Source organism: Dromaius novaehollandiae, chromosome 9, assembly GCF_036370855.1.
Source record: "Dromaius novaehollandiae isolate bDroNov1 chromosome 9, bDroNov1.hap1, whole genome shotgun sequence".
Classification (NCBI taxonomy): Eukaryota; Metazoa; Chordata; class Aves; order Casuariiformes; family Dromaiidae; genus Dromaius; species Dromaius novaehollandiae.
The window spans coordinates 32,168,782-32,238,111 of record NC_088106.1 but is presented as its reverse complement, the minus strand read 5'-3'; the positions used below and the strand labels follow the sequence as shown (position 1 = coordinate 32,238,111).

Below are 69,330 nucleotides of genomic sequence, written 5' to 3'. Positions count from 1 at the left end.
TGGTTCTGTGATTGCACACAGAGGGAGATGAGAGGATGGCTCTGTGAAAGGACAGCTCCTCCAAGTGTGCTCTCCTTCGGAGAAAGTCTTTCAGCTCCTTGCTAGCCATCCTTTCTCCTCCCAGCCTTCCAAGAGGGATGTGTCCACAGGCAGGCCTTTTTGGCTGCTCTGCCTGCATACTCGCCGGCCAGGCAGAGGCCTGGGGGAAGGCACCAGGGTGCCTGGTGCTGTCCGTGCAGTTTGACCACAGCGGGGGCGAATGTCTGTGCCAGCTGGATTGCTCTTCCTTGCTGCCGCTACCGGAGTCTGAGGCAGGCGCATCGTGAACTTCCCAGCATCGCCACCAAAGTGCCCCTCAGCAGCAGCGCCACCACCATCTCGAGGTCCTTTTCTTTCCCAGGGCTCACTGCACTGCTCTGGAGTGCGCTGGCAAGGGGCGAGCTTTGGGCTGGCTCCTTTCACACGGTGTCCTACCAGCCCCTGCGCCTGGGCCGGCTGCGGGACCTCTGCTGGGATGAGCGCCTTACTCCGCGCCTTTCCCCGGAGGAATCCCAGCTCTCGTGCTCTTCTCCCCGTCAACGGCGCTCGGTGCTGCCCGAGGGGGCCTGCTCGTCGCCTCGCCTGGGGGACCTGCTGCGATGGCTCTCCCGGGCAGGCGAAGGCTCCGCGTGTCTTCCGCGCTGCCTTCTGCTGCTGCGGCCCCTTCGCTGCTCCTGCTGTGTTTGGCCGCGCGCCGGGGGCAGGCTGTGCGCTGCGGGGGCAGAGCTGGCCGGCTCCTGGGCAGAGCTCGCTGAGGTTTCCCCGCGAGAAGCTGCTGGCGCAGGAGCCCAAGCAGAGCTGGCGTAGGAGGGCCCGGGAGCATCCTCCTGCCCAGGGGCCTGGTGGCCCCACGACGGGGAGGCATGCTGGTGCCAGCCTGCAGAAGCTGCTTCCTGTCTCCTGCTGCCATCAGTGCTGTGCGACCTGCGCCGCAATCGGCCCCCGGCTCGGCATCTTTCCCAAGGGCTGGCAGGAGCAGTGGCCTGAGCCCTGCTCCGTCGCCGCCTGCTCCTCCTGGGGAAGTCGTAGCCCCTCGCTACGTGCTGAAGCCGGCTGTGGTCATGGTGGTGGCGCCTCGGAGACCTGCTTCGGGCCCTCTCGGGGGACCCAGCGTGGCCACTGTCGCTGCTGGAGGAGGAGCTGCTGTGCCGGGGCGCTGACGAGCGGTGCCGCCTCCTTGCCGCAGAGCGGGAACCCGATCTCCCTCCTCGCCAGCCATGGGACGAGCTGCTGTCGGAGCGCTGCACGCGGTACTCCTGGAAGTCGTCGTCAGCTCGCACGGTGTGGAGGATGGAGCTGAAGGGCCGCTGGCAGAGCGGGCACTGGGCTCTGGTGGCTGACCACTGCCGGATACAGCCAAAGCAGAACCTGTGCATGCAGAAGGCGACGTAGGCGGCGTTGTCCACTGTGTCCAGGCAGATGGTGCACAGCAGGTCTTCAGAGGCATCTCCTGGTGTTGCCTGAGGCAGCCGGCTGGTGCTGGCGCCAGGGGAAGAGCCACCACTGCCGCCTGGAAGTTTTTCTTCTGACGAGGTCATGTTCTACAAAGGAGAGAGACCTGGAGCTCGTGACCTTTCCTGGAGACAAAAGAGAGGAGAAAGCAGGAAAGCTGTGGAGGTGGAGAGCCAAAGAGCTGCCCAGGCTTCTTGAAGGCTGCAAGGAAGCAGCAGAAGCCCCATTTGCGAGGCAGTGTAAAGGCCCCCCTAAAAGACTGCCCTCCAGCTCTGGCTTTGCCCAGCAATGCTTCCCCTGGAGCAGGGGAGGTCCCGGGGCAAGGTCGTCCCCAGCCAGCCAGGGCAAGGCAGGCTGGGGCAAAGGCAGCAGGTGGGCTACGGGGTGAGGGGGCACTTCTTCTCCCCCATCCTCGCCCTGAAGCGTTGCATCGAGGCAGTCCCAAGCAGTGCCCGCACCCGCCACTGCCGCCCACGCTGCCTGCCTGCCTTGCAGCAGCACCGCTCACCTGCACACGTCAGTCCGTGCACAACGGGGAACACCCCGCGCGCCTTCAGGGCTCCCCAACGCTCTTGGCACCCTCTGGGCGCCCCCGGCCGCGGGACAGCAGCCGCGCGGGGTCCACAGCCCCCGAGTCAGCCAGGCAGAGCTGCTGCTGGCCGCAGAGCAAAGCCCCAAACGCAAAGCCGTGACCCTGCCGGGCCCTGGACGCCTCGCGTGCCACCCAGCGCGGAGCTTGGGGCTAAGTGCGGGGGTCCCCACTGTGCGGCTGCCTCCAAGCGGTGATGTCACGGGAGTCACAGGAACTCTCTGGTGACGTCACAGGGCTGTCGGGGCCACACCCCAAAGACGCCCAGGCTGCGGGAGCAGCCCTGGGCTTGCACAGTCCCTTGGAGAGCAGGCTTCAGCCCTCGGCGTTTGCTTGGGCTCTTTCCGCGTGGGGCTGTTGCTGCTTGGGGCTGTGCCCGGCTTTGCCTTGGCTGCACCGGCAGTCGCGGGCTGGACGTCTGTGCAAAGCTCAGAGTTGCCGAGCTATTTCTCGTCCTCTCCTCTTTCGGCAGGCTTCAAGCCGAATGCCGCCAGCCAGCAGGGGGGCCAAATCCAGGCAGAGCTGTGGTGGTGAAGTGGACCCCCTTTTCTTCCAGAGAGCCACCTTTCCCCCCAGCCAGGCAGCATGAAAACTCATGTGCTGCATTGCGCAGTTGTGTGTTGGGGGGGTGTTTTGAAAAGAAGTGGAGCCTGGGCATGTCAGGAGCTCCTTCTCCTTGGTGCAGGAGGATCATGTTAGGGAAGGTTTCACCAGACTGCGCATACACAAATGCATGGGGCTTGACGAGATGCTGAGCCACGAGTGCTGGGAGAGCTGGCCGGTATCACTGTGATGCCACTGCCGATCATCTCTGAGAGGTCCTGGCGATGCGGGGAGGCTGCTGGGGAGTGGCAGAAAGCTGTCTTGAAGAAGGGAAGAAAGGGGGTGCAGGGAAGTACATGTGAGGGCCTTGTGTGCACTCCTTGGCCTCCATGGCCTCGCAGCAGCCTCCCCTGGGGCCTCCCCCACACGCTGCCCGTGGGCCCCGAAGCCCATTTCAGCTCAGCCTGTGGCCTTCAGTGCCTGCCTGAGCTGTGCGGGAGGAAGGCTGGTCTCCAGCTCAGCCACCGGCATGCCCATGCCCGGCTGCGGGCCCCGTCGATCCCAGCCCGCACCGGCAGACTCACTTCCCGGCTTGACTTCGGTCCAGCCTCGTCTCCGCAAACACACCTGATGCTCTGCACTCTCGGTCGATGCTGGCATGATGCCTGGCTCTGCCCTGCTCGCCTCGCTGGGGCGCTGCGGTGGGACGGGGCCTGGCTGGCGAGGCCCCTGCCCTGCCGGGAGGTGTTATTGCCCTCGGCTCCCAGCTCCCCATCCCCAGGCAACGGCCGGCCCTGGCTGCGCCCCAACGCTACGCACCAGTCAGGCTCCCCTCGATGACTGGGAAGGCCGTGGAGCAAATCATCATGGACACAGCTGCAAACACGTGAAGGCCCAGGCGGCGTTTGGGAGTGGTCAGCACGGCTTGAGGAGGGGGAAATGAGGCCTGAGCATCCTGACAGCCTTCTGTGAGGGGATGCCTGGCTTGGTGGGCGAGCGGAGAGCAGTGGGTGTTGTTTGCCCTGACTTCTGTAAGGCTTTTGGGGCCTGCCGCCCATCACATCCCCCCAGACAACGGGATGAAGCCTGGGTTTGGGAAACGGACGGGGAGGTGGACTGCAACCCAGCTGAACTGTGGCGCGCAGAGGCTTGTGAGCAGCGGCACCGAGGCCAGCTGGGGGCCAGCCGCTAGTGGAGGACCCCGGGGTGGGTCCTGGGGCCACCGCTGATGAACACCTGCATCAAAGACCTGGAGGATGGGACAGAGTGCAAGTCTGCGGCAAGCCTGGAGGTGGTCGGTCGCAAGCGGGCAGGAGGGCTCGAGGCCCCCGCTGGCTGTGCCGCCATTCGGCGGGCCCTCGACAGGCTGGAGAAATGGGCTGCCGGGAACCTCCGGAAGCTGAGCTCGGGGAAATGCCAAGTGCTGCGGCCGGGGAGGAATCAGCCCGTACAGCAGCAGAGGCTGTGGGCCACCGGGCTGGCAAGCAGCTTTGCAGGGAAGCAGCTGGGGCTGCTGGTGCCCCCCAAGGTGAAGGTGAGCCCACGCTGTGCCCTGGCAGCAGGGAAGGGCAGCAGCGTGCTGGGCAGCGTTGGCAGGAGCCTTGCCAGCAGGGGCAGGGAAGGGATCCTTGCCCTCCACTTGGCCCTGGGGAGCCCCATCTGGAGGGCTGTGTCCCATGCTGGGCTCCCCAGGCCAGAGAGACGGGGCTGGAGTGGAGCGAGTGCAGCCAAGAGCCGTGAAGATGATGAAGGGCCTGCAGCACCTCCAGTGTGAGGAGAGGCAGAGAGAGCTGCGATTGCTTAGCGTGCCGGAGGCTCAGCGGGGATCTGCTGCCCGTGTGGAAAGAGCTGATGGGAGGGAGTAAAGAAGACGCAGCCAGGTTCCTCTCCGTGGTGCAGAGTGACAGGGCAAGAGGCCGGGGGCACAAACTGCAATACAGGCAATTGCATGTGAAGCTCAGAAGAAGCCTTTTTATTGTGAGGGTGATCCAAGAGGGCCACAGCTTGCCCGGAGAGCTGGTGGAGTCCCCCTGCTTGGAGCTACTCAAGAGCTCCCTGGACACGGCGTGCTAGGCCACCTCCAGAGGTCCCTTCCCACCTCTGTGGTTCTGTGATTGCACACAGAGGGAGATGAGAGGATGGCTCTGTGAAAGGACAGCTCCTCCAAGTGTGCTCTCCTTCGGAGAAAGTCTTTCAGCTCCTTGCTAGCCATCCTTTCTCCTCCCAGCCTTCCAAGAGGGATGTGTCCACAGGCAGGCCTTTTTGGCTGCTCTGCCTGCATACTCGCCGGCCAGGCAGAGGCCTGGGGGAAGGCACCAGGGTGCCTGGTGCTGTCCGTGCAGTTTGACCACAGCGGGGGCGAATGTCTGTGCCAGCTGGATTGCTCTTCCTTGCTGCCGCTACCGGAGTCTGAGGCAGGCGCATCGTGAACTTCCCAGCATCGCCACCAAAGTGCCCCTCAGCAGCAGCGCCACCACCATCTCGAGGTCCTTTTCTTTCCCAGGGCTCACTGCACTGCTCTGGAGTGCGCTGGCAAGGGGCGAGCTTTGGGCTGGCTCCTTTCACACGGTGTCCTACCAGCCCCTGCGCCTGGGCCGGCTGCGGGACCTCTGCTGGGATGAGCGCCTTACTCCGCGCCTTTCCCCGGAGGAATCCCAGCTCTCGTGCTCTTCTCCCCGTCAACGGCGCTCGGTGCTGCCCGAGGGGGCCTGCTCGTCGCCTCGCCTGGGGGACCTGCTGCGATGGCTCTCCCGGGCAGGCGAAGGCTCCGCGTGTCTTCCGCGCTGCCTTCTGCTGCTGCGGCCCCTTCGCTGCTCCTGCTGTGTTTGGCCGCGCGCCGGGGGCAGGCTGTGCGCTGCGGGGGCAGAGCTGGCCGGCTCCTGGGCAGAGCTCGCTGAGGTTTCCCCGCGAGAAGCTGCTGGCGCAGGAGCCCAAGCAGAGCTGGCGTAGGAGGGCCCGGGAGCATCCTCCTGCCCAGGGGCCTGGTGGCCCCACGACGGGGAGGCATGCTGGTGCCAGCCTGCAGAAGCTGCTTCCTGTCTCCTGCTGCCATCAGTGCTGTGCGACCTGCGCCGCAATCAGCCCCCGGCTCGGCATCTTTCCCAAGGGCTGGCAGGAGCAGTGGCCTGAGCCCTGCTCCGTCGCCGCCTGCTCCTCCTGGGGAAGTCGTAGCCCCTCGCTACGTGCTGAAGCCGGCTGTGGTCATGGTGGTGGCGCCTCGGAGACCTGCTTCGGGCCCTCTCGGGGGACCCAGCGTGGCCACTGTCGCTGCTGGAGGAGGAGCTGCTGTGCCGGGGCGCTGACGAGCGGTGCCGCCTCCTTGCCGCAGAGCGGGAACCCGATCTCCCTCCTCGCCAGCCATGGGACGAGCTGCTGTCGGAGCGCTGCACGCGGTACTCCTGGAAGTCGTCGTCAGCTCGCACGGTGTGGAGGATGGAGCTGAAGGGCCGCTGGCAGAGCGGGCACTGGGCTCTGGTGGCTGACCACTGCCGGATACAGCCAAAGCAGAACCTGTGCATGCAGAAGGCGACGTAGGCGGCGTTGTCCACTGTGTCCAGGCAGATGGTGCACAGCAGGTCTTCAGAGGCATCTCCTGGTGTTGCCTGAGGCAGCCGGCTGGTGCTGGCGCCAGGGGAAGAGCCACCACTGCCGCCTGGAAGTTTTTCTTCTGACGAGGTCATGTTCTACAAAGGAGAGAGACCTGGAGCTCGTGACCTTTCCTGGAGACAAAAGAGAGGAGAAAGCAGGAAAGCTGTGGAGGTGGAGAGCCAAAGAGCTGCCCAGGCTTCTTGAAGGCTGCAAGGAAGCAGCAGAAGCGCCATTTGCGAGGCAGTGTAAAGGCCCCCCTAAAAGACTGCCCTCCAGCTCTGGCTTTGCCCAGCAATGCTTCCCCTGGAGCAGGGGAGGTCCCGGGGGAAGGTCGTCCCCAGCCAGCCAGGGCAAGGCAGGCTGGGGCAAAGGCAGCAGGTGGGCTACGGGGTGAGGGGGCACTTCTTCTCCCCCATCCTCGCCCTGAAGCGTTGCATCGAGGCAGTCCCAAGCAGTGCCCGCACCCGCCACTGCCGCCCACGCTGCCTGCCTGCCTTGCAGCAGCACCGCTCACCTGCACACGTCAGTCCGTGCACAACGGGGAACACCCCGCGCGCCTTCAGGGCTCCCCAACGCTCTTGGCACCCTCTGGGCACCCCCGGCCGCGGGACAGCAGCCGCGCGGGGTCCACAGCCCCCGAGTCAGCCAGGCAGAGCTGCTGCTGGCCGCAGAGCAAAGCCCCAAACGCAAAGCCGTGACCCTGCCGGGCCCTGGACGCCTCGCGTGCTCAGCATGATGCACAGATGGTGCACAGCAGGTCTTCAGAGCCATCTGGGCAGAGTGCTGGGTGAGCTCCTCTAAGTTACTCTGCTTGATCAGGGACGTTGGAGTAGAGATCTCCAATCCCAACCATTCTGCAGTTCCGTGATCCAGTTGTAAATATTTCTGGAATACAAGCTTTTTAGTTTAGGAAAATTTCCTTTTTTGGTAATTTTTTAAACTTCATTTACTAAGGTTTGCTAAATTTAATTTAGCATTTTGTTTAACCAGCTTTTCACTTTTATCTTGTGCTTACACCACTTTCAGAGCTAAGAAGTGTTTCATTTCACTGCAAGAAAGGAGACTCTTTGATCTACCAAAGATGGCTATGTCAATCTCAGCCAAGGAATTGTTGCCTATAATGATTGTAAAATGTAATTCAAACTGTAAACATGTCTGTTATATTATGAAATGCCAGCAGCAGCGCTGCTTGGCAGCTGATGTACTTTGAAAGAATGCAATAATAATCAAAAAAAATCAAGTGTTGAAAATAACATTAAATTCCATTATGAAAATTTGAATCTCCAAAGCAAACATTTCTGGTCTTTTTCTACAATCCTATTCTGTGCAGAATTTCAAATGTAATTATTTTTGCTAAACTTTGGAGCAAAACCACATTTCAAGATGTCCACCTTTCATGTGAAACACAAACCCTTTATTGTGATCCTCTCTGTGAATGAATCTTGTTATTCTTAATTCAGATCTGGCATGAATGCCCAGAGGCAGCACTGTAAGCATCTGCTCAGTCACCCAGGCAGGAACATGGAACAGTTGCTTCCATCATCACCTTCCTACCTGCCTTCAGACCTGGTTGCTTTTCAGCTTCACTTGACTCCCCAAAGTGCAATAACAGCTTTATTCTTAACAAAGTCTTCACTAAGTAGCTGCCTGCTTGAATAACCTTTTCAGCAGATGTGTTGCTATATTTATTTATGACCATTAAACCAGTTAATAGCTTTGACTTATTTGCTCCCTGCTGACTTGCCAGGAAGAATATCATAGCTACATAGGACACCATAACAGGAGGACATTGTGGTATTTTAGTGTTCAGGAGGCTAACTGGCCACTGAGGGTTTTTATTCAGCAAGTCCTTCAGCCCCTAACCATAACAGTGGAAAGTGCATAGGAAGTTCTGCTCTTGTAATGGCTACAGGGAAAGAGGACTTACCCACACACCTCCCCACAACAAACATCACTTACTTAGCAGCATGAGACATAGAAAAAACAAAACAGAAAACTGAAAATGGAGCTGAAAATTACATGCAAGCTTTTACTTTGGTGGATGTAGACCAGCCTGAGCAACACTGGTTACTGATGCACTCAGAGCACAAAGCCAGTCTGTAAAAGAGTCTTGGATACCACAGGTTCCCCACAGACAATTTCCTCAGCCTCTAAACCCAGAATCTGGGTGTGTGTATTTGTTTTCAGTTCAGACATGGTCTAAAAAAGAAATTTCAGACACTAGGAATTTTCTAATGCACCTCACTAGAGACTCATGGACAGACAGGCAACTTGCATGTCTAAAGTGATCAAGAATAAAACTGAGGTTCATCTTTCTGCTTAGATTTCATAAACTTCTTAATAAAATTAATCCCAAAAGCACTAATGCACTAAATGAGCCTGAATTTACACCAAGCTGTGTTTTAGAAATTCAGATAAAACAAAATCAGCCTGTTTCAGCAACATCTTTATTTATGCTCTTAAAATAAAATATATGTTGACAGTAGCAATGACAAGCCATTATTCAGGCTGCTGAGAGTAAAAGACTGTTACTACACTAATAGTGTATTAGAATATCAGTAATAGTATATTAGTAACACACCAGCAGTGTGTTGCTCAAAGATAAGTAGTGAAGTGTTATCTCTTGCACTTCTGCTATTTCCCCAGGCAGAGTCATCAGAGCAGCATCTTCATACAGGATTATACCCCTCACCTAGGTTTCAGCAATGCACACCTTGAAATGCTTACCCAGTTACCAAATGAAATTTTGATAGCCTTCTCTTGTGTGGTTACCAAGCAGCTTAAATGCTGAGATGTTGCCACAGCCATCTGAAAATAACTGATGCAGACCAGCCTCACCCATGACTTGTTACCCCCAGGATGTCAGGCTGGATCAGCTTTGCCCTGGGGACAGTAGCTGCTGCTGCATTCTGAAGTCAGAGCCAATAGATTTGTTCACCGCTTTGAGAGAACCCAGTTTGGGCTATCATCTTTTTGGTCATCCCTGCCTTTGACATTGCTACCATGGTGGAGGAGACAGATAAATCTGTCTTGTAGCATCAGACTGGCTCTGTTTAGCCTGCCTTAAAGTTCTGTAGCCCAGTCAGTGTCCTTGACATATCCTGGACCTCCTACACACCTGTTAGGCAGCACAACAACCATTGTCAGAGCCTTGGGTTTGGGTGGGGTTGGGTTGGGTTTTTGGGGGGGGGTGGAGACCTACAAGGAAAATAATGTAGTATTCAGCAGAAAGACTCATGCTACATTATTTTACTGCGTTTCTCTTTAGCATGCATGTTACTTGCTTCCTGTAAGTCACTGGCTAATTTTAAAGAAAGATCACCAAATGCAAATAAACCCCACATTCTAATGACACATACACCAGCCTGCACACAGACACTTTCAGGCCCAAAGTCATTGCTGGTGTATCTTTTCTAATATACCCATGAAGGCTAGATAGCAAGATAAGTGCAGGTTGAATGCCTGCTGAGCCCTGATACTGAAGTTATAATTAAAATTCTATCTACTAAACTTTAAAGAATAATTGGTGATATTAGAGAGAAGTCAAATGAAGGTTTCTTAGATGTCAAGCAACATATCATTTCAAAAAGGTGAAAAATGTAACTCTCACACCAGCTCAAATGCTAAAGATCTGTTGATTTTTTGAGTATTTTTGGCAGGATTGAGTTCATGGTCTTCTTTCAAAACCATTCCAGGTAAAAGCATGTTGCAAGAGGATACACAAAGTCTCTTTATGGGAAGCTGCTAGAAATAGCTGTGAATTCACAACACTTGTGGAAAAGTTTTGCTTGGCTACGCAGGGGGATGCATCATTACTAATGCTCTGAGCATAAGAGTATTAGCGCTCACTACTATTATGTCCCGAGAGGCTTGGAGGAGCTGGGATTCACTTCTGCATGTAAAAAAAAATCTGCAAAAGCAAATAGCTGACAATTAATGGCACTGATGAGAATTTGCTACGCTAGGGCTTCATGCAAGATATACAAAATATAGGGATATTTATATGGGTGTTGGAAAGTGGGAGAAAAAGGACTTTGGCCACCCCCCTTTACACTGCCTCGCAAATGGGGCTTCTGCTGCTTCCTTGCAGCCTTCAAGAAGCCTGGGCAGCTCTTTGGCTCTCCACCTCCACAGCTTTCCTGCTTTCTCCTCTCTTTTGTCTCCAGGAAAGGTCACGAGCTCCAGGTCTCTCTCCTTTGTAGAACATGACCTCGTCAGAAGAAAAACTTCCAGGCGGCAGTGGTGGCTCTTCCCCTGGCGCCAGCACCAGCCGGCTGCCTCAGGCAACACCAGGAGATGCCTCTGAAGACCTGCTGTGCACCATCTGCCTGGACACAGTGGACAACGCCGCCTACGTCGCCTTCTGCATGCACAGGTTCTGCTTTGGCTGTATCCGGCAGTGGTCAGCCACCAGAGCCCAGTGCCCGCTCTGCCAGCGGCCCTTCAGCTCCATCCTCCACACCGTGCGAGCTGACGACGACTTCCAGGAGTACCGCGTGCAGCGCTCCGACAGCAGCTCGTCCCATGGCTGGCGAGGAGGGAGATCGGGTTCCCGCTCTGCGGCAAGGAGGCGGCACCGCTCGTCAGCGCCCCGGCACAGCAGCTCCTCCTCCAGCAGCGACAGTGGCCACGCTGGGTCCCCCGAGAGGGCCCGAAGCAGGTCTCCGAGGCGCCACCACCATGACCACAGCCGGCTTCAGCACGTAGCGAGGGGCTACGACTTCCCCAGGAGGAGCAGGCGGCGACGGAGCAGGGCTCAGGCCACTGCTCCTGCCAGCCCTTGGGAAAGATCCCGAGCCGGGGGCCGATTGCGGCGCAGGTCGCACAGCACTGATGGCAGCAGGAGACAGGAAGCAGCTTCTGCAGGCTGGCACCAGCATGCCTCCCCGTCGTGGGGCCACCAGGCCCCTGGGCAGGAGGATGCTCCCGGGCCCTCCTACGCCAGCTCTGCTTGGGCTCCTGCGCCAGCAGCTTCTCGCGGGGAAACCTCAGCGAGCTCTGCCCAGGAGCCGGCCAGCTCTGCCCCCGCAGCGCACAGCCTGCCCCCGGCGCGGGGCCAAGCACAGCAGGAGCAGCGAAGGGGCCGCAGCAGCAGAAGGCAGCGCGGAAGACACGCGGAGCCTTCGCCTGCCCGGGAGAGCAATCGCAGCAGGTCCCCCAGGCGAGGCGACGAGCAGGCCCCCTCGGGCAGCACCGAGCGCCGTTGACGGGGAGAAGAGCACGAGAGCTGGGATTCCTCCGGGGAAAGGCGCGGAGTAAGGCGCTCATCCCGGCAGAGGTCCCGCAGCCGGCCCAGGCGCAGGGGCTGGTAGGACACCGTGTGAAAGGAGCCAGCCCAAAGCTCGCCCCTTGCCAGCGCACTCCAGAGCAGTGCAGTGAGCCCTGGGAAAGAAAAGGACCTCGAGATGGTGGTGGCGCTGCTGCTGAGGGGCACTTTGGTGGCGATGCTGGGAAGTTCACGATGCGCCTGCCTCAGACTCCGGTAGCGGCAGCAAGGAAGAGCAATCCAGCTGGCACAGACATTCGCCCCCGCTGTGGTCAAACTGCACGGACAGCACCAGGCACCCTGGTGCCTTCCCCCAGGCCTCTGCCTGGCCGGCGAGTATGCAGGCAGAGCAGCCAAAAAGGCCTGCCTGTGGACACATCCCTCTTGGAAGGCTGGGAGGAGAAAGGATGGCTAGCAAGGAGCTGAAAGACTTTCTCCGAAGGAGAGCACACTTGCAGGAGCTGTCCTTTCACAGAGCCATCCTCTCATCTCCCTCTGTGTGCAATCACAGAACCACAGAGGTGGGAAGGGACCTCTGGAGGTGGCCTAGCACGCCGTGTCCAGGGAGCTCTTGAGTAGCTCCAAGCAGGGGGACTCCACCAGCTCTCCGGGCAAGCTGTGGCCCTCTTGGATCACCCTCACAATAAAAAGGCTTCTTCTGAGCTTCACATGCAATTGCCTGTATTGCAGTTTGTGCCCCCGGCCTCTTGCCCTGTCACTCTGCACCACGGAGAGGAATCTGGCTGCGTCTTCTTTACTCCCTCCCATCAGCTCTTTCCACACGGGCAGCAGATCCCCGCTGAGCCTCCGGCACGCTAAGCAATCGCAGCTCTCTCTGCCTCTCCTCACACTGGAGGTGCTGCAGGCCCTTCATCATCTTCACGGCTCTTGGCTGCACTCGCTCCACTCCAGCCCCGTCTCTCTGGCCTGGGGAGCCCAGCATGGGACACAGCCCTCCAGACGGGGCTCCCCAGGACCAAGTGGAGGGCAAGGATCCCTTCCCTGCCCCTGCTGGCAAGGCTCCTGCCAACGCTGCCCAGCACGCTGCTGCCCTTCCCTGCTGCCAGGGCACAGCGTGGGCTCACCTTCACCTTGGGGGGCACCAGCAGCCCCAGCTGCTTCCCTGCAAAGCTGCTTGCCAGCCCGGTGGCCCACAGCCTCTGCTGCTGTACGGGCTGATTCCTCCCTGGCGGCAGCACTTGGCATTTCCCCGAGCTCAGCTTCCGGAGGTTCCCGGCAGCCCGTTTCTCCAGGCTGTCGAGGGCCCGTCGAATGGCGGCACAGCCAGCGGGGGCCTCGAGCCCTCCTGCCCGCTTGCGACCGACCACCTCCAGGCTTGCCGCAGACTTGCACTCTGTCCCATCCTCCAGGTCTTTGATGCAGGTGTTCATCAGCGGTGGCCCCAGGACCCACCCCGGGGTCCTCCACTAGCGGCTGGCCCCCAGCTGGCCTCGGTGCCGCTGCTCACAAGCCTCTGCGCGCCACAGTTCAGCTGGGTTGCAGTCCACCTCCCCGTCCGTTTCCCAAACCCAGGCTTCATCCCGTTGTCTGGGGGGATGTGATGGGCGGCAGGCCCCAAAAGCCTTACAGAAGTCAGGGCAAACAACACCCACTGCTCTCCGCTCGCCCACCAAGCCAGGCATCCCCTCACAGAAGGCTGTCAGGATGCTCAGGCCTCATTTCCCCCTCCTCAAGCCGTGCTGACCACTCCCAAACGCCGCCTGGGCCTTCACGTGTTTGCAGCTGTGTCCATGATGATTTGCTCCACGGCCTTCCCAGTCATCGAGGGGAGCCTGACTGGTGCGTAGCGTTGGCGCGCAGCCAGGGCCGGCCGTTGCCTGGGGATGGGGAGCTGGGAGCCGAGGGCAGTAACACCTCCCGGCAGGGCAGGGGCCTCGCCAGCCAGGCCCCGTCCCACCGCAGCGCCCCAGCGAGGCGAGCAGGGCAGAGCCAGGCATCATGCCAGCATCGACCGAGAGTGCAGAGCATCAGGTGTGTTTGCGGAGACGAGGCTGGACCGAAGTCAAGCCGGGAAGTGAGTCTGCCGGTGCGGGCTGGGATCGACGGGGCCCGCAGCCGGGCATGGGCATGCCGGTGGCTGAGCTGGAGACCAGCCTTCCTCCCGCACAGCTCAGGCAGGCACTGAAGGCCACAGGCTGAGCTGAAATGGGCTTCGGGGCCCACGGGCAGCGTGTGGGGGAGGCCCCGGGGGAGGCTGCTGCGAGGCCATGGAGGCCAAGGAGTGCACACAAGGCCCTCACATGTACTTCCCTGCACCCCCTTTCTTCCCTTCTTCAAGACAGCTTTCTGCCACTCCCCAGCAGCCTCCCCGCATCGCCAGGACCTCTCGGAGATGATCGGCAGTGGCATCACAGTGATACCGGCCAGCTCTCCCAGCACTCGTGGCTCAGCATCTCGTCAAGCCCCGTGCATTTGTGTATGCGCAGTCTGGTGAAACCTTCCCTAACATGATCCTCCTGCACCAAGGAGAAGGAGCTCCTGACATGCCCAGGCTCTGGCCAAGCTCCACTTCTTTTCAAAACACCCCCCCAACACACAACTGCGCAATGCAGCACATGAGTTTTCATGCTGCCTGGCTGGGGGGAAAGGTGGCTCTCTGGAAGAAAAGGGGGTCCACTTCACCACCACAGCTCTGCCTGGATTTGGCCCCCCTGCTGGCTGGCGGCATTCGGCTTGAAGCCTGCCGAAAGAGGAGAGGACGAGAAATAGCTCGGCAACTCTGAGCTTTGCACAGACGTCCAGCCCGCGACTGCCGGTGCAGCCAAGGCAAAGCCGGGCACAGCCCCAAGCAGCAACAGCCCCACGCGGAAAGAGCCCAAGCAAACGCCGAGGGCTGAAGCCTGCTCTCCAAGGGACTGTGCAAGCCCAGGGCTGCTCCCGCAGCCTGGGCGTCTTTGGGGTGTGGCCCCGACAGCCCTGTGACGTCACCAGAGAGTTCCTGTGACTCCCGTGACATCACCGCTTGGAGGCAGCCGCACAGTGGGGACCCCCGCACTTAGCCCCAAGCTCCGCGCTGGGTGGCACGCGAGGCGTCCAGGGCCCGGCAGGGTCACGGCTTTGCGTTTGGGGCTTTGCTCTGCGGCCAGCAGCAGCTCTGCCTGGCTGACTCGGGGGCTGTGGACCCCGCGCGGCTGCTGTCCCGCGGCCGGGGGCGCCCAGAGGGTGCCAAGAGCGTTGGGGAGCCCTGAAGGCGCGCGGGGTGTTCCCCGTTGTGCACGGACTGACGTGTGCAGGTGAGCGGTGCTGCTGCAAGGCAGGCAGGCAGCGTGGGCGGCAGTGGCGGGTGCGGGCACTGCTTGGGACTGCCTCGATGCAACGCTTCAGGGCGAGGATGGGGGAGAAGAAGTGCCCCCTCACCCCGTAGCCCACCTGCTGCCTTTGCCCCAGCCTGCCTTGCCCTGGCTGGCTGGGGACGACCTTCCCCCGGGACCTCCCCTGCTCCAGGGGAAGCATTGCTGGGCAAAGCCAGAGCTGGAGGGCAGTCTTTTAGGGGGGCCTTTACACTGCCTCGCAAATGGCGCTTCTGCTGCTTCCTTGCAGCCTTCAAGAAGCCTGGGCAGCTCTTTGGCTCTCCACCTCCACAGCTTTCCTGCTTTCTCCTCTCTTTTGTCTCCAGGAAAGGTCACGAGCTCCAGGTCTCTCTCCTTTGTAGAACATGACCTCGTCAGAAGAAAAACTTCCAGGCGGCAGTGGTGGCTCTTCCCCTGGCGCCAGCACCAGCCGGCTGCCTCAGGCAACACCAGGAGATGCCTCTGAAGACCTGCTGTGCACCATCTGCCTGGACACAGTGGACAACGCCGCCTACGTCGCCTTCTGCATGCACAGGTTCTGCTTTGGCTGTATCCGGCAGTGGTCAGCCACCAGAGCCCAGTGCCCGCTCTGCCAGCGGCCCTTCAGCTCCATCCTCCACACCGTGCGAGCTGACGACGACTTCCAGGAGTACCGCGTGCAGCGCTCCGACAGCAGCTCATCCCATGGCTGGCGAGGAGGGAGATCGGGTTCCCGCTCTGCGGCAAGGAGGCGGCACCGCTCGTCAGCGCCCCGGCACAGCAGCTCCTCCTCCAGCAGCGACAGTGGCCACGCTGGGTCCCCCGAGAGGGCCCGAAGCAGGTCTCCGAGGCGCCACCACCATGACCACAGCCGGCTTCAGCACGTAGCGAGGGGCTACGACTTCCCCAGGAGGAGCAGGCGGCGACGGAGCAGGGCTCAGGCCACTGCTCCTGCCAGCCCTTGGGAAAGATCCCGAGCCAGGGGCCGATTGCGGCGCAGGTCGCACAGCACTGATGGCAGCAGGAGACAGGAAGCAGCTTCTGCAGGCTGGCACCAGCATGCCTCCCCGTCGTGGGGCCACCAGGCCCCTGGGCAGGAGGATGCTCCCGGGCCCTCCTACGCCAGCTCTGCTTGGGCTCCTGCGCCAGCAGCTTCTCGCGGGGAAACCTCAGCGAGCTCTGCCCAGGAGCCGGCCAGCTCTGCCCCCGCAGCGCACAGCCTGCCCCCGGCGCGCGGCCAAACACAGCAGGAGCAGCGAAGGGGCCGCAGCAGCAGAAGGCAGCGCGGAAGACACGCGGAGCCTTCGCCTGCCCGGGAGAGCCATCGCAGCAGGTCCCCCAGGCGAGGCGACGAGCAGGCCCCCTCGGGCAGCACCGAGCGCCGTTGACGGGGAGAAGAGCACGAGAGCTGGGATTCCTCCGGGGAAAGGCGCGGAGTAAGGCGCTCATCCCAGCAGAGGTCCCGCAGCCGGCCCAGGCGCAGGGGCTGGTAGGACACCGTGTGAAAGGAGCCAGCCCAAAGCTCGCCCCTTGCCAGCGCACTCCAGAGCAGTGCAGTGAGCCCTGGGAAAGAAAAGGACCTCGAGATGGTGGTGGCGCTGCTGCTGAGGGGCACTTTGGTGGCGATGCTGGGAAGTTCACGATGCGCCTGCCTCAGACTCCGGTAGCGGCAGCAAGGAAGAGCAATCCAGCTGGCACAGACATTCGCCCCCGCTGTGGTCAAACTGCACGGACAGCACCAGGCACCCTGGTGCCTTCCCCCAGGCCTCTGCCTGGCCGGCGAGTATGCAGGCAGAGCAGCCAAAAAGGCCTGCCTGTGGACACATCCCTCTTGGAAGGCTGGGAGGAGAAAGGATGGCTAGCAAGGAGCTGAAAGACTTTCTCCGAAGGAGAGCACACTTGGAGGAGCTGTCCTTTCACAGAGCCATCCTCTCATCTCCCTCTGTGTGCAATCACAGAACCACAGAGGTGGGAAGGGACCTCTGGAGGTGGCCTAGCACGCCGTGTCCAGGGAGCTCTTGAGTAGCTCCAAGCAGGGGGACTCCACCAGCTCTCCGGGCAAGCTGTGGCCCTCTTGGATCACCCTCACAATAAAAAGGCTTCTTCTGAGCTTTACATGCAATTGCCTGTATTGCAGTTTGTGCCCCTGGCCTCTTGCCCTGTCACTCTGCACCACGGAGAGGAATCTGGCTGCGTCTTCTTTACTCCCTCCCATCAGCTCTTTCCACACGGGCAGCAGATCCCCACTGAGCCTCCGGCACGCTAAGCAATCGCAGCTCTCTCTGCCTCTCCTCACACTGGAGGTGCTGCAGGCCCTTCATCATCTTCACGGCTCTTGGCTGCACTCGCTCCACTCCAGCCCCGTCTCTCTGGCCTGGGGAGCCCAGCATGGGACACAGCCCTCCAGACGGGGCTCCCCAGGGCCAAGTGGAGGGCAAGGATCCCTTCCCTGCCCCTGCTGGCAAGGCTCCTGCCAACGCTGCCCAGCACGCTGCTGCCCTTCCCTGCTGCCAGGGCACAGCGTGGGCTCACCTTCACCTTGGGGGGCACCAGCAGCCCCAGCTGCTTCCCTGCAAAGCTGCTTGCCAGCCCGGTGGCCCACAGCCTCTGCTGCTGTACGGGCTGATTTCCTCCCCGGCGGCAGCACTTGGCATTTCCCCGAGCTCAGCTTCCGGAGGTTCCCGGCAGCCCATTTCTCCAGCCTGTCGAGGGCCCGCCGAATGGCGGCACAGCCAGCGGGGGCCTCGAGCCCTCCTGCCCGCTTGCGACCGACCACCTCCAGGCTTGCCGCAGACTTGCACTCTGTCCCATCCTCCAGGTCTTTGATGCAGGTGTTCATCAGCGGTGGCCCCAGGACCCACCCCGGGGTCCTCCACTAGCGGCTGGCCCCCAGCTGGCCTCGGTGCCGCTGCTCACAAGCCTCTGCGCGCCACAGTTCAGCTGGGTTGCAGTCCACCTCCCCGTCCGTTTCCCAAACCCAGGCTTCATCCCGTTGTCTGGGGGGATGTGATGGGCGGCAGGCCCCAAAAGCCTTACAGAAGTCAGGGCAAACAACACCCACTGCTCTCCGCTCGCCCACCAAGCCAGGCATCCCCTCACAGAAGGCTGTCAGGATGCTCAGGCCTCATTTCCCCCTCCTCAAGCCGTGCTGACCACTCCCAAACGCCGCCTGGGCCTTCACGTGTTTGCAGCTGTGTCCATGATGATTTGCTCCACGGCCTTCCCAGTCATCGAGGGGAGCCTGACTGGTGCGTAGCGTTGGGGCGCAGCCAGGGCCGGCCGTTGCCTGGGGATGGGGAGCTGGGAGCCGAGGGCAGTAACACCTCCCGGCAGGGCAGGGGCCTCGCCAGCCAGGCCCCGTCCCACCGCAGCGCCCCAGCGAGGCGAGCAGGGCAGAGCCAGGCATCATGCCAGCATCGACCGAGAGTGCAGAGCATCAGGTGTGTTTGCGGAGACGAGGCTGGACCGAAGTCAAGCCGGGAAGTGAGTCTGCCGGTGCGGGCTGGGATCGACGGGGCCCGCAGCCGGGCATGGGCATGCCGGTGGCTGAGCTGGAGACCAGCCTTCCTCCCGCACAGCTCAGGCAGGCACTGAAGGCCACAGGCTGAGCTGAAATGGGCTTCGGGGCCCACGGGCAGCGTGTGGGGGAGGCCCCAGGGGAGGCTGCTGCGAGGCCATGGAGGCCAAGGAGTGCACACAAGGCCCTCACATGTACTTCCCTGCACCCCCTTTCTTCCCTTCTTCAAGACAGCTTTCTGCCACTCTCCAGCAGCCTCCCCGCATCGCCAGGACCTCTCAGAGATGATCGGCAGTGGCATCACAGTGATACCGGCCAGCTCTCCCAGCACTCGTGGCTCAGCATCTCGTCAAGCCCCATGCATTTGTGTATGCGCAGTCTGGTGAAACCTTCCCTAACATGATCCTCCTGCACCAAGGAGAAGGAGCTCCTGACATGCCCAGGCTCTGGCCAAGCTCCACTTCTTTTCAAAACACCACCCCCCAACACACAACTGCGCAATGCAGCACATGAGTTTTCATGCTGCCTGGCTGGGGGGAAAGGTGGCTCTCTGGAAGAAAAGGGGGTCCACTTCACCACCACAGCTCTGCCTGGATTTGGCCCCCCTGCTGGCTGGCGGCATTCGGCTTGAAGCCTGCCGAAAGAGGAGAGGACGAGAAATAGCTCGGCAACTCTGAGCTTTGCACAGACGTCCAGCCCGCGACTGCCGGTGCAGCCAAGGCAAAGCCGGGCACAGCCCCAAGCAGCAACAGCCCCACGCGGAAAGAGCCCAAGCAAACGCCGAGGGCTGAAGCCTGCTCTCCAAGGGACTGTGCAAGCCCAGGGCTGCTCCCGCAGCCTGGGCGTCTTTGGGGTGTGGCCCCGACAGCCCTGTGACGTCACCAGAGAGTTCCTGTGACTCCCGTGACATCACCGCTTGGAGGCAGCCGCACAGTGGGGACCCCCGCACTTAGCCCCAAGCTCCGCGCTGGGTGGCACGCGAGGCGTCCAGGGCCCGGCAGGGTCACGGCTTTGCGTTTGGGGCTTTGCTCTGCGGCCAGCAGCAGCTCTGCCTGGCTGACTCGGGGGCTGTGGACCCCGCGCGGCTGCTGTCCCGCGGCCGGGGGCGCCCAGAGGGTGCCAAGAGCGTTGGGGAGCCCTGAAGGCGCGCGGGGTGTTCCCCGTTGTGCACGGACTGACGTGTGCAGGTGAGCGGTGCTGCTGCAAGGCAGGCAGGCAGCGTGGGCGGCAGTGGCGGGTGCGGGCACTGCTTGGGACTGCCTCGATGCAACGCTTCAGGGCGAGGATGGGGGAGAAGAAGTGCCCCCTCACCCCGTAGCCCACCTGCTGCCTTTGCCCCAGCCTGCCTTGCCCTGGCTGGCTGGGGACGACCTTGCCCCGGGACCTCCCCTGCTCCAGGGGAAGCATTGCTGGGCAAAGCCAGAGCTGGAGGGCAGTCTTTTAGGGGGGCCTTTACACTGCCTCGCAAATGGGGCTTCTGCTGCTTCCTTGCAGCCTTCAAGAAGCCTGGGCAGCTCTTTGGCTCTCCACCTCCACAGCTTTCCTGCTTTCTCCTCTCTTTTGTCTCCAGGAAAGGTCACGAGCTCCAGGTCTCTCTCCTTTGTAGAACATGACCTCGTCAGAAGAAAAACTTCCAGGCGGCAGTGGTGGCTCTTCCCCTGGCGCCAGCACCAGCCGGCTGCCTCAGGCAACACCAGGAGATGCCTCTGAAGACCTGCTGTGCACCATCTGCCTGGACACAGTGGACAACGCCGCCTACGTCGCCTTCTGCATGCACAGGTTCTGCTTTGGCTGTATCCGGCAGTGGTCAGCCACCAGAGCCCAGTGCCCGCTCTGCCAGCGGCCCTTCAGCTCCATCCTCCACACCGTGCGAGCTGACGACGACTTCCAGGAGTACCGCGTGCAGCGCTCCGACAGTAGCTCGTCCCATGGCTGGCGAGGAGGGAGATCGGGTTCCCGCTCTGCGGCAAGGAGGCGGCACCGCTCGTCAGCGCCCCGGCACAGCAGCTCCTCCTCCAGCAGCGACAGTGGCCACGCTGGGTCCCCCGAGAGGGCCCGAAGCAGGTCTCCGAGGCGCCACCACCATGACCACAGCCGGCTTCAGCACGTAGCGAGGGGCTACGACTTCCCCAGGAGGAGCAGGCGGCAACGGAGCAGGGCTCAGGCCACTGCTCCTGCCAGCCCTTGGGAAAGATGCCGAGCCGGGGGCCGATTGCGGCGCAGGTCGCACAGCACTGATGGCAGCAGGAGACAGGAAGCAGCTTCTGCAGGCTGGCACCAGCATGCCTCCCCGTCGTGGGGCCACCAGGCCCCTGGGCAGGAGGATGCTCCCGGGCCCTCCTACGCCAGCTCTGCTTGGGCTCCTGCGCCAGCAGCTTCTCGCGGGGAAACCTCAGCGAGCTCTGCCCAGGAGCCGGCCAGCTCTGCCCCTGCAGCGCACAGCCTGCCCCCGGCGCGGGGCCAAACACAGCAGGAGCAGCGAAGGGGCCGCAGCAGCAGAAGGCAGCGCGGAAGACACGCGGAGCCTTCGTCTGCCCGGGAGAGCCATCGCAGCAGGTCCCCCAGGCGAGGCGACGAGCAGGCCCCCTCCGGCAGCACCGAGCGCCGTTGACGGGGAGAAGGGCACGAGAGCTGGGATTCCTCCGGGGAAAGGCGCGGAGTAAGGCGCTCATCCCGGCAGAGGTCCCGCAGCCGGCCCAGGCGCAGGGGCTGGTAGGACACCGTGTGAAAGGAGCCAGCCCAAAGCTCACCCCTTGCCAGCGCACTCCAGAGCAGTGCAGTGAGCCCTGGCAAACAAAAGCACCCTGAGATTGTTATCCTACTGCTGCTGAATAAACAGGGTTTTCGTTAAGCTTCAGAGGAATTGCTTGTGTTCCATCATGCGTATGTTGCCTCTCGTGCCATCCCTGGGCACCGCTGGGAAGACACCGGCCCCGTCTTCCTAACCCCCCAGCCCCCAGCAGGGATTTCTGCACCTGGAGAAGATCCCCCTTAGCCTCCTCTTCTGCAGTGTATACTCTCCCAGCTCCCTCAGCCTCTCGTCGGGTGACTGAGGCTCCAGGCCCTTCATCAGCTGTGTGGCCCTTGGCTGGACTCGCTCCTGTTTGACCATGTGTCCCTTGTCCTGGGAGCTATCAGTTTGGTTAAGCTTGATTTCCCCTTGGTGAATCCCCTTCTCATCCCCTTCTTGTCCTGTATGTGCTTGGAAGCGGTTTCAAGGATTAACTCATGACCTTTCGAGGGGAGGCTGACCTGGGTTCTCCTCCCTGCCCTTTCTGAAGACTGCAGTAACATTTGCTTTCTTCCAGTACTCAGCCACCTCTCCTCATCTCCATGGCCTTTCAGTGATGATTGAGAGTGGCCTTACAGTGGCATCCTCCTGCTCCCTAGCACCCATGGGTGCATCCCATCAGGGACCATGAATTTGTGTATGTCCAGTTTGCTTAAGTGATCCCTAACCCGATCCTCCTCCACCAAGAGCAAGTCTTCCTTTCTCCAGACTTTCTCCCTGGTCTCCAGGGCCTGGGATTGCTGAGGGTCTGTCTTACCCGTGAAGACTGAGACAAAGGCGGCATTCAGTACCTCAGCCTTGTCTGTGTCCTTTGCCACCGGGGCCTCTGCCTCATTCAGCAGCAGGCCCACATTTCCCCTAGTCTTCCTTTTGCTGCTGATGTATTGAAAGAAGCCCTTCTTGTTGTCCTTGACATCCCTCAACAGATTCAACTCCAGATGGACTCTGGCCTTCCTAGCCCTGTCCCTGCATGCTTGGACAATGTCCATGTATTCCTCCCAGCTTATCTATTCCAGCTTCCACCTTCTGCAGACGTCCTTCTTCTGTCTGAGTTTTGCCAGGAGCTCCTTGTTCATGCATACAGCCCTCCTGCCTCCTTTGCTTCACTTCCTGCTCCGGTTCTTGAGTTTGGAGGAGGTGATCCTTGGATATCAAACAGATTTCTCGGACTCTTCTTCCCTCTAGGGCCCTCTCCCATGGGATTCTTCCAAGCAGGTCCCTGAAGAGGCCAAAGCCTGCTCCCCTGAAGTCCAGGGTCACGATCCTGCTTTTAGCCCTGCTCCTGCCTCTCAAGATCCTCAACTCCACCATCTCCTGGTCACTGCTGTCAAGGCAGCCCTCACATCCCCAGCCAGCCCTTCCTTGTTCAGAAGTATGACGTACAGCAGAGCACCTCTCCTTGTTGGCTCCTCTGCCAGGATGTTGTCACTGATGTCCTTCAGGAACCTCCTGGATTGCTTGTGCCCTGCTGTGTTGTCGCTCCAGCAGATATCGGGGTGCTGAAAGTTCCCCATGAGGACCAGGGCCTGCAGATGTGAGGCTACTTCCAGCTGTCTTTAGAAGGCCTCATCTCCTTCTTCTTCCTGATCAGGTGGCCTGTAGCAAACACCCACAACAGTGTCACCCGTATTGGTCAGCCCCATCATCCTTACCCCTAAGCTCTCAGTCAGCCCATCGCCCACCCCTAGGCAGAGCTCCATACATTCCTGCTGCTCCCTCACATAAAGAGTGACTCCCCCTGCTCTCCTTTCTGGCCTGTCCTTCCTAGAGAGCCTGTCTCCATCCATTGCAGCATTCCAGGAGGTGAGCTATCCCACCACATCTCTGTGATCCCAATGAGATCCCAATGTGATCCCTGCAACTGCACATAGATCTCTAATTCCTCACATTTATTCCCCATGCTGCCATGCATTAGTGTACAGGCACTTCAGAGAGGCATCCAAGTATGCTGATTTCCCAGAAAGAGTGTGAGAGGTTTCTCCATCATGCTGTCTTGTACGCACTTCCTTGTTTATATGCATATGCTTGAGGTTCCCCCACTTAAGTCCTGATTATGTGTTTAAGTTGATTAAATGTTCTCTTTTTTCACATCACCCAGGGTCTTTGCTTGTCAGACATGTCCATTGGTTCCTCACATGGCTGCTGGAAACTCTCCCTCCCCTGACATTCTTAGTTTAAAGTTCTGGTTCCAGAAAAACAAAAAGCACAGAGCCTGACTCTTACTCTTCTCTCAGGTTTGGATTTTGGGGGGGGAGGATCAAGTCTGAATTTCTTTAGGCTGCAGAGGCTTAATGCTGATTTGCCATTTTCTGGCCAAGTGCTATAGCATTACAATTCTTGCAGTGTTACCAGTACCAGTCAACAATGTGTTTGGAAAAGAGTAAACCCTGCTCACTTCCTTACACCCAGAGGATGAACAGATATTCCCACTAGCCCCATTTGGGGCTCTGGATCCTGCATCGATGAAATCTTTTGCCTGCAGTTCAGACTCAGATGCCCAAATTCTCCTGCACACTCTACATTAGCAATTTCTGGGTGGATCGCCACGCAGCAGAAGGAGTAGTTGGGAGTTTTGTGCGCATGCGCTGGAGAGATACCTGGGCTCCAGGTCCAGTCTACAAGCTGGGCACCTACCATTAGATACTGCAGACTTTGAGGTGCTTAAGTTATTACAGTAACTGAATGTACTAAACTATGGGGAATGCTAGATGCTGCTAATGAACTCCTTGTGGACAGCAGGAAACTCCATGGCTTCTAGTGTCCTTTGCATGAGAACCAGAGGGTGTTCAAACTTAACCAGAACCTGCCCACATGGACCAAGGAGATTACTAGCATTGATTTCCCCAGCTGGATGCAGGATCCAAATCATTATCATATAAAGGCCAAACAAAGATATCCGCTTCTCTTCCCAGTGCTGGGCAATTCTGTTACACCCTACACTCAGCTGGACACCTTTCACTGAAGACAAAGATATTTTACTGCGGAAGAACAGATTCCTGTAGCTGATAAGCTCTTATGTAGGTAAAAGTACAGTCAGATCCACTCCTCATGCCTACAGTTAGTTTTAATCATGCTTACATTGCAGATCCCATAAGCCAACTATTTTAATAGCTTCTTTCTGAGTTTCTTTCTTTGGGCTTGGAACATACTCAATACCAATAAACCTAAAGTCTTAGCAGGATGTTTCACCTCATTAAAATGCTTTGTGCTTTGGACTCTATTCTGTTCTTTCTGGGCTGCTGTGTTCTCATTGATTCTGATCTTTAAAATGAGGTAAGGGTCAAGGAGGAGACTGTGGAAAGACAACCTTGCTTCCTCCCATAGATCTGTTCCTGGGTGCTTTCAGAGTCATTGCCAGACCATTCATCAAAAGCCTGATTCTCCACTGACTCACACCACATTAAGTCATGTACACCCCACATTTGAGTGTAAGAAAAGGACGATTCTGATTTAGTAGTAGCTTAATGCTCTGGAGAAGCATAAGTGACTATGCAGTCCTGGGGATTTGATATTAGATTTGTATTTGCCCTTCTTTCTTGGTTTAGAGGCTGAGCCCAGCAATGTTAACACAAATACAGTTTACATTTCTCTGGAGTTATTTGTAAATCAAATTGGGGAATGGTTTTGAACAAAAGGAGAAAATGAAAAAAGAAAAAGAAAAAGAAAGGGAAAAAATACTAAAATTTCTTCCCTTGCTTTCTGCTAGATTCACAGCAGGACTTCAGACATTCACAGAGCCCATGGGGATACCACAGAGGAAGAGTCTGCCTTCTTCCTAACCTCTCCAGATGTAGTGCCAAGATTCAGCTCCCCTCTCTGGCAAGGGCAGTCATTCCTCTCAATCCTGTCTGTTCACACTCTTACACTTTACAGAGAAAGGTAGGGGGACTTGTCCAGAGATACCAGGCGTAGCTAAGACACTCACCTGTGATGCAAGCTCCCTTGCTTCTAGCTCTGACTTCAATACTCCAGCAGTGTTCTTCCCTTCCTTCAAGAGTGAGAGCGGTATCAAAATTTTCGCCCTTGTCTAAGATTCCTAAAAACAAAACATTTTTCTTTTTTTTAGTTAGATGAAAATTCCACACACAAAAACTGGAGTCAGGATGACTCCAACTGAACTGCAGCTGCCTTTTCTCGTTCAGCAACTCAGCCAAAATTATTCATGCCACCATTAGTGCTGTAGAAGAAACGGAGCCCTGGCTTGTACAGGACAAAATGCCCCAGCTGTACAAAACCAAGCTGTCTCAGCCTGGTTCACTGGGATGCAGTCAAAAGGTTGTGATGATGCTGGTTGGACATACATACCTTGTTGAATGCAGGGGTGAGCAGACTGTGCTAGACCATGGCTCCACACCTGAATAGGAGACGACTGTGCAGTGGATTTCTCTGGGCATCCATCCTGTTTACAGATTTGACACATCCTAAGAAATGCCTGCTACAGGACAGAGTTCCCCTTCTACGATCCCTCTACTCCCATCTCAACAACATGCAGCATCAGCACTGGTTCTCCTCTGTACCCTACTGCTAGCGCCAGGGCCCAGAAAAAGTCTGCCTGAAGTGAAAAGGCAGGCCTGCTATGTGATGTAGGATGTCTTGGAGCAGTTTTGGGGAGCACAACTTTTCTTCTACAAGCTTCTCTGTGATGAGTTTAGCATTATCATGGCTATTCCTTGCTGGCTGTGGCATAGAGAGTTTCAACTGTGGATGGATATCAGGAAAAAAAGGAGTGCTGTATACATGCCTCCATCCTCCATGAGTTTGGGGCATACCTCAGGAAGGGAAAGTAGACACCTCACTCCAGTCTGGACACTTCATCCCAGTTACTTTGACAAGCACCTAAATACCTTTGTGGGACTGATCCTCGGTATTTTTCAGCTGCTTCTGAGTTGAAATTTCTTTGTCCCCTTCATAGGTTGCAGTTTTTCTGCACAAAATCAAAATGTACAGAAGAGGCACTCTGGATCACCACTGAAGTGGCTTATTTGTGCCCTTTAAAGATCCTACCTGCAAAGCTACACAACTTCTCAAGGACAACTATGACTTTAGCGTGCTGCCCTCCACTGTCAGAAGGTGGGAACAAGGACATGGGAAAAGGGGCAAAGTCTGGTAGTATGGACCCTAGCACGGCTAAAACAGCAATGAATAGGCTTTTCTTTTTTTTTTCTTTTTTTTCTTTCTTTTTTTTTTTTTTGACTAAGTAAAGGCTTTTAAAAGTGCAGAGAAGCACTGAAAATGTAGACAAAAAAATACCCCAGTTCTGGAAATGCTCATTTTTCACCAAAAGCCATGGAATTCAATGAAAATGACTTCCTTCACACACAAAAAAAATCATGTTTTTCATGAAAAATAAAATGTCCAGGGTCTCCACATAGATTTCAGTGCTGAAAAGAGCCTCTTAAAGCCCCAGTATCAGAGAGGAGGGATCAGGTAAGTAGGCATTTGCTCAAGCTGGGTCTGCCCCATCTTGGCATTACAGTTATCGAGATCAGAAGAAAATTCTGCAGGACCCTTGCACATTTTCACCAGCTCATTCCTTTGTCAGTTAAAACTTCTTCACTGATGTAGCGCTCAGTTAAAATTCTAGGTGAGGCATTTTCTAGGCCAGGTGTTTTAGCAGCCAGTCACCTACCTGTTGCAATGCATAAATGACAGGAGTTTCTTCTGCTCTGTGTCTCCAGTCTCCTGGAAGACTGGATTTTACTTCAGTTGTGAGAATCATCCCTCACTGTATTGTTCAGAGGCTATTTTCACTCCTCCTTGTCAAGCACTTACCCTCAATTATCAGGTAGAGATTTATTGGAGAAGGAAGAAAGAGAAAGGGGACCCAAAGGGGCTGTATCCTGCTACTGATGAGAGCACAGACATGAAGCTCTGGGCTCTGCCATGCCCAGATAGAGCCAGGCTACCTCTAACCATGATGCATTTTGCTTCAGCTTCCCCTCCTTACCAGAATTTGTTGTCTTTGAACCAGTCACCTGTCCCAGTGACTACTGGGAACTGTCTTGCTTTGCAATCATTGTAATCAGCTATTTCTCTTGCATAAGCCAAATAAGGTGCATTTCCTTGGCATTTTCCTGTAAAGAAGAAATCAAACCTTGAATCATTTTCACAGGTCTTCTTTCAACATTTTCCAAGTATTCAGTCTCCTTTTGAATGGTGAGTGACAGAACTGGGCACACTATCCAGTGACAGCTCACACAAATTAATTTGATCTCCCATTTCCTACTTGAGGCATCTCTATATGTTTCTCTCTGTGGTTAGCGGTTAGGGTTAGGGTTAGGTCAGGTGGGAGCCAACTTTCTGCTATGGGTATGGTGCTTAACTTCTCTTGAACTTCACTAAAATCAAAAGAATGTTCTTGGAATACCATCTACAGGCATTTTTTTTATTGGGTGGAATTCATATAGAAAGTTTACAGTTCCATTTCAAAACTGCATTTATTTTGTTAATATTTGCATCTCACAGATCATGTTAATAATCCCTCCAGGAGAGTGCAGAAGATTTCCTATCCTTAATTTAAAATTTTTTTCACACATACACAGAGAGCAGCAAGGACTGCATTAAAGAAGCATTATTGTGTTCAGAAGGAAACCAGACATGAAAAAAAAGCTTCTTAATGACTCATGCAAAAAACCCTCAGCTGGAAATGATCATTGCCACACTAGGACATGCAAAACTGATGACTAAATGCTATCTTTAAAGAACCCTCCTGACATCCAATTAATATTTGGAGCAAGGAGAAAAATATATATCCACAGTTCCATGTACGAGCAGAAAAATCTGTGTGTGTGTTTTAAGCACTCAGGGACAGTGTCTTCAAAATCCAGTGGCTTTTGGGGGGCGCGATAACCACAGGCAGGTTTCTCTATGCCCTGTGAGCTAGGAGCCGTGCGGCATCGCATGAGAAGGGTAAAGGGCTCTTGCCTGGCAGAGTGAACCCTCAGCAACGGCCCATTGCTCTGTCCTCCATCAAGCCCATGGCCAGAGGCTGCACTCATCATCTCTAAGTGTGAGCTGTGATCTGAAGATATCAGACCCCTCCAGCCCTCTGGGGAAACAGTAGTTTTGCAGCATATGTACCACCAGTCGCTCTCTGAAACACAGCCACAGTACCAAACAACAGAGGGGCACAAGCTGAAGAAGAGGAGGGGTGAGACACGCTAAACTCTGGGTTTCTTCCCTTGTCTCCTGTCCCCGTCCTTGCCTGGCGAGGGTGACCCTTAGTTTGCTTCTCACAGCTCCCACCCACGGGGGCGTGGGGGGCAGGGGGCCGCCCTGCTGCAGGGCGCAGTGCCACAACGCAAGGTGATGGGTCTGCTGGAGGAGGACATCTCCAGCGCTTGGGGACTGTCCTTCCCCCAGCTGCACCTGACCACGGTGCCCGGCTCCAGGTGCAGGCTAGTGACCAGCCTGAGCCCTTGTATATCCCGGGAAAAGCGAGTGCCGCATCCCACAGCCAGCGTTGAGGGAGGCAGCAAGGAAGAGGGGGCCTTGGCTACACGCGAGGCACCGCCGCCATCAGGGTTGAGCGGCCAAAATAGATCGGGGCGGCTTCGGTGAGGCCTGAGCCTTCCCGCGGCTGAGCCACGGCGGAGCCATAAGCGCTGCCCGTCCCGGGGTAGCCGCGGGGGCCGCGGGCCGGGCAGGCCCCGGGCAGGCCGCGGGCCGGCGCGGCGCGGCTCGGCCGGGAGGTGTCGCTGCTGGCCCGGGCTGGGCGGTGGCCGGCCCGGGGGCGGGGCGCGGCGGGGCCGGGCCGCTACGGGGCGCGCGGGCCCGGGCCGCAGGGGCGGGCGCCCTGCGCAGCGGCCTTGGGGGCCGGCGGGAGCCGGGGGGCAGGGCCGGGGGCAGCCCCGGTGGCGATGCCCGCAGGCAGCCGCCGAGGAGCGGGGGCAGGGGGCCGGCGGCCTGGGAGCTGCCCCTCAGCCCAGCGGCCCGGCCCCTCCTCTAGCGACGGCCGCCCCGGGCCTGCCGCCCTGCCCCGGGCCTGCTGCTCTCGCTCCCAGGGCCTCCCACCCGGGCCCGCTACGTCTCGTTGGGAAGGCTGGGAGGCATCCGCCTTCCTTCCCCGGGGCACTGGTGCTGCCGCTCGGCTGCTGCAGGCGCCTCTTCCCCAGCCCGCAGGCATGCCAGCGGCTCCACCGAGCGGCTGTCCGCAGCGTCGCTGGGAAGGTGGCTCTCCTCTCCTCTTGCCTCAGCCGTGCCCCCCTCCTTGGCAGCCTTTGGGAGCCCTCCCTCGCTCCTCGACGTTCCTCAGTCTTTATCGCTCTCCGCTCAGCCTTGCGCTCAACCCGCGTGTGGTCTCTTCTGAGCTGCCTCTTGCAGTTACTCCGTTCACTGCTACCCGCAGGGCTCTCCTTTGCTGGGATGCTCACGAGAGCTCTGAGCGATGGCCACCACTTTCATGCTGACTGGGGTTGCCTAGCAGTGCCTTTGTCATGCAGGCTGAATGCAGAGGGACGCATCCCACCATCCCATGGGAACCCCCTGAATGTGGCATGTGGGGGTCTGTGCTTGCCCCTTGCGCTGGGGCAGGGTGGTGTTACGGTGCCTTCCTGTGCAATTAGATCTTGAGCAGGGCACGGCCTCTACTCCGCCTGGGCAAGCCATCCTTTCTCTGATTTAATCTCTAGAGAAAACACTCCTGTGGTCATCCAACCCCAGATAGGTTGTAGGATTGTGATCAACCAGCCCTAGCACTTCTGGTACTAAGCAAAGTCCGTGGCTAGCGCATTCCCTGCCTGTCTCTTATAACTAACACCAAGGATGGGGAATCCCATGAGAAAATAAACATTGCTTCAGATCCAGGTTCTTCTCAGTAGCTATAGAGTTAAGGGTGCCATAACATTGCAGGGGTTTTAAAACCAGTTGTTTTCTGGTGAGCTTGTAACTTCTATGCAACCCCAAATTGGATACCCCGGGGGGCAAATGACCCAGACTTGCATCATCTTGGCTTCGCTCTTGGTTCCCGAGTGGGAACTTCAGAGCTCCTGATGCCTTACATTGCCTCTACATGAGGAAGGAATTCTTTGCCTGAGTGTCATGGACACCAAGTGCAGAGAGCAATGCTTTGCAATCCACATGCTGAAACCTGCTCATAAAAACTGCCCACGGAGTAATTTTAAATACCCAGTGCACTGATATAAACAAGTCCCTTCATGAGCAGAGAAACTAGGGCTACCTGCTTTCCTACAGGTTTGTATCTTGCCTTAGCTTGATCAATGACTGAAAGGAGCACATCCTGAGTACTGCCTTCAGTTCAGCCCTGGTTTAGATATACTTGCATGCTGCAGCAAACCGCTGGCCTGTCCTTGCTCAGCCTCTCCGAGGATATTATCTTCCTCCTATTTTATATCCCAACACTATTCTGCTTTCCAGTTCCTCACCAGATCATGCTTACTAGACATACCCACAGCAGCCTCTTCAATATCTAAAACCTGGGCTGCAATATCTGAAATGAGGGCTGCTGCCATCATGCCTACAGTTTATGTGGAAGCAGACTGCCTTCTGTAACTAACATGGGTGGGTTTCTATCTGGCATCCCTCAAATGGTCCTGGAGCCTAGGACTAGCTTTTAATAATGTTTCTGAGCAGCACAAAGTACAGTTGAGCCTCAGCTGGTGCCAGGAGTCATGGTTTAAATAACACACAATAAATATTAGAATAGCCTGAGCTAGAGAGAAGTCCTCAGATACCAGTTTCTAAGGATGATCTAATACATTTCTTGGACTTGCTATTCCTTCTCATTACTCTTCTGCATTTTTTGCTGCTATTTTTCTTCCCTCCCAATTAATTTCTTTTTTCTGCTCAAGTCTCTGACTTTTTCTTCTAAAATATGCAGCCATGGCAACAGGATGGATGAGAGAATTCCCTGGGTCTGACTGCACGTCCTTGGGGTTTGGCAGGGAGCAAGGGGGGGGAGAATTCCAGCCATTCCCTCTCACCATGAGCAGTGTTTAGTAAACACACACGAGCATGTACATGCTAACCCTCTGCGCTCCCTGCCCAGCCCTGGCACACAAGCGCCAGCACAGTGAACTTCTCCTGGAGGCTTAGCAGGTCTTCTCCCGTCCCCAAGCACAAGCAGCACCTCTTGCTTTCTCCCTAAAACCGTTTGGGGCTGGCATTTTTGGGAGCAGCATCTTGGAGGAATGCAGCCCCTGGCATCAGGACAGGAGCTGACATTCCAGGCCCAAGCTGAAGAATGTGGACACAGTGTTCGCTCCAAACTCCAGCGCTGGAGTTCATTCACCCCGCGCTCCAGGCGAGAGGCAGTGGGACATCAGGACTGAAGCAATGCTCTGTCCCTCAGTGAGAAGCCTCCTGTAATCCAGGTATTGGTGTATTCCCCACTGAGCTCTAGGCACTCAAACAAGCTCTCGATGTGGGCCACATCTCACTGGAGGGATTGTCAGAGGAACCACTTCTTGTTGCATTGGTGGCTCTGTGGCCACTGCCTGTCAATTTGCAGTTATATAGTGTCTCTAGATCAACCCCTTCCTGGAAAAATCAGAAAAGAATTAAGTGAATTTTAGGTTGCTTGTTGGGTTCGTCTGAATGCAACAAGCAGCTATAAATATGAGGATGGCAGGACCACGCAGCAAACTAGTTCTCTGCAGGCCAGCAGTAGGAATGCTGTGGCCAAGCAGCAAACCAGGGACCACCATTTAGGGACAGGTCAGCCCAGTTCAATGGGTGTCACTTAGAGACCTGGAAAAGGTAGGGTATTGTTGAAGGTCTCATAAGGTTTCTACATGGCCAAAGCTGACTTGCTTTGGTGTCTGTACTGTGGCAGAAACCAAACCAAACTTCAATCTAAATTCAAGCGCTAGACCCATCGCTAGCTTTCAGCTCACAAAGCCAGGTACCTTTTTAAGGCAAATGCAAGCGTTATAATTCACCCTGCCCCTCTGACACACCCAAAGGCTAGCAAATGTTATTTATGCACTTCATAATGTTACACACAACTTGGATTACCACATGGGATCCAGTTTGTTTGGAACCGGGTCTTCTGAACCAGTGTAGTTTTGCATTAGCACAATTTTCACTAGTTCATAGATCTGAAATCAGATACAACAGATTTACTCACCAGTTAGCCATTTATTTAGACTAGATTGTACAGGGCTTTGTGACTTAAAATAGCAAAACTTCAGCATCAGGCAATAACAATAATACAACATGGTTGAGACAGAAAGATCACCACTGATTCACCATCCCATTACATCAGCATTACTATGCCAGGGAAATGCTGCTCATTCCACTGGTTTTAAAGGAGGATGAAGCACAGAGATTGCAAGGAAACTGAGAAAGTTGAGAGTTTCAAAAGAATTTGCAGAATTCAGATTTTTTAACAACAAAATACCTGTGGGTTATTCCTAGTCTCTGGGAACTTGCAGTTTGAAAACGGATGGATAAAAAAACATATCACAAAAAGCCCCTCTGGTCAGATTTTTTTTCCTTAGAAGAGCTCCTCTCTGAACCATAAAGCCAGGGTTCCTCTTTGAGCAGGCCCCTTTCCTAGACCCCTTCCCACCAAATAATTCTGTGCCCTCTTTCTTCATGCTCAGCTCCTCACCCAAGTACTCAGGAGAAGAGGGCCAAGCATGGGCCAAAAGTCAGCATGTCTCACAGAGAGCAACTGGCCAGAAGCTCACAACCATTTCACCCAGCAGTGTGAAGCATCTCTGATTCTGCACCCAGGGAGGTGGTGAATGTGGCAACACCATCCCAACCTACTGCGTTGTTACAAGTGGAGAGCACCAAATATCCCATGGAAGACAGCAAGCTAATTCAATATTCTCAGGAGGCTCAGCTATGCAGGTAGATACTTTCCATACCTGCTTCAGCTTGTGGAAAGTTTCCAGATGTTGCACAAAGAAAAGTACCAGCAGTTTGTTGCAGAACCTGAAAGGAAAGGCAGTGCTCACCTAGACATGTCTGAGCAAGCCAATGCTTTCTAGTCATGCTCTGAAGTACAGCAGCAGGGAGCATCCAGGGTTACCCAACAAATTCTTTTTGTTTGCAGTGTGGAAGGCCCACTGTTCCTGAGCGCTTGATGCATGTGGTGGTAGCACATAAGAGCCCATATCTTGGGTCTGGATGCCACTGTCAAAGCACAGGACAAGGAGACAGCTCATGTCTCCAAAATCTGTATGGCAGATTGCAGTCATGCTCCCTCAATCTGCTGCATGCCCACCAGTCCAGGACTGGTTCATCCTCATTCTCCCACCACAGCCATTCAGTCCTGGGAATTTCTTCTGTTGTCAGCCTTGGCACAGCTGGGCACTGCTCGTTAAAATTTTCTGCAAGCTGGAGGATGCAAAGGAAGTGAGGCCACCTGGCCTCTGGTTCCTCTGCACAGGAGGACAGCAGGCGTGAGCTGGGCCCAAATGAAGAGAGACCTATTGCCCCAAACTAACATTTTGAAGGAAAAGAAAAGCGCAGAAAACAGACCCACCACGCAAAGGGCACCTCCCCCGGTTCTTCCAGCAGAGGAAGAGAAAAAGCTTGTTTCAGATCAATAGTGGGAAGAGTCAACCCGAAATGAAAATGCTCTGCCCATGTTGGCTTAGAAGGGTTAAGACTAATGCTTGTGTTACAGTCGTAGATGTCATCCTCTGATGCTATTGCTCTGTCATCTCCTGAGCTCAGCTGCAAGCAGTCACAAACATGCCCAATTCTAGCATGGGCTGTCTTCTGTCTTACAGTCCTGTTAGGCTTTGCAAAGCAAAGATTGGAGCTTCCACATTAGCAGCATGGCTTCCTTCACACCCTCCTGACTGCGTCTCATCAGCAGGTCAAGGATTTGCTACTGGCTTGGAATATGCCCAAGAGCACTGCCAGTGCATGTCTGGCATAGAAGACAAGAATGGCAGGGCTTACACCCTGCAAGCGGTGATAAACAAGAAAGCAGAGCATATAAAAATGACTGGCACTTGAGATCTGGTCTTCCAGACACCTGCCAGAGATCTCAGACTGGGCAGGGGGTGCTGGGAGTGCCCCACAGTGCAGCCCCGGGTTGAGCCTTCCTCCATGCCAGCCCGCACTCCTCCCTGAGAGAGGTCAGCTCCAGACCTGGCACAGACTCACAACCGTCCCACTGCCGTGTGCAAACAACCGCAGGGTGAAAAAGCAATGCCACTGATTAGACAGACATGCTATAAATCAAAGCAAGATGGGGAGAAAAGTGAATGGAACAGGAAGGAGGACAAAGATGAAAACATAGGAATACACGAGCAGGGGCCTTTCAACAGAAGTGCATTATATAACTAATCGCATAAATGAAAAGAGGGACCCGGGAGCTGGAGCCTCCCGGGTGCTGGAGCTACACATTTAACTCTGCGGAGACACAACCCAAAATAGCCATCATGGGATAAAGTTTCTGGGGCAGCTCTATTCCAGGATAAAGCAACTTTTGGTCCAGAATAGAGCACGTACTGGGGGAGCAACTCAGGAATAGCACCGGCTGACTAGCTGATGGCCCGACAGCTATTCTGGTGTGTTTCCCTGTGCAGACAGGACCTTGCTAACACCACTAAAAGATTTCCTGCCTGTCTCCAGCCAATGTTTGTTAGGGAGAAAACTGCCTTAGAGCAGGGGGAAGGGAGCCGCCTGCTAGTTTTCCGGCTTAGTTCATTTTCTTAGAATTTCCTCTGCTGGTTCCGTTTCTTTTTGTTTGTTTGTTTGCCTCAACATTCTTTTTGACAGCTGGAAAAAAAGAGTATGTTTTCATTACCATGACAATGTGCTTCTAAACTTTTGATGGGTTCGAGACATGCCAGGAGTTCCAGGACAGCCAGTCATGTTGGAGAAGAATTACCATAGCTTCCCGAAAAGAGGACGCGTTACTCTCAAACGGGCTTAGGCACACATGGCCATGTACTGTCTCCTGTACTGACCCCTTGTTTACTCTGCAAATATGGTATTGCTTACAAATTGCTTGTGCCTGCCATCAGATCACAAGGCTGGGCTCCATCAGCATAATATTACTTCATACTGGATCTTATGCAAAAGAAAAAAAAGTATCACACTTTAAGGCTATAAAAATGTGGGTGGGAATATTTTCCAGTGTGTGTCATTTTCTATTAAGCCCAAAATTCACATTCTGCCTCTTGCTGTTCGTGTTTTTGTCTCTGAAACTCATTTTTTGTTTAAGATTCTGTAACTCCTTTCTCACTCCCGCTGCTTTGATTCTGCATGAGGAGAGCTTACCGGGAGCTCCCCGGGAGAGCTGCAGCACCCCCGTGGCCCATGGTGTCTGCCCGTTGTGGATGGGGAGGCAGCAGAGCAGGCTGGCCCGGTGGTTGGGTCCAGAGGTGGTTGGGTTTGATGGCTTGTTTCAGTGGGCTCTGCCAGTGTGCAGTGCTTTTCCCATCCCACTCACTACTTTGGTATCAAACGGCGGTCTGGTCCAAGTGTCTGAGTCCTCTGAAGTGCCTTCAAAATGTGCAGGGAATGGTAGTGAGGCATACACCCAGCTGAGTAAGAGGCTGGAAGGCATCGCTAAACTCAGAGGGGTCCTGCACATGAGTATGGGGGCAGCCTTCTTCTGGCTTTGCCCCAGGGTTGAAGTCAGTAGGGCGTGCTGGTGTCTGCAGCCAGCTGGAGAAGCACAGGCTCCCTGGGGAGGAATGGCATGCAGGGAAGGGAATAGCGTGGAGCAACTCGCCACGCGGCTGGCATCTGCCCTCTCTTGGAAGGCCACGACTGTTGGAGAAATCGCGGACTATGTAGCTGGAATAAGGGCGTCACAACGTGGCCTCCTGGGAAGACAATGGAGCAATTGAGAAAAGATGTCACATGCGATGAAGAAGAAGTCCTGCAATGACATAGACAGCAAAGAGCACTGTGTGGACGTTCTCCCCTGTTGCTGTTCTGTATATGTTTGGAGAACATTTTTACCCATTGCCATATACACAGGTTGGCTACTGCTTTCAGCTGGATTTTGCCAGAGGAACAGACAAGTTCCTGTCTCTGCCTGGAGACCGCTGCGTGCTTCTCTTCTGGAGACTATGCATCCACTCCTACACCTCAGCTCTGCCTTCATCCCTACCAGAAAGCTACCCAGGCCTGGTTAGGAGATGGTGAAGCTATGAGCCAGACAGTGCCCCAGGTTTCTCCCCTTCACTGCACATCAACTTTTAGATAACCACTATTTTCCCGCCTTATAATCATACACAGGACAAGTCCCTCTTCCATTACCTGTCAGATCACTACCTGCACATCTTTCTTGAGCTAGACATTTTTGTGCTGTTGAAAAAGAACCAATAGGGCTTTCTTCAGCATGGGAAAACGGAGTGGGAGATCGATGCACTGAGAGGCTTGCCATATGTGTATGCTGCTGTGAAAAAGTGACCTTAACTCTGTTTGCAGTTAGCATTGCTCGTTCTCCCACAGGGAGCCCTGGGAACTGCTCCTTGTTAAAAGCACACTACTCATTGAAGAACGATGCAAATCTTGCCTCCTCTTTCTGATACTTGTACCACCTGGTTTATCTGTCACAACAGTACCTAAAGTATCTTAGATTTCTATCAATGTCCCTGTGAGCAAGAGCGGCAGGCTGGAAGGAGCATTTTTCACCCACTAAGGTCGTATTTAGCTGGTGTTCACTTATATCCTTTACTGTGCCAACTCTGATGGTCCCCAAAGTGTCTGTGGTATTTCATCTTTTCTTGAAAACAAAAGTGTACAAAAAACCAGCTCATCCCTCTCATGGGAAAGCACAGTATTTCAACATCTGTTTTTCTGCTGAAGCTGGTGAGCAGTTTGCATATTACGGAAATATTAATGGAATGATGAGTTCAGAACCTTTTTTTCAAATGGAAGCACTGGGTAGAAAAACACTGTGGGTGATCAAAGCAAAACATTTGGCTTCAATATATCAGTTTGAAATGAAGCAGGTTGTTTCAAGTTTATCTATTAAAGAATTAGAGAATTTAAGGGAAGTGATTTTTTACCCCCCAGTGAAAAATTTTAAGGAAACCTCATACACATGGCTGTAAAATTTTGAACATCAGTAGTTAAAACTTTCCAGGCCTTGTTTCTGTCTGAAGCCAATTGCTTTTCCCAAATTTAAAACAAAATGTTTCTGTCATTTCCCTGAGAAATATACAACCTTCTTCTCAATTAACAAACAAATAATCTTACAGTTTGTGTTTTTTGAAGAAACTTAGCAATAAAGTAGAAAGGGAACTGAAGTGATGTAGGGAAAAAATAGGGAAAAAACACTCACCAAAGCAAAGTTCTTGGAAGTACCCTGATGATGGTGCTCTTTATTTTGTGCCTTTCCCAGCCCTCAAAAGTTTGCTGTGTGTGTGCAGGTCAGAGAGAAGGTGGGGCAGCCTCACATGCAACCAAAATCTGCTGGGTATAGCTTGTAAACTAGGGTGTAGGCTTGGCACAAGCAAGGCAGAGGCATCAGCAGCTCTCTCGTGCCCTGTTCTTGTCCCATGTAACTTGGGAGGGAGTAGAAATAACCAGAAAGTGCTGGAATTCCTCCTGGATGATATAAAGCCAAAAGAATGACTGGCTGCAAGGGGCAGTTCTCAGGTATGACCGTGAGTGGTGGTTTGCCACATCCATGGCTCTTCCCTTCTGTCCCGGGTGCAGGAATGACTTCTGTGCACTAGCATTGCACTGACATCGCAAGAGGCTCCGGGGTGGCCAGGTACCGCTTCAGATGATGGCCTGGCTCTCCCTGGTCCCAGAATGGCACAAGGCGACTGCAGGCCAAATAAAAACCATGTGCAATCAGGTCATGGCTGTCTTCCCTTTAACACCCATGAACAAAGGAAGAGGATGACACACATGATTTTGGATTTGTGGCAGAAACCCAGGTTAGAGGAGATTCAGTGTGGTCAAGAGAGCAGCTTTAAGGTTAACGTTGTTTTCCTCATTTTAGCAAGTCCCTGTTGAACAGTCGAAGGTGGTGATTCAATGAGGCTCTGGTATTGCCCGGAAACAGCAGAGCCCCAGGCCTGCCTGCCCTCCTGATTGCCAAGCGCTAACCAGAGCCGATGGAAAAACAGAATGAACACCACACTCACAACATCTGTCCCATCGGGATTTCGGGGACGGTGACTTTTATTCACTTTCTGTCCTGGATCCAGAGGAAAAGTCATAATCCTAAGGGCTCTGCAGCCCTGATGGCTATCTTTCCCAAGAGTTATCCTGACACTGGGGCAGTGCAGACAGCTGTGCTGGGAGATATGGCACAGCCCAGTATCCAGCCAGAGGGACACACACGGAGCGGGGCCACAGAGAGACACAACTTGTGCCAGCCTGCCTCAAAATGAAACACCGACTGGTGGAACGGCGAGCTGCGATGAAGTATTTTCCCCACCAGGAAAGAAGGTCAAACATCATTTTTTCCCTGGAAGAAAGAGCTCAGTTTAAAAAAAGAAAAGAAAACAAGGCATTTCTGTATAGGAAAATGTTTCATTTGAAATTTCTTGAGCAATTTTACTATTTAGTGACTCAATGCTAATGTTAATACCTTGTAAATGAAGTTAAGTGGTTTCTAGTTAAAGGCCTTCTCCCCTTCCTGAGTGGTTGCTAAGGCCTGAGTTACTGCCTTCATCCTTACAGACTGCTTCTGGGCAATGCTCTGTACTAAACCCGCCTGAATGAGTCATAACTGCTTTCCCCTCACATAAGCTTTAGCTGGACGTCATTCACCCATACTGATGACGTTGCTTTTCTGCAGCAATTTCTCTGGTCATTGTCTAGGAAATAATTTGCTTTGTGAAGTCTGCTTTAAATTACCTAAGTCTCCCTGGACCTGGGAGATAGTGGGTTTAGAGAGGACCTTCTTGCAATTTTATTCCTGAACTCCTTATCTCAGAAAGTTTTAGCTGCAGATTCCTTCATCCAAAAATCTCTTTCCTCAGAAGGCATGAAAAGAATTTCTTTTTCAAAACCAGAAAAGAGGTGGTGAATTTGAAAACTGTCTTTAAAGCAGAATCAGTCAACCAAAACTGTCCGTGGGAAGTTCAGAAAACCCCATGTCAGGACCTGCCAGCCTGCTTCAGCCCATGTGGGGCCCCTGGGGCTGCTGCTACGCATTGAGGATCTGGCCCTGTGTGCTTCTACCTTGCTCAGCAAAGGTGGAAGCTTCTCCTTTGGAGGTGGTATTTGCCGCATACAGTGGACACATGCTGAGGCTACAGGATCCATGCTGAGAGCTTAGAAGAATCCTAATTCTGAATTCCTTTGCTTTCAAATGAGGTTTTAATGACTGTGATTTTTCTTCATCCAGTTAATTAATCCTTGGCTTAGTTACCTTAATATATTTGGCCTAAGCACTTTGCAATTACTTGTGATGGGTCTTGGCCCTGCTCTCTGAAGTCCCTGGGAATGTGTCCTCAGTTCAGAGCCAGATCCAACCCTGCAAGGATTTCTGCCGGTCTTGCCAGGGCGGTGTGCCAGGAGCTGCCAGGTAATCCCCATTTAATACTGGCCCATGGTCTGGACTTAGTGGCCCATGGAAGAACAGCTTTTCTTTGCAAGTGGAGCAGAGTTATCAATACAGCGTAAGCATCGCGGGTCTGGCAGTCTGATCTTCTGCCCTTAAACCCCACAACTCCCCAAACAGCACAGCCCAGAAGCTAATTGTATCTGCAATGCTGACACCATGCACTAGCAGGAAGAAGGAAAGCAGGGGAATGTGAGTCTTGCCAGTATCTGATCGGGCTTAAAGGATGCAAGTCTGGGACTGCCATGTATTTGGATTGCTTTGGACAAGCCCTCTTTTTCTATCCTGGAAGTTGCATGAAGGCAGAAAAAGAAGAATTTGGCCATTTCTCCTGGGTTCTGGACAGGACACTGCAGCAGAAGCATTCCTTCCTGCTGAACAGGCTTGCCAGCACTCTCCAAGCCCCACAAATCTCTAAAACTTTCCCACTACAGCAAAACCAAGCAAGCAAACAAAAAGCCCACTTCGGCTCTAGCAGGATGCTTGGTTCCTTTTCATTTTCCATTTAAATATTTTTTATGGCACATACTAATGTGAAAAGTTTCAAAAACACCCCCTGCCGAATGGGAAGTTGTGCTTCCAAAATATTGCAGTGAAATATTTCAATTTTTTCATAAAAAGAAATAATAAAAAGGATTTGGGGGCAGGGACAACTCAAACACAAGTTCTCAGTTTGAGGGAGTTGGCCTGAATATGGAGCTTTGGCTGAAAAATGCTGTTCACTTAAAAACATTGTTTTCATCTCTCCTGTTAGCTCACACTCACTCTTTACATTAGACAATGATCCCAAATTATGTGCATTGGACAGCAACATTTGCCTCTAGCAGGCCAAGAGCACAGATATAAGTACTTTAATTTACACACACAATTAGTATAATGGGCCTGGTGATGGTAGGGGTGTTAGGCCTCCCAGGCAGGCTGACTCCCATGTTCCCTTCCCCCATTTCATTAGTGTTAGCAAGGCAGGTTAATCTCTGGAATCTGTCATCTAGCTCCCTTGACATTCCTGGCCAGCACCACACTAGTCCTCTGTGTGCTCCCTCTCTTCTTGCCCTCCTTTGGTGGGCCAGGTTGGTCTTCCTGGGAGCTGGGGTATCTCCATCCTCGGGGGTAATCCATGCTTGACTCAACAAGGTCCTAAGTATCCTGATCTAACTTTGCTCTGGGCAGGGGTGGTAGACTCAGGATCTCCATGGGTCCCTGCCAACTTCAGTGATTCTGGGATTTCCCGGTGATCCAGCTTTGCCAAGCAGAGAGCCCTTTCCTCCCCTTTGATCTTGGTCTCTTGTCTATTTATTGCTGCTTTCATGTTTCTGACAAGTTAGGTCCCAGAGGTAGAGGTCCTGTGCTCATATCCCACCAGGTGGTGAATCGCTTGAGTCCTGCTTCCCTGTGCTCTATGGCTGTGCTTCATGAGCCGAGTTTGCCCCACAGGCAGGAGCAGCCCTCGCAGAGCCCTGTGCCCCTTGGCCATGTTGCCAGCCTCTGCTCCTCGGAGGAATCTGAGGCTCTGCATGGGGGACATCCAGCAAAGCCAGCCCCAGGGCTTTGCAGCCCCATCCAACCTGATGATCCCTGCAGAAATATGTATGTTCATCAAGAATCAAGGTTGACAGATACCCCAGACAGGCTCCAGACAGTGGGCAGTGTAACAGGAGCAGGGCTGGTCAGCACACAGGGCTCTCCTGCGGTCCTCAGTCCCACAGGAGCCTGCTTTCCATCATGGCTCCAGCCACCTTTCTCCTGGCCTCCCTCCTCCTTCTGTGCCCCTCTCTGCTCTTCAGAATAGCTGGCCCCACTACCCTCCACGTTTCCTATTTTTCCAAGGTCATATACACGGGCAGCCTCTCTGTGGCAAGCTCACACCACATCTGTGGGTGAACCGCAGGGCTGGGCTAGCCTACTGTACATGGGTAACAGATGCTTGATTCATCATTTCCAAGGCTGAAGACATTAATTTTCTCATCGGGTCTAACTTCCCGTGGAGCTGCAGGACTCCAGGCACAATCCAGATTGTTGAGCTACAGCACGTTGTTGTGATGCTCATGGTTTGCAGGGTGAAATTCTCCCCCACAAAAGCAGGCTTTCCCTCAGAGACTCTGCATGAGGATGAATTCACTAGCCACTTACCAGTCACCAGTGCTGTTCAAATTGACTTCTAGTTCTGGCCAGAAACTTTTGACTTTGAATCCGAGCCATTGGCTCTCAGTAGAAATCCACTTGGGTTTCTTACAGACCTGTTTAAAGGTTGGAAATTACTCAGCTCTCCCAGCTTCTGGGCTTGGAGATGTCTCTTAGTCTGTATGTGTAATCTGCTTCGATGCTTTTTATTCCTTCTGACTGAGAGAAAGCCAGAGACACTCTCTTCAGCCAGGCAGTGCTGTGCTGTGAAAGGCATCGGGTTCAGCTTCTGGGAGATTCCTACTAAAAATATTGAAGCGATACCTTTTTGAGCCAGCACCCTGGAAATTACGTCTCATTTTCTAAATCAGCAAGGAGCAATGCTTCCCCATTGCAGCAGTAGTTTTAACCAACAGATCTGGAGGAGGGAAAGATGTAGAGACATAAAGTACTGAGTCAGGGCAGTGGAGCTGGTAGTCTGAACACAGAGCTCTTCCGCTGGCCAGAAGCAAATGTAGAAGTAGCCGGGTTTGGCCACAGACCTGCTCTTACGGGAAAAAAAACAGCAGTGCTAAATCACCCTGCTAATTACTTCCATTAAAGAGAAACACTCATAAACAAAGTCTTCTCTTGGCTCTCCACCTCCTTCACCCTGCCTCCCCATCACCAGTGGGTGTCAGTCAGCAATAGGGGAAGGCCCAGCCCCAGGGCTGTTTTTCATCTGTCTGAAGCTGGGGTGCTTGGATGCTCAGGGGACCCAGCTAGAGCTAGCCTGCATTTGAAACCCACCCTTTATTACTAATTATTACTTCTTCTGGAAACTTTTCTGGAAGGTCTTGTCTGTATGTTGTGAAGGACTCATTCCAAGGAGCTTTTAGAGCAGATAAAGTAACCAGTGCCTTGTTTTCTAAAGATACATGCTCATAAGAGATTGTACCAAACTCTGCGACAGCCAGGGTGGGGGAGATGTAGTTAATTGTCTTAACTTTGGAACATAGTGGTCCAATCTCTGTACCTGCAGAGCTCTCCACAGGGGAAACCACATCTCCAGGTTGTCCTCTCACCCCTCTTCCCTTGGTTCAGTGCCTAAGATCCAGACATTTTACAGGCTCAGGTGGGGACATGTAGCTGTTTCCACAGGGAAAAACATCCTACATCCCAGCCACACTTGTGGGCACTGCCTGAGTCCAGCTCACTGATGCTGCAGCAAAGGATCTTGGAAAGCAAAATTGTATGGAGAAGAGCACTTATTGGCAAGGTGGTCTCCTGCCCTCCAACACCCTCAAGCTGTTCATCCACGGCACCATTACACCTGGGAGAACAGGTCGTTCCCCCCTCACGTGTTCCCGGGAATGTATTCCTCCCATTCGGTAAGTGAGGGTAGGGACACAGTGCAGTATCACTTGGTATGCCTCCCATGAGGGTTTCATTTCTACACGTTTAACCTTTGGAAGCTTTTATCGTTATGCAAGGCAGGAGCTTTCCCAAGCATAAAGCCAGGCAGTGACAGTTTCTGGACTCCGGACATCAAGATTTGCTCTACAAGAGGTGGGCAGTGCTTGTTCGTTTCCATCTCCAGCCTATGATAATAACACAAATGGAAGCACTGCCAGCTATTGCCTCACTACACCAGCTGCTTAGCAACTGCAAGAATAGCCTGAGAATATGCGTCGCTGTCAAGATTTCTTGTTCGGTCTTCCTGGCCTTTGTAAAGATAATCAGGGCTGAATGAGTTTTGGAATAAATGAATTACCCTTATCTCGTGCTAACCCAGGCCTGCAGGCTTTGCTCAACCCCTCTCCACCATCACTTGTCTTCTTTCCATAACTGCAGTTTGTTTCTTCAGCGTGAGGGAAGCCAAAGTGAGCACACCCTTTCTGAGCTGGCTCCCTTCCTACCACCACTCTGCAGAAAGTTATACCCTGGTGCCCCTGAAACTAGTACGCTACCAAGGAGCCTGCACCAGAGACCCCTACCCACCCAGTGCAATAGTCACCCTCATGTGATAGCTGTCCTGACCCAGGGCAGCACTTCACATGGACTTATGGTTAAGGGCATGAATAATCTTCAGGGCATCCTCACAGACTGTCCTGAGAAGGGGAAGACTTGATACAGAGTCTTCCTAGTGTCTTCCTCACAGCCAGCCAGTCTCATATACAGAGTTCACAGAAAGAGTGGCTTGGAACCAGGAGATGAGAGACTGGGCTGCCAATTCAGCAAGCTGGAAGGATGCTTCTCAGCCTGGCTACTTTTTCTCCCTCCCCTTCCTCCCAGCCTTCTTCCTTACCTGATCACTCTTATACTCTTAGATCCCTTTTTTCTCTTTGTTCTTCATGAGCTTTCTCGCCTTTCTGCGCTCTTGCTTTATTCAACTCCTTCAGTCAGGCTTAGAAGGGCCGATAGCAGTGGACAACTCATTGGGTTGGTTTCCTACACAACACCTTGCTAGAAGTCTGTGGGCAATGAAAGATATGGATGTCCTGGAGGAAATTCATAGGAGAATGAAATTTCCATTTCACTTGGCTCTACTGGCCATCCTTATTGCTGCTATCACTTCTTCTGCAACTGCTCCTGGCAGAAGCCCCTTCCCCAGTGTGTGACAGACAGGAGATGGTAGGAAGGCAGGGACAGGCAGAGCCAGGACTAAAGAAAGCATGTGAGAATTAACACCGACTCTTTGTTTTGCCTTTTATATACTTTCAGTCTTTTTAAGCTACTATGGATGTGCTTCCCAGCCTGATTTTTCTGTTCCTGCTTGTTCTCTTGCCCTTCTCTGGAAAAACAGAGATGAGAACTGTATCAATAATCAGACTAAGGAAGAAAAAGGTTTTATACTCATCAGCCTGCTTAATAGAAAAGAAATTCCCAAGTGAAAAATTGCCCTTTCCCTGCACTATTCCCACTTCCTGAGTTCAGCTTTTACCAGCTGTGAAGCACTGGGAAGCTGTGAAGGAGCCATGCTGTTGTGTGTTATTATAAAAGTATTAGAACACCAAAGGGTAAGGAGTGTGACTCAGGTCCTGCCCTTCCTCCACTTTCCAGCTGGCATCGTCCTCCTCTTCCTCACTTTATGACCGTTGTCCAGCCAGGCTTATTGAAAGGTGTCACAAAGTGCCAGACAGCAGAGAGGAAAACCCGCTGTTTGGAACAAGGTGTTCTTCAGCACAAACTGTATGAAAAACAAATCATGTCAGAAGATCAAGGCACTTTGCCAAAACACCCTGACCCCGTTCCCGCAAACAGAGCATGTTTGACCACCTTTCTTCTTTGACAAAAAGCATTTTTGTGCCAGAAACGGTTCAATCACTTCTCCTGAGTCAGATTCTGGTAGTTGGTGAGGGCTGGTACTATCGGTGACAGCCAGAATAGCTGTGAAACGCCTGTCTGACCTGCCCCTCCAGGATAAAGCTCAGCATCTGTGAATACTCAGAAAAATGTCTCATCTTCCCCCCAGACAAGGCGAGGTTGCACAGGATAAGGAGACATTTGCTGTTGCTCATCGGCTGCCAGAACATCTGAGGTATCCCAAAAATTCTGCTAAGATTAAACAACCTGGGACTGAACCTGGAGCCAGCCCCACCAAGCATCTACTCTCAAAGGCAGACAGAGGAGCAGGGAGTCCCGGCAGTGTTATCTCAGATCACACAGGTCAGCCAGCCTCTTTGGGATGCAGATAATGTGGTAGGTCATGGCTTGAAATAGCGATTCCCATTGCTTGGACTACTGCCAGGAAGTAGTGAGAGAGGGTGATGTTGCTTATGTTCATCTTGAGCAAAGACGAACAGCGGGCTCTTGCCATATGAAATGTTGTGAAACCGTTTCCTTACTTTCCTTTTAGCCTAAAACAGTAACCCACAGGTCTGCCATTAGGCTGAGCCATGGACTGGAAGTTAGACTGATAGATCTGTGATCTGGTGATCTGGCTGCTGGACCTTGCCTCCACCAGTGTGCCCAGGACGGGGAGGAGGAAACAGTCCTTCCCTCTGCGATCGTTCCACCTCGCTGCTGACTGAGGCATGAATCTCTGCTCTGTGGAATGTATGATTCGGCACCCTGACCCACATACCAGTGTTCAGGCGACAGGGCCCTGACTCATTTTCCGTGTGAAGTAACATACTTGGGGGAGGGAAAGAAAAAAAAAACAACAGTAAATCCTTGCAGGAGCAAATGTCATTTACTTTCATGGCTGCAAGGAGCAGGGTGCAGGCAGCGTGCATGAAGCCTGAGGATCTAGCAGGGATACATGAGCCCTGATTTGCTCCATGCCTCTTCCCACAGGCCCTGACTGCCTGGAAACCTTTAGGCATTAAGCCCAGGCTAAAAAGCAGCTTTCAGCCCCAGCTACCCCTTGCCTGTCACGTGCCTGCTTGCCCTGTGCACGCTGTGCACCCTGACCTGAAGGCCTTCCTGGACCCCCACGCGCCTGGGTGCTGGTCCACAGGAGGGCAGAGGCATGTTCCCAGGGAGGTCAAATTGCAACAAAGACAGAGGAGTCTCTAAGCAGCAGCACTGCAGGGGAATGAGGAGCCAGGAAAGGGGAGGGAGGACAGGAGGGAGTCGCAGCCATGCCAGGGAACCTGCAAGGGGAATAGGGAACAGCCCCTGCTGCCTGCAGGGCTGGATGGTGTGGCTGGGATTCCAGTGGAAGCTCAGACAAGCAGACACCCGGCTACCACTGAATCAAGCTCCTTACTCACCTGGGCTCCCAGCTCCCAGCTCCCGATTCATCCTGAGAAATACGCCTTCCAACAGTTGCAACCACTTTTGGGACACACGGAAAGGAGCACATGCAGCATCCGGAGTCCTGCGTACAGTGGACCCAGCAGCTGCTAAACCCCTGCTCCGGTGACCTGTGTGAGCTGCCATATCCCCAGGGGCTGCACTGCCAGGGGAAGGCTTGTCAAAGCATCCCCAGATGCCTCTGGCTTGGGCAGGCTATGGGAAAGGTGCCCAGAGGACCAGATCCCGCCAGCCACCGCAAGCCAGGGCTACTCCAGTGCCATGTTTGGCCCCAAATTTGCCTGCTACAGGGCCAGGGTAATCATGAGATTGGTAGCGGGAGTACAGTTGGGGAGTGAGTGTAAGGAGGGAGAGAGCCAGAAAGCTTGTCTGCCTGGTTTTTCAAGGTCACAGAGGTGGTGGGAAGGAAAGAAAAGAGAGAGAGAAAAAAGAGTTGACTCAGAAACCGCAGGGAATTTTTTGCCTTTTTAGAATACTGGGAAGAGAAAAAATAGCCACAGTTATTCAAAGCATCCAGGATAATAACAGCCTGTTTACTGTTTATATGCAAAGATGGCAGGCAGGCAGCACAGCGCAGGGAAGAGGAATGAGGAATTTGCCGGGCTTGCTCCGCAGCATGACCACTTCTGCTTATCCAAGCAAAGCGTAGGGCAAATCTCCCAGCCTGCCCTCACCCGGGTGAGGGGGAAGGAGCTGGGCCGGCATGTTGCAGGCACCTCATCCCCGCTGCCAGCATAGGTTGGGGGCGAGGAGTCAGGTGTCCGAGTTGGGGCATCCCATCCACTCCCACTCCCACTCCCACTCCCACTCCCACTCCCACTCCATTCCCGTGGCAGATAAGGCTGGGCAGTTCTCATCTCAAGGTTGGAGGTGTCACTGTGGGTATGCAGGACCCTCGCGGGGGGCAGCAGCAGACATGGGTGGCTCTCATCCACTGTAGCTTGCAGCCTGGTGAAGATGGGTTCATGCTGGGGCTAGGTGAGGAGTGGGAGGTGCATGCATGTGTCGTCTTCCACCATGTCTGTCCCACGGTGAGCAGCCTCTACGAAGAGCCAAAGAGGGACAGTCTAGGGGCACAAAAGAAACACTTCTGAATTGCAGGTCAGGCTGAAGCACTGGGCAGGCAGCCCCTGGGCCAACATTTTGAAAATCGTCATTAACCACTGGAGTGGGTCACCTTGCTTTGGCCTGGGGGAATGAGTCTGGGGTGAAGGAAAGCCCAGCAGGCCTCACCAACTGCTTGCAAAGGGGTAGAGGTAAGGACAGCGAAATGGAGAGGGACACTGCAATACCTGGGAGAAAAGGAGGCATGGAGGGAGCTGGGAGGAGGGAAGGAGAAAGGGCTTTGAGATAGATGTCAGGCAGGGCTGATGAAGGAGAAACAGCTGGCTACACTTTCCTGATTCCTTATCTCCTCACAGCCAGTGCTCGAGAGGCAAACAGAGCTCTGCTGTTGGAGGAAAGCGGCCATCTCAGAAACACAAGTTTGCAGGATCCCCCCAGCTGCCAAAAAAGACAGAGGTTAGCAGGAATTTCACTAGAGCTGTTGGGTACATTTTTAAAATAGCTGAAGAGTGAATCACAAGGAGGACATTTCTCTGCTCAAATACGAAGCTGGCAAACGTGAGTTGTTAGCCCCTGGGTGAATTGCCCAGAAAGGGGAAAAGAGGACAAGGCAGAAGGTGTCCCTTCTCCCATGAGTAAGTCTCCCGCAAAGTAGCATACTCCCAAACTGTTCATACACAAACTTAATGAGCTCTTTAGCTGTGGACCACATTCAGTTCATGCCATCCTCACTGAACTCATTCAGAAGCACTACTGGGTGCTCCCTCAGCCATGTTGCTTAATAAATGGAGCATCCTCGCCCTTCCAGAGGGAACTGCATCCACCCTGCACATGCAGAGCACTGCAGCAACTCCGGCCGGGTCAGACATGCTCCTGACACAGTGCCAAGGTCACAGCACAACTGGGCTTTCACAAGCCAGATGAAGAGCCAGATTTTGCAAAGAGCAGGCACGGCCCTTTGGAGAGCTGGACCTCTTGCCTCGTCATCGTTGTGTGTTTGAATGCCCCCCCCCCAAACAACAACATCCACCCAAAACCATCGTACCTTTCTCTGCTCCGGCACGTTAGGCACAATGATACGCACTGATGCTCTGCAGGAACAGAGAGGGGACTTCTCAGGGAGGGGGCAGGTGGAAGCTTATGACTGCAGTAGAATGCAAAGTCTGATGCAAGGACTCAGGGAGGGGAGCATTTGCCTTCTGGTAAGGGGAAAGCAAGGGGACAGACCTTGCTCTCCACCCAGCAAGTTGCGAGACCTGTGCACAGAATGGAGCCCATGAGCCTGGGGGGTCTGGGGAGTGTGTGAACTTACCAGGGAAGGTGGCAAGGCAAGGAAGGGCTCTTCAGCAGGAGGAAGGTACTGGGGGAAGGGGTTTGCATTGCCCCCAGCATGATGCCCATGCTTTACTAGGAAGTAAAGTGCCTTGTGCAACCAGACAGTTCCCTGGGACATCCCAGAGATGATGCCCCAGGCTGAACATCTTTGAAAGGAGCCAAACATCCACCCCACGTCAGAACACTCACTTCAGTGCAGGCCAACAGCCCCGTGTCTTAGCACAGCCCACAGGCACGGAGCAGCTCCCACTTGCACAAGTGGCCCAATTTCCCAAAGCATTGGCCCATCCATGCCAGTGTTTCTTGTTTTGGGGGATAGCTCATGCCCAGCATGCAGCTCACCTGTTCCTCTCACTCAGCTGTGCTCTAAAAAGTCTCCACCAAAACCATCTCCCCAGCCACGGAGGAAACAGGAGACACAGTGTGCAGGTGTAGGAGTAAGGCTGGGTGAGCCCTACTCGTAAGGAAAGAAATGAAGAGTTGAGCAGGCATGGCAGGGAGATCTTCATTCCTATGGACCTAAAGAGCAAGCCAGGACTTGAGACATCAGTGTATAGGAGAATCCAACGTGGTTTGCCTGACTGGTTTGCTAACAAGCTTGCTGCAAGTCTGGCCTGCAGCAGGATTGAAGCTCCTGGCAACTCCCCCCCTGGCCCCGCCTGTGGCCAGGGTGGCTGGAGATGCCACTCTAAGCTACTAGCAGTGCTCTTGCAACCACACGCAGAGGAGAGAGGAAGGGGCTGGGGGTTAGCTGGCAGCGGGGTTTTTAGGGTAGCCCTCTCGTGGGGGGGTCCTTCCCCTGGCAGAACCCATGTGTGATCTCCATGGGAAAAGAGATGGAGAAATGGGAGGAGGTTGAAAGCCTGGAGCCTTCCTCCTCCAACTTCCTTCTCTAACTGAGGGAGCAGAAACTCTTTTGAAAGGAGGTCTTTCAAAATTTCCCCTGGAAAAATATTGGGTTTATTTTTAAGATCAGTGAAATTCCCTTTCTCCCAAATCCTGTTGAAAACCTAGAGATTTTTCTGCTTCTAAAAGAGCCATTTTCCATCACAAGGAATTTGTGATGAGCTTTTCTTTCTTCATCCAGCTCTGACATTTGGCAAATAAAAATGAAGAGGAGGTGCACTGGGGAGGGGCTACAAAGGGAGAAGAGAAGAGTGAAGAGCCAAAGACACTGGAAGGAACAGCCTGGTGGGGAAGAGGAGAGGAGAGGGCCATGGGAGGACAAGGAGTGGGAAAGGACCAGAGGGAGAGGGACTAGGGACAAAGGAGGGACAGGCCAAGCTCCATGGATGTCTGGAGAAATGAGGAAAGGCAGGAACCAGAGCTGTGGAAATACTGTTGTGGAGACACATGGGGGGGGGTCAACAAGATGCTCCTTGGTGGAGATGTGACTTAGAGAACAGCCATGGGACCCCAGTGAGATAACCAGCAAGAGGAGAAGATCAGCCTTATCCTGACAAGGTCTCTGCAGAGCCCATGGTCTCATTGTACCAGACACACTATGACCGCAGGAGGGACTATCCCTGTCTAAATAGCTCCCAGACCAGATGAGCCATCTCCCTGTCACCCACAAGAGAGCTGGTGCCTCGGGACATGGAGTGACTCACTAAAGCCACCAGGGTGACTGCGGTGGCATTCAGAGCAGAGCCCGCTGCCTTTTTTCCATCTCTCCAGGCTGCAGATGTGCAAGCGCTCCCATGGAAGATGATGCACGCAGGCACCAGCCCAGGTAGCAGCATGGCAGTTGTCTCCTAGCTACCTCTGTCTCAGACATGCAGGGATGCTGGGACCAGGGCAGGAGGAAGATAGGAGCTCATCCATGGTATTTGGAGTGTGACAGCAAAAGAGACACTGCCAAAGGGCAGCACTGAGCAGCCTGCGGCAGCCTAGAGGCAACCATTTCTCCAGCCAGTCCAGCTGCAGCAAAAGGGGAACATCATGGCCTCATCATGTCGTTTCCAGTAGAGAGTCATGATGCTCCCAGGTTACCCTCACAAGCAGCCTCTGAGCCAAAAGTACCCTAAGCAGTAAACTGGACCACGCGTGGGATGAAGGAATATGAGTCCAAGGGATGCCAGGAGTGGGGAAAAAAAAAAAAAAAAAAAAAAAAAAAAAAGCAGTGGCATGGAGATGGTGCAGAAAGGGCGGAGGGAAATACCAGTGACGACAAACTGATAAAATAAGCGATAACACTCCCACCACCTCCAAACCCGGAGCTGCCCTCTACAGAATGGTAACCTCATTTTTCAGAGCAGCATCTTCATGCCTCCTCTCTTCTCCTGAGAATTTGGGAGGCATTTCTTACCAGGAAAGCTATCGCAGGGAGTGCGGACCCTCCCTGTGCCCTCGTGGACACCACCACATCTGGAATGCAGCAGAGCTGCTGGGTGCCCAGGATGCCTGCTGGCTCCCTGCAGCCTCCTGGGTGGATGGGCTGGATTCAGGAGTACCACACCCTGGGGAACTGGCTCCCTTCAGGTCTCAAGTCCTTCTTCCCCCTTGCTGCCTGAGGAGAGCAGGTTCCTGTGGAACAGGCTAAGCCAGGGAGCTACATCCCGGAAGGCTGCCCATGTGGACGTGGCACCTTGATGTCTGCAGGTGTGCCCCATGTGGTACTTTATAATCTATGGCCTATGGTGCCTTTCCTGCAGCCAAACCCCAGGCTTGCTGGGGTGTGGGTGCATGTGATCTGTGGGCAGTGCAGAGAGCCGGTCACCCTTGCCCCTCAGCTCCCATGACATGACCTGCTTGTGCACACACTCCTAACCCAATTTAGCCAAAAATGAGCCACATTAGCTTAAACAACTTAAAGGGCAAACTATCTGAGAGAGCTAAGTGTGCTGCTGGAACCTCTCTCCTCTTTCCCATGCCTCCCCGCTGCCTTCCTTGTGCTGGGTTGAGCACTTGTGTGATGAGCTGGACCAGACTGTTGCTCTGGTGAAAAGTACCCCTACCAAAATAAACAAACAAAAAAATCCAAGCCCTGCTGGCATATCCTCAGGGTAGTAACAGGAGAAGCCGTGACCTCTTGCTCCAACCTGCCAGGCCTGGACCCTCTCTCCGGCAGCCTGATTCTTGCATTTACAGATGGGCTTTTCAGGCTGTATTCCCACCAGCTTCCCAGCTCCTGGAGACCTTACTGAGAAAGTCCTGATGGAGGAGGGCAGCAGCGGGTGCCTCACAAGAGGAGCTGATTCCCCCATTTGCATCGTCCCTATGCTTGACAACCTGTCTGCAAACAGCTAGCTTTGGCCAGACTTGCTGCAAGGATGATCTGCATCCGGATTTGGGTAAATAAACTGCCGGGTGTGAGAGCTGCGGTATGCCAGGAATGCCGTAAACCCTTCCTGAGCAATTGCCTGCAGTTTATGGAAAGCAGGAGGGGGTGGGGAGGAAAGCCAGGTACTGAGTCTGATCCCAGCATTGCTCAGGCTCTGCAAGCTCCCCAGGCACTTCTGTTTTTGCCTGCCAGGGATGGAGTGGGGCTCAGTTCCTGTCGTGCAGGACACCTGGAGCCACTGGGGTAGCCTCCCGCCAGCACTGGAATAAAGACATGGAACTAGCTGGTGAGATTAGCTATCTGAGCACCCAAATGGAGAAATACTAGATTGCAATCAAATACAAGCTAACATCAGGCAATGGCTTGGCATTCATTTGTGCTTCCCACGGGTGCGCCACGTGCTTCCTTGGCCCAGGGATGCTTCTGCCTGTGGAGACGCAGGAGGTCAAAGAAAAGGCAAAATAAGGAGTGCTGTCTCTCCGCTTGGCTAGGAATGGAGAAGAGATGGCTGTCAGGCTTTCTCCTCCCACCTTGAGGGGGCCTGGGGGGCATTGTCCACCCACAAAGGGGTTGTCGTCCTCCTCTCCGTCGGTGTGACACCAGTGGGTGACCCATCCAGGCTGATGGGACCGAGTGCCACTCAGCAGCAGGCTCCAGGCTCTCAGAGCCCCCAGGGCAACAGGAGGCACTGGCCCAAGGGGGCAGATGAGTCTAGGGGCCACTTCTGAGCCTCATGTCTGACCCAATTCTGGCCATCTTTATACCTCATTACCCCCACTCTGATGCCCTCCTGACCCAGGAGAAGCTGCAAGGAGTACAAACCAGTCTCCGTGCCAACTGCTGCCCTGTGCACAGACTGTCTCTGGTGGTTTCCCCCTCTAGGGAGCATCCACCCACATCCCCCAGCTGCCAGGAGCCCACTTGGTCCCCAGCATATCCTAGCTACCTCTACTCTCCCAACCCTGATGTTGCAGGGAATACGTATCCTGGAGCCTGGGACTGCCTTGTCTCCCTTCCTTCCCACAGCCTGTCCGCCCCCAACACCTGTATTCAAACGCGTTTGGATGCCCTCCTGGCACATTTCCAGCTTCAGCATTGGCATGTGACTCCCCGATGACCAGATATATCCCCACCTTGCCCAAAGCAACCCCCCCTCCCATAATGGAGCACAACACCATGACGAGAGAGAAAGGGATGTCCCTGCAGCTCCAGACTGGGCACCCAGTCCTCTCCGTTGTTGGCCCCGTTGTCTGGAAAGAGGCAACTCTGAAATGAAAGGGCCCCGTTGCCCTTTTGACATTTTTAGAGGCCGTATGGAGCTGCCCCCAGGCAGCTGGGGGGAATGGCAAGTTGGGGGAGACCCTGTATAGAGGTCCTGCCATGAGGTCCTCTCCCAACACTTAACAACAGACTATTTAAGACAAAGAACAACAAAACCCCTTAAACTAGCTGCTGAGTCTAGCACTGGTCTCCCACCAGGACTGCAGTGACTGGACTCTCTCAGTCATACTTCCAAGGGCATCTCCACCTTTTTTGGCTCAAGAGGATGGGCAAGAAGCCAACTGCTTTCCCTTCCCCTTCTTGCTTTGTGCCCAGGATCTTGTTCCTTCTCTGCAAACTGGCCCAGAGCAGAGGGGAACTTGTTTCCCTGCTTGCAAAAAAACCATAAATCATGGACCAAAGAGGGGTCCCATCTAGAGGCTTCCCACCTCTCTGGGCCTCTCTCTAACCCACTCTTATGGGGATGGAAACCTGTCCCGAAGCCCCAGGAACTCCAGCTTTTTCAGCTACTCTCCTTCCAGCCTCTCTGCCACTGCTTCCGCGTGGTCTTAGCGATGCACAGCCAAGGCTTCTCACTGCTGAGTCTTCTGCAGGAGCCACAGGTGCCTGGTAAGAGCAAACCAGTAAGAGACGCCCATGGAGTGGCTGTGTGTCACACACGATCGGAGATAAGTTCACAAGAGGGAAAGTCAGGTCAAAAAAATAGATGGGAAGGATCATCAGCATCACCATTCTGCAGGACTGTGCTGGGACCGGTGATGCTCAGCATATTCATAAGCCATCTTCCAGAGAGATGAGAGTTAGCAACAAAACTTGTTTCTTATGCAGTGATCTGCAAAGTCAGAGCTAAAGCCAACTGCAGAATTGCACAAGATCTCCTGGTCCTCAGGGATGGCATGATAAAACTGCAGGGGAAATGAGCTGTCAGTAAATGCAAAGTAATGCACGAAAGGGAAAGCCCCAACCCAACTGTCTGTGCGTGCACTGATGTCTTCAGATAGGCTTCTAGCACCCAAGAAACAGATTGAAGAGTCCCCATGGAAGCTCCCTTGGAAGCATCAGCTCTGTAGCTATTAAGAAAAAAAAAAAAAAGTCAAACAATAGCAGCAAACAGAAGAGGATCACAGGGGAAAGACTGGAGAGCACCATTATGTTGCTATATAAATCCTGAGGCAACCCCAGCTTGAATACCAGGCATTTCTGGTCTTCCCCCACCTCCAAAGATCCAAGTAGCATAAAGAAGGCTTGGAAGCGGCTGATAAAAACGTGGAATGGCTTCCGGACCACAAAGGGCTTGAAAAAGCAGCAGCTGAGAGTCGCCATGGGTCTAGGAAACCAGCTGAGGGAGCCCCTGCTAGGAAAGCAGGAGCAGTTCTGGGGTGGAGGACCGTGATGTAGTATTGCAAGGTTTGCACATTTGCATCCTCAGCAGCCAACTTGGCAGTCCTCGACCTGTACCTTTGACTTCAGCCCTTTGGAGATACAGCTGCTACACACGGTGTGCCCTGGAGCAAAGAGGCCCAACCTACCCCCTCACAGTAAAACGAGGACAGGGTCAATATCCACTAGAGCGCTGACAGCCCTTTCCAGCCTCAGCGCAGGGGCCAGCAAGTATGAGAGGGCCAGACACTATAGGAAACTATGTATGTCACGTTTCTGGACAACCCTATCCTTCCCTCATCAAGGTGGCTTCCTCCTAAAGGAATGCTGGAGGACACAGAGGTGCCTTTGCGTTTTTATCACCCGTACCACACAGCTGAGCCTCAGATCAAGGCTCTGAAGAGTCCAGAGCCCCTTTTGCTGCAGCAGGAAGGGGGCACCTTGCTATGCTGAAAAACTCAGCCCAAGAAGAGAGGTGGGGAGACACAAGTCTGCAGCTCCCAGCCCTGGGAGTGCATTTCAGCTAGTGGATTTCCTCTCCTGGACCACTGCTACTGCATGAGGCAGTTCACGCTGCCCAGCTCCTGCAGCACGGGGAGAAAAGCAATGTACAGAGATTGGCCCTGGCTGTTGGCACCTTGCAGTGTTGCCTTGGGAAGCTCTTCCCCCTTCAAGGTTTATCACCATTGCCCAACTCCATCTCCATCTCCAACCCCCTCTTTAGAGGCCTTGGCCAGCCACCACCCTGCCTTGAAGAGACCGTATCTCCAAGCAGGTGTTTGCCTGCAAGACTTTCGTGGCACGCTAGGAGCAGCCAGGCAGTGAAGCAAGAGCCAAGCCCCACATCACTGGACACCGAGCAGGTCCCCAGTGCAGCAGCCTTTTCCAATGAGCCAAGCCGTTGTCTTGCCCCATCTCACTTGCTTGTGCAGTGTCGCGTGGGAAAAGAGCACCTTTAGGTCAATATTTGTTTTTTTTTTATTAAAATATTGTTATACCAAGTGGAATGCTACAGCAATCTCGGTATAGGGCGGCATAACGAAACAGCCAGGTTTACGTTTAAATACTTAAGATAACTTAAAATGCACAAACAAGAACTCATTGTCTTTGGCAGAAAAAAAAGTTCACAGCACGAAAAAATACTTAAAAAGAAATACCAATATTAATATAAAATATATTAAGTTGTTTTTTTCCTCTTTCATATTTTTTTTGTTTTCCACTTTGTAAACAATGCACGAGAACCGAACGCATTTTTTACGTGTCTGGGAGAGAAAATAAAAAATGCAGTTGTCCAGCAAATGCATAGATGTTTAAAGAAGAAAGAAAAAAAAATATATGAAGGCCAAGGCTGGAAAGTATCCGAGTTCAGAGGACTGAGAAACTCTCACTAAAATCAAAGTTGGCTACTGCCAGAAGCCAGCTGCCAGTAGACAAGGGAGGTATGAGGATTCCCAGTGAGAAGAGACCAGGCATAGCTTGGTGCAGATCCAGAAAAGGGCAACACATCCCACCCCAGCAAAATCAGACATTCTTGTTTCATTTCAAGAGCATTTCACCTCCATTTTCAATTAGACTTCTCCTCCACCTTTCATTCTTTTTTTTTTTTTTTTTTTTTTTTGCACAACCACTATCCCATTCCCTCCCTTTACAAAGAAAAACCTGTCAATTGAAACATACCTAGGACTCTTCTGAAAGCTCCTTCCCAAATCCCTCTCCCTCCTGCAGCTGCACTAGAAACCCAGAGTTATGATGCCGGCAAATAAAGGCTTTCAACTGCTGGCCCTGGAACTGCTCAACTTGGCCACATGGATCTGGATGGAGTTCAGTCAATGGAGACTGGCTGCGGATCTCTCCTAGCTCTGCCCCTGCGAAGAGTAGCTCAGGAGCAGAGCCGTATCCATACTCGCACAGAGATTGGCTCATGGCTACTATTTAGACAGAAGGGAAATTCCAGTCAGAGGAACCATGGAAAAGCACCCTGAAGGAAACATTTTGGGGGACACTGAAGGCAGAGATCCAGAGACGGGATCTGGGCTGGAGAACATAAAGGATCTGACAAGTGAGGGGGAAGGAAAGATACCTCATGATCAGCAAAGGAGGAAGGGAAAGAAATTGAAATGATAAATACGTTTGCTCCTGTTCTACAAAACACGGATGTATTTACAGGGGGATCAGGTCTCCTGGGCTGCAAGCCCTCGTCACTGTACAGCTTCCACACACAAACACCTCCAGGGTCTTGAGCGCTCCAGAGCGCCCCTTGTCCTGTGCAGCTCCAGTCCCTCTGGCAGGAGGGGAGGCACGTCCATGCATGGGGCGACGACGGGATGCCAAGTGGTGACTCTGGCCATCCCAGCAGCAAGCCCCGCTCCCCAAGCCTGGTGGCACAGATCTGTGGCACCAGGGCTGCTGGGGCCATCTGTCAAAACCAGCTGGCCCACAAAAGATGCTGCTGTCCTCCAGGTCACAGCTTGGAAGCAGAGGACAGCTCTGTAACCTCTTCACTTTGGCTGGCTCTGTGTCGGTGACCGCGAGATGGTAGAGCAGGCCTTCCCTGGCTGCACAGCACTGTTTTCTTGTAGGAGAGCATGGGCAGGGACCAAGCACAGCTCTGACCACAGCAGGACGCGTGGAGGGTTGGAGGCACGGCCTGGTCCCCCACCCCGCAGACTGTGGCATACTCCCTGCAAACCCTTCTTCCCTCAGATTCCACCATCCAGGAATTTGCTGCTATGGAGAACAAGTCCCAGCCAGGCACCTGGTAACTGAAGGGCTTCTCTGACCATACAACAGTCTGTGAGGTTGGAGAGGATGACATGTCTGCCCTGGGTGGCCAGAACTGCCTGTCCTTAAATCAGGATCTCCACCATGTCAGACAGGTCAAGGGCTCTGGCAGCAGCCAAGCTCTCTGCAAGGAAACAAGGTGAAACTATGAGAGCCCTGGAGGAGCAAAGAGCTCTATAGAATTCATACCTTAAAAAGTGACATGTGATTTCGGAAGCTCAAACAGACCATTTTGAGTTGGGCCTTTTAAAATGCATTAAAATCACTGATGCTTTTCTAAATCCCACTGAAGTTCTCCCAGCAGCTGTCTCTCCCAGAGCCCTAAGCCCATGTGCTGGAGCCCAGGCCCCCAGCTTTGGGCTGGCTTCTGCTCGCTTGCACTAGCCAGGCTGCAAAGGGAGAGACCCTGGCCCCTCTCTCACTTGGCCAGAAGGCTAGAGGAGGTCAAAGACTGGTACTGACCCTGTGATTTTCTTTTTGGATGGTACATTGGAGAGCATGTTAGCCAAGCAGGAGTGCTTTGGCACAGATATACAGCCTCAGATCAAAGCTGCAAGTGACAGCAGAGGAAAACCCAGGCTTGCTGTCCTTCCTCCTGTCTTTTCCCCTCCACTTTTCCATGCTCCTTCTCAGCCAGCGACTCCACTCTGCCCCTCTAATGCCGGCAGCATCACACCCCACAGTACACCTCCCATTAGTCACAGCCGTGGGAGGCCAAGCCCTGGTGGCTGGCACAGAGGAACCAGTTCCTTGCTCACAGCTAAGCTATGCAAGGTGCTCGGAGCAGAGTGGGGAACATCTGCAGGTTTCCTCTGTGCCCAGCCCCACAGGGGCCCTGCCGGTCGTTTTGGACCCCATCACAGAGCCCCTCGTTGGTCGCGGGAGGGACAGCAGAAAGAGGCTAGCGGGACTCACCCAGCGAGCTGGCTGGGCACTCAGGCCCCTCGCCCTGGCTGCTGCTCTCAGCCAGGCTGTCTGTCTGCGTGCTGCCATCCTTGCTGCCATGCTTGGAGTGAAAGGGCAGAGGACCAGAGGTGGGCAGAGCTGCTGGTTCTTCTGCTGGGGCTTTGCCTGCTGGAGGAAGACAGAGGAGATGCTGTTAGAGCTTAGGTGTTCAGCTCTTCCATGGGGCCCTTGTGTTTTGTGATGGGTCTCCATGATCTACAGTCACACAGCTTAGTGGACAAATCCCACAGCCATCAGGAAACACCCCAGATCTCTTGAATGCCAGAGAGTCACTCCCAAAAATACAGAGGGCAAGGGAAACTTCCAGGCAACTCTTTACCACAGAGTAGAGGCAAGGAGCACGCAGAAACCTCCATTTACCTGCACTTCCTCGGGAGGTACCCTCTGCCAGCCGGTCGCTCAGGCTAGCACCCTGCCAGCTTTGAGTCCCAGAGGCTGCAAAGATGGATGGCACGGACTTGGCTGGCCGTAGGGAGCCTTGGAGAGCTTTGCTGGGGTCCTTCCGTGAGCGCTGCTGCAGCACTTTGATGACGGCATCCTTCTCCAGTATTTGGGCGTGCAGGGCTTTTAACCTGGAGAGGTCAAGAGGTAGAAGTTGAGAGAGAGACAGGATGGGGGGCTACAGGGGTTTCGGTGCAGGACTTTACTGGCTGGGGCAGAGGGAAGGATGATAAAGCCTCCTTTGGACAAAGTCTGATCAGGCCCAGCTGGTCTGGCTGTTGGCTAGCCACAGAGAAGCCACATTGGAGACACTCAGTGATAGTGCTACCCAGCCAGATCAAAGAGTAGCTTGTTGGAAAACGTGCCACATGAGGTAACACTACCTGTTCTCCATCTCCTGGTGCTTGTGGTTGGCCAAGAGGAGGTCCTCGTTGAAGCTGCTGTTGGGGGAGTGCCGCGGGGAGTGGCTGATGAGCGTCGTGTCCCGCTGGGCGGCCGCGGTGGCTGCAGCGTCCATGGCAAACTGCCGCATGGTACACTCCTCTAGGTACTTCTGCTCCCACTTGGTCATGTCGGCCTCCAGAGCAAGGATCTTCTCCTCCTTCTCCCTCAGCTGCTCAGAGAGCGTATGGGCATTCATCTCTGATGGCCCCCCACCTGGGGCACCTGCCTGCCTCTGCATCAGCAAAGAAAACCCCCAGAGAGGGTGAGATGGTGCCAGGAGGAGACACTGCCTGGCACCTAGTGCCCCAGCCTCTCTGCCACCCAACGTGCAACATCGCCAGCGGACCCCTCACCTGCTGAGCCCGCAGCATCTTCAGCTCCTGCTCCAGGCGAGTGCGGAGCCGCAGCTCCAGCTGCTCCCGCTTCTCGCAGGCGGCCTGGAGCTGGCCCAGCGCCGCCTGCAACCTTTCCACCTTCTCCACGTATGCCCGCTTCTTCCGGAGCTCAGCCTCGGCCTTGGCCGCCCGGGCCTGGGCACTGCCCAGCGCCTGCTCCAACAGCTCTGCCCGCCGCCGCTGGTCCTCGTTAGCACTGCGCAGCAGAGAGACTTCCCGCTCCAGCTTCTCCTTCTCCTGTTGGTGCTCGTAGCCTGCAAAAGGCACCCTTCGTGTTAGCCAAGCAGCCCAGGCCAGGCCCCAGCGCACAGCTCTCCTGGGCCCCTGCCCAGGCAGCCCGAAGGCTGACGAAGGACAGAAGCTCTGAAAATCCCCTCCTCACTGCATTGAAACACAGAGCGAGCTCACTGTGGGAGCTGAGACCTAAGGCCAAAGCTGTCAAGCTCCATCTCTGCTTTCCTTGTCCCCCCAGGCTGATGTTTCTGGGAGCACAGGGTGAGACCAGTGGCAAGAGCAGGCCAGGGGCTATCACACCTATGCCCCACTCCGGGAAGCTGTGCTGCCTGGCTGGGCCTTGCTTTTCCTGCCTGGAACGTACTGATGGGCAGCTCTCTGCAAGGAGCAGTGGAAGCTGGCACAGCAGAGCAGGGCACGCGAGGCAGCTGTTACTCAGCAGCAAGCTCCAACTGCTCCTCTCCTACCCACAGGAGCAGCACCCTGCATTTCCAAGGCATTTTGCTCCCATAAACGGGCTGTGCCTATGGCCCAGCCTGCCTGCTCGATGTGGCTATCTCTCCCCCAGCAGACAAGCCAGGTCAGGGCCAGATGGCCTCCCAGAAACATGGAGACATACAACAGGAAGATCCCTGGTTTGGCATATTTTAGTCTAACCTTTGACTCGAGCCTTTTGTATGTGAGGGAAAAAAGCTGTCCTGATTGCGTCTAGCCACCTTAGGGAAGGGAATGCGATTCCTTGCAGAGAACACTAACGCTGGGCCTTTCCGCTGAAAAACGTGCCTAAGCTGGCCCCCAAACTAAATCAACAGTGGCTAGATGGGAACAGACAGGAGAGACTGTCAGACGTGTTCCCAGCCTTGGCCAGAAACAAAGAGAAGGATTTAGATATATTTTTCCCTTAAAAGCCCAACGCCATGTAGTCGCAAGGTGTAAGGAAAAGGAGTAACACGAGGGCTGGGCTGCAGAGGGGAGGGAGTGCGGACTTCGTGCTGGAAGAGCCAGAGCGGTGGCTGGAATGCAGAGAATGCAGGTCACACCGCCGGGCCGGGATTAATGGCTCGCGTCCAGTGCCAAGAACAGCTTAATTCTCCCCGGGGAATGGCAAAAGCTTCCACCCGGGATCCGCCTCCTCCTCAAGCTTAAAGGGACTGTACCTCACCCCACCGCCACAGGAACAGGCCTGTTCACTCTTATCTGCCTCAAAGAAATGCAGCACAAATGTGCCATGGGGCACGAGAGATGGGGATCAAGGCAGAGATGAGCAGGCAGCTCCATCCTCACGCTTTACCAGTGTTGAGTGGTCAGCAGGGGACTTACTTTGTGCGAGGAGTTTCGCCACTGTGCCTTGATTATTCTCCTGGTTTTCCTGGGTCTTGCTGGCCAGCTGTTTGTTTGCAGATTCCAACCGTTCTGGTCCAAATGCAATTAAAATCAATTATGTTTAAATATAAGTTCAATTGAATTAACTGGGAGCAGCCTGGCTCCCAGTGAAAATACCTAGCCTAATAAAACTAGCTCAAAACAGAAGTGTTGGGGAAATGCCAAGGGACAGAGAGCACCCACTGGGATAGAGGAGCAGAGAAGTGTCTCCAGCCAGATGGAGGTATCAAACTGTCCTGGCTGAGGGCTCACATGGAGGAGAGGGACAGAGGTGACCTGGCCCCACACACCCAGATGCTCTCACTGGGCAAGGACAGACCTCCTGAAGAAGGGCAGGCATTTGCCTGGCATGTGGAGGGAGCTACACCACCCCAATCCAAATCACAGTGCAATTATAGTCATCATCCTCACTCCCTATAAACAGCAGAGTTGAGAGATGCTCCCCCTGCCTGGCACTGCCCACAGCCCCTCACCTTTCAGGTCCCGGTTGAAATCCTGGAGCCGACGCATCTCCCCATCTCTCTTGCTCCTCATGGCTTTCTCCAATGCTTCCCGCTTGGAAGAGGCCTTCATGAGGTTTTCATAATCCTCCGAAATGCGCTGAATCTCTGTTTCCAGCTGAGGGAGCAGGAAATGACAGACTGAGGTTAGATATTCTTGGAATGAGGAAAAGAATGGGAGATGTTGGCTAAAGATCACCCCGATTTCTCAACTTGACCTGAGCTGCCAAAGGAGCCTTGCAAATCCACAGGACCCCAGAGGTCAGTAATCTTGTCTTTCACCTCCACAGACCTGAGCTCGCATCCCACACCAGAAACCAGCCTCTTGCCCACACCGGGGACAGGGACGGCAGTAACTTAGCAGGTCATGGCAGAGATGCAGGGCAGCAGAAATCTAGTGTGCGTGAGGGAAACCTGCTTGCACTTGCCTGGCCCAAGCTTTGCCCATAATTATTAAGTGTCTGTCAATAAAGCACCTCCAAACCCTGTCCCTTCACCTTACGTGAACCTGAGCTGGCAGAGCCATCTCCAGATTGTTTCATATCTTCTAAAACTCATTCATCTTCCCCTGCCCCTCCATTTGGTACCTGCCTTTTATTTTAAACCAAATCATGGTCCTTGGAGAACTGGGGCCTGGTTTGAGCCAGCGTCTACTCCATCCCTGCTCCATCAAACCTGGGGAAGCCACTCCAAGGCTAGCTCTAGCCAGAGCGCTCACCCGCCTGTGGTGGTGCACAGGTGGGTCAGAGAGGGGTCCCAGGAGAATCCCGGGACCCAGCCCAGTGGTGGGGCTGGAAGGGAAGGCGAGCTCTCTGCATGGAGAGCCACGGGCTGTCATCCCAGCAGGGTGCCCCTGGCCTGACCCGCAAGGCTGTGCTTGGCCAGGGCGCACACCAACACCGCTCAAGCCAGACCAGCCCAACCGGTACGGGTGCATTTTTGCCAAAATAACTGCACTTATCCACGGGGCTCCCAGCAGCAGGGATCACAGCACTCCACGCCCCCACCGGGGCTGCTAGAAACTCCTGCTACAGCCCAACCTTAGCAACAAGCTGCTGGCCACGAGGGAAAACTCAAGTCTTCCTGCCTGTAACCTTGCAGGCTCAGGGAGAGTTTTCTCCCTCATGCTGCCCGAGTCCATCACGCGCGTCCCTCTATCACACCGTAGCCACGCTCCCGTCCACGCTCCTGGCTGGTGGGCTTTGGCTCTCCCGTGCCACCGTTGGCCCCCCCAGGGCTGGCACATGCTCCAGCCTCCATGGCACAGCCTCGCTCCTTGCCAGGAGGCCTCCAATGGCCCATTTGTTCCATGCGAGCGGCAGGGAACAGGCCTCCCCTTGTGTGCATCCGCACAAAGGACTTTCTGTGGCGGCCGGGCGCAGGCCTGGGGCGGGAGGGACAGGCAGAGGGAGAGGGCCCAACTGTTACCAGAGCCAGAGAATGGGCTCTTTTTCCCCCCAAACTTCACAGCAGCTCAGCTGAGGACCTGTTGTGTGCCGTTGAATCACAGCTGTTTAGAGGGGCGGGGAGGGGGGGAAAAACAGTCACCGGACGGAGGGGGAGAGATTAAAAAATGAAAGGGGGTGAATTTTCGTAACAGCTGTTTGATCCTCCTCCAGGCAAGAAGCAAGCAAGCGCACAAGCCTTCCTGAAACCCGGAGACAAAGCCAGGGCCTCGTCTTAGGCGGGCATGCTCCTCAACAGAGCAAGGCCGCTCTCGGCGCAGGCCACGGGAAGAAGCCCGCTCTAACCCAGCGAGGCCTCAAGGCCCACAGAAAGGCGCTTGCGGTGGGCAAGGCAACCTCGATCTGCCCAGGGCTTGCGGTGAGCTGGGCGCAAGGTCGTGCAGCCCTGCTTCCCCCCTCTGAGAAGGATGAGCCTTGACAGGAAAGCCCCGGGTGAAGAGCAGAATGCTCCTGGCCCTGCTAGATGTGTGAAACGCTGTCTGCGTCAAGACAGCCCATGCCCAACAAGCCTGACATACAACGTACGTGCCCCAATTCCTTAAATTCCCTCCAGGCAATGTCCCTGCAGGGACACCAGCTTTTCTGGGGAACTCCTCATTCAGCGTTAGCAGCAAACGATGACGCTCTTGCACTGAGCCTATCCTGAACGACTGCCAGCCGGGCCAGGTTACTGCAGCCTGCTCTCCAACGTGAAAGTGCCTTCGCCTCCTCTCAGAGCTTCCCCAGATGAAAGGCGAGATGCAGCACAAACGTGCAGCGCCTGGTGCTCCCACCCCACCAGATGCTCCAAGCCAGCCCACGGGCTCCGTGCTGAGCCCCTGCGCCGGCAAACAGCCCCTGCCGCTGCTGCATCTGCTCGTTTACCTTCTGGATCCGGCTCGCTTTCTCAGCATAGCCCTCCAGCTCCTGCCGTAGCTTATCACTTTCCCTCTGGAGCTTCTCGTTCTCCCGCAGCAGCTTTTCGTTGTCTCTCAGGACGGTCTCCACCTGGGCCAAGCGGGTGCTGGCAGAGGCCGCCTGGGCTGTCATCAAGGCCTCCATCCCGGCTGGGGTGAGCGAGCCCAGTGGGCTGTGACATAGGGGACTCTGCTGTGGCAGGAAAGCTTGAGGGACGTGAGTCTGCATCACCCTGAGGGAGAGGAAGAAGCAGGACGCTCAGAGGCCTTGCAAGGCTGAAGCACGTTGGTCAGCTCCACCAAACCGCGGCTGGGCACGGAGCCAGGGGAGCCCGCCAGCCACCTCGCTGCTCTTAGGAGCCTGCTACAAACCCGCAGACCTCCAAGGGACCCCAGTGTTTTCAGCCTCAGGCTGACCCATGTGGAAGAGCAAAGCAACGGGGAGCCTCGGCAATTCCTGTAGGCCACGCTGTGTCTTGCCAGGGTGGCAGACGCTGGTCTGTGCTTACACATCTGAGGACAAACCAGGTGCTGGGACCCTTCCGATCATACCTGGGTCATCTGAAAGGAGGAGGGAGGCTCTCAGAGGTTTCTAACATGCTTTTCAGACAGAGCTGGGAAGCATTTGCTTTGTAAAGGTGGATCCCAGAAGGCCAGTGCTGCACCTTGCCCTAACACCTCCAAATGTGAAGCAAATCTACTTCTGCAGTGACACCTTGTGCGGGGACCCCTTGAGCTTTGAGTGCTGAGAGCATTTCTGAAACTGGGATTTTAAGTGCCTTGGTCACTTCAAAACTTGAGGATGACAGTCCTAGGTCTGGATGGAATCTCGGGCCCACCCCACTGCTGGGAACACCAGTAATAGAGGCATCTGGGAAAATTCAGCAGAAGGATGCATCTTGAAAGCATACAGCACTATCCCTTTTTCTTGTCATTCCCTGGGAGGACAAAGCAAGGCTCCTGAGGTGGCTCTTTGCTAAAAGAGCTCACCAAGAGACTATTAATACATCCTTCTTATATCTTGAATGTGGTGAGCAAGGCCGGCCTGGCTCTCCCACCACCCTCCCCACCACAGCCTGCGCTGGAGCAACTGCTCCGAGTTCCTCGACATCCCAGCGGCAGCCTGGAATCCCCAGAATGCCGCGCGGCCGCCCTGCCGGAGCCAGCACGGCACGGGATCCCGGCCGGGCTCCGCCGACGGCTGGCCGCCAAGGGCCCGCATTCCTGTGGAATGATATAGGAGCAAGAAAGAATAAATACATCTTCCTTGCAGCTCCCCTTCCCCTCTTTGTTCCCCTGGAAAGAGAACGTTTCCTGCCAGAGATGCTATCATCTTTCGGTCTCACTAGGTCAGCGAGGCAGAAACTGTGGTGCACGCTTCCACCTTCCCCCAGTGTGGCAGCAACCTGCAACTCTCCTCTTTCCCTCATTTTACACAGTAGAAGAAGCAAGCCATCCCAAATGCCGGGTGAAGACCTGATGTTCTGTGCTTCCCAGAGCTGCCCTAGCAGATCTTCCCATGGGCCTGTTAGAGAGAACCTGCGGCCGGCAGAGCCAGGCTTTGCCAGCAGTGTCAAGCTGCTAAAAGAAAGGAAAACTGCCCTGTGCTTCTCATCCACTCCACTAACAAACCTCACCAGCCCACAACTCCGTCCAGCAGAAAGAGAGGCCTTCATCAGCTTTCCTAGAGCTCCCCTGTGGCACGGAGAGCAAGTCAATCCAGTGCTAATCTGTCTCCCTTGGACAGCACGCCAGCTCCCTTTGTGCCAGGGTTATTTGCTCTGTCATCAGCCCACAGACTCCCCCCGGTTTGGGACCACAAGGACAGGTTTCCATGGAGTGGTGAGTGCATTTTCCTTCCACCCTGGCCCATGCCTGTTCCAAATTTAGCCATTTCCTGGTCTGGTTCCAGCTCCTAAATTAACCCAAAATTCCATCCAGAGCATTAGGAGGGGGAAGGGTCTGTGGAGGCAGTTGAATTTTTGCTGCCAACTGGAAAAATTGACCTCCAGTTTGGCTACACCAGGGAAAAGTGTGGCCTTGGTGCTTAAATGGGGAGAGGAGAGGACTGGTGTGGTCAGCAGGTACAGATGGTGCCCCACAGGTGAGCAACAGGGGCACCATGGCTCCCAGCGTCCCCACAAAACCTGGCGTAGGGGTCTCGAGCTAATCCGAATCCGGCGCTGTGAGAACGAGCGGGTCAGCAGTGGTGCTGAGGTTGTCCCACACCCCATGTGCCCGCTTGGCGCAGCCCTCTCCTGCAGGGAGTGGTGAGCCACAGAGCACCCAAAGCTCCCATCGCTCTCTGAGGTGCTCGGACCGCATCCCGCGCTGGGTGCACGACTGGGTGCCACCCCAGCCTAGGATCTCTGTGCTCCACAAACCCCGGCTTATCCACGTGCTAGGGGCATCAGAACAGACAGGACACTGGGCTGGGAGTCACCTCACGAGCACGCTGCACCCCCAGAAGAGCACATCACCTGTGCCAGGGGCTGTAAGTTACCTGACGTCGGGGTGCTGAAATGCAGGACCTTCCTGAGAGCAGGGTCTGGGATCTGCCAGGTAAGCGACGGAGGTGTCCTGGGAAGCGAGGATGTAGGGATACTCTGGAGGAGGTCCCCGTGGCTCCGTCCCCTCAGAGTGCTGGCCTCTGAGGGCAGAGAGCTGGTAGTGCCTGGAAAGCTGGGGGTAGCTGTGGGAAGAGCTCATGTGGTTCTGCGCCTTGGCCCCGTTCCTCTCCAGGGACATCTGCATGAGGCGTTCGCTCAGCGACCTCACATGGCCGTGCTTCAGGTCCTTCAGCGCGTCGTCGGGGCGCCTGCCGCCGCTCTCGGCCCTGCGCTGCCCGCTTTCGCCGTGGGTGCCCTGGCAGGCTGCGCCGGGCTGCTGCCCGCCCCGCTGCGAGGCATAGTACTGGGAGTGAGCCTTGGCCTCCTCGTACGTCGGAAGCTCCTCGCCCTTGTGCTGGGGCTGGTAAAGCCGATACAGGCTGTTTTCCAAGTAGACATGGTCGGAGTGATGCTCCTGGCCCTGGGGCTCCTGCCGCGTGGACTGCTGCACCATTTGGCTTTCTTCTTGGGTAAGACTTTCGAGAGACGAGCGGGGGCTGCCGGTGCTGCCCCCTCCGCGCAGGGCTTGCTGCTGGATAGCCAGCAGCGTGCGGTTCTCCGTGAGGTTTCCGTATCTCAGCTGCTCCTGGATGAGACGGTGCAGAACGGTCCCGGTTGAATCCTCTGCTGTCCTCATCTCTGCCTGCTCAGTCAGCAACCTCCACGTCCACCGCAGAAAGATGCCCCCTGATCTAGCAGCAGCTGGCCACGCTGAGGCACCTGCGAGGGGAGAGAAGGGACATCAGGAACCGGCCCGGGCAGGAAACAGCAAGAGCTTCTTAAGGCACCGTCCCCGAGGGATTTGTTTTCCAGGAATGCCGCTTGGGCGCACTGGCAGGCGCCCGTGTACCAGGGCGCTGGCTGAGCGGACAGAGCCTCGGCGGGGCCGGCGGCTGAGCACGGACCCTCTCATCGCAGCCCGCGGGCTGCACCAGCGGGCAGCGCCAGGCCGCCCGGCCCCGGCAGGCGCGGGGGAAGGAGGTCGCCCCGCCGGCGGCAGCGCCCGGCGCCCTCCGGCGCCCAGCGAGGGGCGCCCGGGGACGGGGCTCCGCCGCGGCAGCGCGGACCGCGCAGGGGGCGGCGAACCCCCACGCCTCCCGCCGCCGAGACGCGCGGGCGGGGGCTCCGGGGGGCCTCGGCGGCGGCGCCGAGCAGCGCGGCCCGGGGCAGGGGCAGGGGCGAGGCGCCCGCTCCCGCTCCCGCTCCCGCTCCCCCTCCCGCCGGGGCCGGGGCCGGGGCCGGGGCCGGGGCCGGGGCGGGCGGCACCTACCGCAGCATCGCGGGGAGCAGCGCGGCGACGGTGCTGCCCGGGGAGCGCGGCCGTCGGCACTGCGCGCCGCGCCGGCAGCCGGGGGCCGGGCCGGGCCCAGCTATGCCAGGAATGCGGGGCCGGGCCCGCCTCGCCCCGCCCCGCCCCGCCCCGCCTCGCCCGCCGCCGCCGGGACCGCGGCCGCCGGCAGGGGGAGCCCGGCGGGGCCCCGCGCCGCGCGGGGAAACTGAGGCCCGGCCGCCGCCGCCGCCGCCCCGCGCACGGCAGGACGCGGCAGCAGCGGAGCGTGCCGCGGGCCGACGGCCTGGGGAGGGGAAGCTACGTCCCCCGTTCCGTGCTGGCACCCCGATCCCAGCCTCCTTCCCAGCGACGAGGCCTGGAAAATCCCCGCCGGCCTGGCCCGGAGATTTTCCCTTCCGAGATGCCACAAGCCCTCAAGGGAGAACCCGCCGGAGCTGGCCACGGCGCAGGAAGGCCGTATGGCCGCAGCCCGCCGGCGGGTGGAGCGTGCCAGGAGGCCGCGCGCCCACAGCTGGGAGCCGGCGGTGGCCCGGCGGGCGATGCCCAGCTGGCCCGGGCAAGGGGCGGAGGGGATGGGCTGGGGGCCGCGCACGTGCCAGCGCGGCGCCGGGGGGCCCCTGCCCGCTGCATGCGTGCGAGGAGCTTGCAGCTGCCGGGGGCACGCGCTCCGCGCGGGGAGGGGGGCTGCAAGGCTCTGCCCGCCAGCTGTCCAGGAGAATAAAACTTCTTGTTTAATCAAAGCTCCGAGAGACGCTCCATTGTCTCTCGCACCAGACGAGCCCGATGAAAACCTGCCTTCGCCATCTGCTTCGCCTGCACGCTGCCCTCCCGCCGCCGCCTCACCGCCCCCTCGGGTGGGTGATGTCAGCCCGCAGACAGCACGAGGAGCGCAGAGGCCTGGGGCCTTCGCCGGGCTGCTGCAGGCATCGCTTTCCCCGCTCTTTGGGGAGGAAAAGGGGAATGGGATGCAGGGCGAGGCAGCGGGGTGCCCTGGCACAGGCGGCGCGGGACTCCCCCTGCTCGAGCTGCCGCACCGGGCGTGCAGGCATGGAGAGGGGATGGAGGGACAGGGAGAGAGAGAGGCAAGACGGGATGAGCAACAGAGAGCGGGGCTTTTACTTCTGGCCTTGTTGCTGCTCTGAGGCTGCAAGTCTGTGGGGAGGTGGGAGCAAACA

General features: G+C 55.1%; 1 protein-coding gene and 1 long non-coding RNA gene across 2 annotated transcripts; both read right to left on the bottom strand.

The window, feature by feature from the left end:
• Positions 1 to 32,077: 32,077 nt before the first annotated feature.
• On the bottom strand, positions 32,078 to 47,197 carry LOC135329199 (uncharacterized). The gene is made up of 3 exons (XR_010390564.1): positions 46,363 to 47,197; positions 37,304 to 38,443; positions 32,078 to 35,834 (listed from the first exon to the last, which is right to left on the bottom strand). It is a non-coding gene; the product is annotated as an uncharacterized LOC135329199 (long non-coding RNA).
• Positions 47,198 to 55,709: 8,512 nt separating this feature from the next.
• Positions 55,710 to 68,260, bottom strand: AMOTL2 (angiomotin like 2). The gene is made up of 10 exons (XM_064517150.1): positions 68,135 to 68,260; positions 66,759 to 67,584; positions 64,224 to 64,488; positions 61,867 to 62,011; positions 61,331 to 61,423; positions 59,735 to 60,030; positions 59,321 to 59,613; positions 58,857 to 59,068; positions 58,446 to 58,604; positions 55,710 to 57,654 (listed from the first exon to the last, which is right to left on the bottom strand). Exons 2-10 carry the CDS (start codon positions 67,499 to 67,501, stop codon positions 57,596 to 57,598), a joined length of 2,265 nt encoding a protein of 754 aa, XP_064373220.1. The 5' UTR covers positions 67,502 to 67,584; positions 68,135 to 68,260; the 3' UTR covers positions 55,710 to 57,595.
• Between the last annotated feature and the right edge of the window lie 1,070 nt (positions 68,261 to 69,330).

Coding starts and splice junctions, on each gene's coding strand:
- AMOTL2 (XM_064517150.1), bottom strand. CDS start 67,501: ATGAGGACAGCAGAGGATTCAACCGGGACCGTTCTGCACCGTCTCATC. Junction 59,614..59,734: donor AGATGCTGCGGGCTCAGCAG/GTGAGGGGTCCG, acceptor TTGCTGATGCAG/AGGCAGGCAGGTGCCCCAGG. Junction 58,605..58,856: donor TACCTCCCGAGGAAGTGCAG/GTAAATGGAGGT, acceptor GTCTTCCTCCAG/CAGGCAAAGCCCCAGCAGAA.